The sequence below is a fragment of the Amphiura filiformis genome, chromosome 6 (assembly GCF_039555335.1).
Source record: "Amphiura filiformis chromosome 6, Afil_fr2py, whole genome shotgun sequence".
In the NCBI taxonomy this organism is placed as follows: Eukaryota; Metazoa; Echinodermata; class Ophiuroidea; order Amphilepidida; family Amphiuridae; genus Amphiura; species Amphiura filiformis.
In genome coordinates, this window is record NC_092633.1 from 46250255 (window position 1) to 46322343 (window position 72089).

Below are 72089 nucleotides of genomic sequence, written 5' to 3' on the forward strand. Positions count from 1 at the left end.
GTATTGCTACGCCCCTGCTGAATATGTGGGTTTTTTGTCTTTCAAATTACAAGAATTATAATAAAGCAGCCAGCTAACGCAGGAAATGGCAACATTCAAAGAATTGCACATGTGGCATCATTTTTGAGGGGTCCAATGGCAAATTACAGCAGTGTGTGCGTTCATGTGCCATTTTAGTAATTTTCTATAATAAACTTCCATTTTTTTTGTTTAAATTTCTTACTAACATTTCTATAAACAAATTAAAATACTAGTACCTGAAATTTGGTTCATGACCTTGCAATATTATGAATTTTGCACAAAAATGAGTAAAAAAATCATCATTTTCAGGCGCTTTTTAAGACATATAAAATATGCGTTTATAAATGCTCATTCCTCCAACATTTTCATTATGTACTTGTTTTTTTTTTCAATTTTCATGTGTACTAAAGATAGATCTTCCATAATAAACTTACTTCTTACATTCAAATTGTATGTTCCCTTCATACTGACTTCATCAAAAATAGGTTTCACCTGTCAACTTTGGTGTCCCCCATTTTCATTTACCATGTGAAATTTCAATTGAATAATTATATTTTCTATAAAATTGGTTGTTTTATTGTTATTTGTTTGTTAAATGTTTGGGCTTTGCATGATTTGAAGGGAAATAAAATTGATTACAAAAATGTGAAGAATTAAAAATGCATTGGTTTGAAAATTGTTGAAGTGCTTTGGTGTCCCCAAAAATATTTACATTGTGAAAATATTTAAAATATTTAACAAATGTATATATTTCCAAATTAAAGCTCACTGTATTGCTGGAGCAGGGTTTGTAACAGTTACCGTACTTTATAAAATTTGGTCAAGTTCTTTCAGAATTTGAGAAAATGCACAAAATGAGCTTGGTGTCCCTTTACGTTGTTCACACAGTAAATATAACTTTCTTAGAATAAAATTCAGTTGAAACAACTGATTCATGATTTATTTGGGTATCTAGATGAGAAAGTGGCCTGGTCACCTGAAATAATAAAATTGACTTAAAACTGCTTTTTAAATTAAATATAGCAATATTCACAATATTTTGCATATGTGTGTAGTTATTTTTTGTGTTAAAAGTTTCAAAATGTAAAGAGTTTGAAAATAAGCATCTAAAATCAATATAGTTTAAACAGTAAAGACAATTTATGAAATCAGGCCCAAAAAGACCCACAAAAATGCATGTCCCAAATTATTGGACCACTCACAAATGGAATATGCCAAGTACATTTCACATTCTTAAATTCAGCAAAGGTAGACAAACCTATTACTAGCCAATTTAGGAAATATAAATTCTAAACAAAATTTATTATTTTTCTTGACTAATATTTGACAGGGTCAGTAAGAAAAATATGGACTTTCCACTGATGCTACTGATAAATAAATCTCCATTTTGATGGAGAAAAGTGGAGATGATGCTGTTGATCATACCATCCTCCTTTAATTTCAAGGACTAAAGGAACAAATGAAGATTTAAAAAATTAAACCATATTAATTTTTTGACCACTATACTAAAGGTGAAAAGCATTGGTACTAGTTTAAAACCTATTTCTTAAAAAGTGTGTTCTTAATTTCCAATTACTATAAATTTTGATTTCATTTTCACAATCTACAATTCTGAGCACATTTTCATTAAATTGCCCAATACCGTGCTGATTTACCATTAACAGTGTCCAGTGTACACCAGTGGCGTAGATTTCTTTTTGACAATGGGGGGATGGGGTTTGAAAACATTTCTTGAAGTATAGTGAATCCAGCACTTTTAGCAACAGAATAAGTGTATGTTACAAATGTGTATGAAAAAATTTGCCATTTTGAAGCTAAACTGTTGAAATATGGTGCAAAAGTGGAATAAATTTGCATAAGCGCCTAATATTTGCACTTTCGGGCCTAAAATGGCCATAAATGAGGTTAATTTGGTCAGAAACCCACATACACCAGCCGTAAACATTGGGGGGGGGGGGATGATTGTATGGACCATCCCCACTGGCAAATACCCCCATCCCCCGGGATCTACGCCTATGGTGTACACTCTTCATAATAGGCACATCATACCTGACCAACAACACTTACATCTCTGCTAGAGCTATAATAGAGGGTATAATTAGAGTTTGTAATAGGTACATACATACATGTATATAGTTAATAAGGGTAAGGGTGTGGCACAGGTGTGGAGTATTACTTTATTTTGTGGTAATATCTGTGGGAGGGGTTCTTCCTGATTGAAGGTATACATGGATGTACCACGGTAGTTTTTAATGGAGACAAATTTGCACAATTGGGCATTTAGGCTAAAATGTCTTAAAAACACCTAATTTGGGCAAATTTGGGTGCTTTTTGTGACAAATTAGGTTGCTAAAAAAAGTAGACTATAGAGAAAGTCAGCATCCAAGTCTGTGGCACTGGCAGTGGCACATCCCTGTACAAAATGTTTTGAAGAATCCCAGCCGGGATAAAAGATCAAATTCTGCAGGTGATGTCTACTAGTGTTCCAAACCTAATTGATAGGTATAAGGTAGGCCCACATGTAGGCCCTACTTGCCATGTTGTTGACAAGTTGCCTTTTTCTATCAATTGCTTTTCCCCTCAAATTCAAACTTGATTTACACATTGTCATCACTATCATCATCTCGATCTTTATCTTGCTTTTAGCTTGTTGCTGCAGGTGGTTCCTTCCAGTTCCAGTACAAGTTCAAATTTCATCTGTAAAATAAACCAAAATATATATAATTATATCAATTAAAAATATTTAAATTTAATACATTTTTCTTACCAAGATTAAATTGAACAACCTACAGAGCCCACAAAGTGGCATGGAAAGAAAGAAATATCTTGGGCCCGATTTAGTAGCTTGGGTCCTGACTTAGTAGTTTGGGCCCCGACTTAGTAACTCGGGCCCGAGATAGTAACGTGGGCCCCAATTTAGTAGAGTAGTACAGGCCCCTGACTTGATAGAGTAGCACGGGCCCCCAACAAAGTAATTAGGTTGGGACCTGTGTTACTAAGTTTGGGCCTTGAGTTACTAAGTCGGTGCCCCAAATTACTAAGCCAGGGCCCGTGTAACTAAGTCAGGGCCCTATGTTACTAAATCGAGGCCTTAAGTTATTACCGTACATGTACATGTAAGTCAAGGCCCCCTGAGTCTCCTGGGATTATTGTTTTCTTTCCATGTCACTTCTGGGACTCTGTAAGAACCTGTGGTAAAAAAGAATGATGAAATTTGAATGCTTTTATGATCCAAAATTTATCATCCAGTAAAGTTGAAATTCGCACATTTTGATTTATGCATAGGACTATGTTGAAATGTACACATTTGATTTATGAATTTTATTCCTAAGTACAATCCAGTGCAAGTAGGTAGCTGTACGTAAGTGCAACTTCTGAAAATGAAATTGTTGAGGGGTGGGTGAAAAATTGAAATGTTCAAAATTGCCCATATTTTCAACCCCTGGAAAAAAAAAAAGCAGCAAATTTAAATCGAAATTGCAGTTACTCCACAGCGTACTGTGCATTCAATGTGATTACATATATATATAGCCTATATGCTGATGTGTGAATTTTGACTGCCACGGTCCTGCAGCCAGTGGGCTATTCAGTTAAAATCCATACACCCCCTTGATGGAGGTCTGACCTCAATCTACGCACACAGGGTGTAGATATATCAAATGGAGTCACCCATTCAGGTAACTCCATTTGAAATTCACATTCCCTGTGTGGAAGATTAAGGTCATGTCTTCCATATATGGGGTGTATGGATTTCAATGGTTCCTCTCTTGCCAATAATTGATCAGTATCAAATACAAAATGTCTATAAGGAAATTTGGCTATTTACACTAGCTTCCAGAGAAGTACGGCACTCCCTGGGGGGGGTTCCTTTGAACAATTTTCTACAGGGATTTGCCACACAGACTACATGTACACCGATTTTCCATAAAAAACACCCAAAATGCACTCAAATTTTAAATGGGTCCTTTCAGGTGCCCTTTTGACAAAAATTGGTCTCCACTGAAAACCCAACCACCGATACTGAAATTTGCTGAAAAGATACCCCAAAACCGTGGCACATTCCTGTAGGCCTATACCTTCAACCAGGAAGAACCCCCTTGGCACTCCCTTGCTCTGATTGACGCACGCACCCTGTAAATACGCCAGGCTTAATACTGAGCCCCGCTCTGCATCGATTGCTTCTTTGACGCGTAATCGGCCAATCAGCTAACTGGTCTGTTTTATATCAGATGATTGAACATCAATCACAACCCCACTTCTGTGATTACGCTGTTTGTAAAAATGTAAACAAGTGCCGTTCTTCTCTGCCAGAAAGTGTATTTTACAAGCAAAATTAAGGTGCACAAATACTGAGTGAACATTCCTGCTCACACTCTGCCACACTGTAACACATGACTTTTGGCAAGTGGAGCGCATTAGGGACCGTTCACAAACACTTGTTAGAGGGGCCGGGGCCTAAGGCCCTTCGCACTTGATTATTAGTTTCCTGTTTAAGATTTTGAAAAGGGACGAGGTGACTTTTAATTATTAATTATTAATTATCTTTTATTTTCTTTATTTGGTTTGAACTATTACAAGCAACTATCGACTCGTTTTGACTAGGGCGGGCATTTAATTATTTCACAACAATATGTGACTCCTCGCCACAACTGAGCCCGGATGTCGCCAATCATCATTTTTGAGATATTCAACCAAAATATTCTGCTTGAAATTAGCTTTAAAATGATGTATTTCATGTCTATAGTACTTGACATTTAAGTAGTGAAAAATCAATAAAACAGTCAATAAATCCTTTCTTTCCTATTGTTTATTGTTAAGTTCGATGGAGCATATCTCAATAGTGGCACTGGCGACATCCGGGCTCAGTTGTGGCGAGGAGTCACATATTTGATTTCATAAATAAGGGAAGGTGGAGTTGTACTCTTTGTTCATTCATCATTATTGTTGATATTAGTCAGAAAATGGCAAGTAGAAGTAGTTGAAAGTTATTTTAAAGGAGAAAATTGGAAATAAAAATAAAATAATTAATTATTTTGAGATTTTCAATTTTGGACGCGGGCGGTAAACAGGAAACTAATAATCAAGTGCGAAGGGCCTAATGCAAAAAAATTTTATCCTGAAAAATTTTCGGGGCCCTCCTTTTCAGACCTCAAAATTTCAGGGCCCCCTTTTGACATGAAAATTATGGGTCAACCCCATAGAAAAGTATAAACTCAATTTTCCCAGGAAAATTTGTGGTCATTATTTTCAGGCCCCCTTATTGATATCAGTACGACTTCAGTTGAGTGCAGCGTGTTGTGCATATTATATAATATTAATAAAGTCCATTTGATTTCCTCAAGACAGTAGCGTCAAAGGTACGCATCTGTAGCATGCGCTTCACGAAGTGAACGTGCCGTAGAAATACATCGCCTTTAATTGTGCGTGTACTGTGTACACATGTAGACACTGCTGCCTCCAGCCTGCCAAATGGACTATACCCGGGGTGGGGGGGGGCACATTAAAAAATTTGGTGGGTATGTTCCCCCGGAATTTTGAGGTGGTGGGTATTTGGGAGCTGACGGCGTACTGGTAAAAGGGGGTCTTTTGGAGCTGCGAACATCGCATCGGGCATTTGCTGGTCAAGCTGTGTAGAAACGCATGACCTGTCCTAGTTCTTTTTACGCGATAATCAGACAGAGCAGATGAACACCGCTGAAGTAATTTGCTGATTTTTGCTGAATGGTGTAGTATAGCCTAAGGTCTATACTACGGTATAGCCTGGCCCTGGGAATTCGTTCTATTCACACTGTAATGTATGTTGAACTTGAGCGTACGTACATGCAAAGTCGGAGAACACTGACTTAGAGTTTACATTTTATCTTAAAATAAAATATCATTTCAATATAATAGAAGGCCATGTACGGTACACGTGTAATGCGACGTAAATATCAACAACTTACCATGGTGGCATATTGATTTAATCATCATGGACATGATCATGGCGTCTGACCTGTCGAATTCTCAGTGCATACACTCTGACACTGTATGATACGTCCGTACCAAGGCACTTCTTCTTCTTACAAGTAGACCTACTTATGTCTCGCTGTTTTACACACTGCATACATTCAACTTATCATTTGCTATCAATATTTCTTCTGATTGCAGTTTTCATTCAAGCAGTTTGAAAAAAGTAGCATATTTTGAATATTAAATTGTGCAATTTCATAAAACCGTAGCCTGTATGCAGAGCTCGTCGTACTGAATACATCTGAAACTTATACTTATCTACGCTGAGCAAAAGCGATTTGTTTTTAGCATGTTACCAATGGGATAGAGCGCCTTTTGATGCGTTGGGAAAAACGCGCCACCTCATTGGCCATACCAATCGCTCGCGATGTAGTATACAAGGTGACAAGTCGAAATTATCATGACATTTATCATGACAACATGACATTATGTCGTCAATTATATCGTCAAGTATCGTGACAACTCGACAACTCGAAATTATCATGTCAATTATCGTGACAACATGACATTATGTCGTCAATTATATCGTCAAGTATCGTGACAACTCGACAACTCGAAATTATCATGTCAATTATCGTGACAACACGAAATTATCATGACTTTATGTCGTCAATTATCATGACAACTCGTCATACAACTCGCAATTATATCGTCAAGTATCGTGACAACTCGACAACTCGAAATTATCATGTCAATTATCGTGACAACTCGCAATTATGTTGTCAATTATGTCGTCATTTATCATGACAACTCGCAATTATGTCGTCAATTATGTCGTCATTTATCGTGACAACTTGACAACTCGAAATTATCATGTCAATTATCATGACAACTCGCAATTATGTCGTCAATTATGTCGTCATTTATCGTGACAACTTGACAACTCGAAATTATCATGTCAATTATCGTGACAACTCGCAATTATGTCGTCAATTATGTCGTCATTTATCATGACAACTCGCAATTATGTCGTCAATTATGTCGTCATTTATCTTGACAACTTGACAACTCGAAATTATCATGTCAATTATCATGACAACTCGCAATTATGTCGTCAATTATGTCGTCATTTATCGTGACAACATGACAACTCGAAATTATCATGTCAATTATCGTGACAACTCGCAATTATGTCGTCAATTATGTCATCATTTATCATGACAACTCGCAATTATGTCGTCAATTATGTCGTCATTTATCGTGACAACTTGACAACTCGAAATTATCATGTCAATTATCGTGACAACTCGCAATTATGTCGTCAATTATGTCGTCATTTATCGTGACAACTTGACAACTCGAAATTATCATGTCAATTATCGTGACAACTCACAATTATGTCGTCAATTATGTCATCATTTATCATGACAACTCGCAATTATGTCGTCAATTATGTCGTCATTTATCGTGACAACTTGACAACTCGAAATTATCATGTCAATTATCGTGACAACTCGCAATTATGTCGTCAATTATGTCGTCATTTATCGTGACAACTTGACAACTCGAAATTATCATGTCAATTATCGTGACAACTCGCAATTATGTTGTCAATTATGTCATCATTTATCATGACAACTCGCAATTATGTCGTCAATTATGTCGTCATTTATCATGACAACTCGACAACTCGAAATTATCATGTCAATTATCGTGACAACTCGCAATTATGTCGTCAATTATGTCATCATATATCGTGACAACTCGCAATTATGTCGTCAATTATGTCGTCATTTATCGTGACAACTTGACAACTCGAAATTATCATGTCAATTATCGTGACAACTCGCAATTATGTCGTCAATTATGTCATCATTTATCATGACAACTCGCAATTATGTCGTCAATTATGTCGTCATTTATCGTGACAACATGACAACTCGAAATTATCATGTCAATTATCGTGACAACTCGCAATTATGTTGTCAATTATGTCATCATTTATCATGACAACTCGCAATTATGTCGTCAATTATGTCGTCATTTATCGTGACAACTTGACAATTCGAAATTATCATGTCAATTATCGTGACAACTCGCAATTATGTCGTCAATTATGTCATCATATATCGTGACAACTCGCAATTATGTCGTCAATTATGTCGTCATTTATCGTGACAACTTGACAACTCGAAATTATCATGTCAATTATCGTGACAACTCGCAATTATGTCGTCAATTATGTCATCATTTATCATGACAACTCGCAATTATGTCGTCAATTATGTCGTCATTTATCGTGACAACATGACAACTCGAAATTATCATGTCAATTATCGTGACAACTCGCAATTATGTCGTCAATAATGTCATCATTTATCATGACAACTCGCAATTATGTCGTCAATTATGTCGTCATTTATCGTGACAACTTGACAACTCGAAATTATCATGTCAATTATCGTGACAACTCGCAATTATGTTGTCAATTATGTCATCATTTATCATGACAACTCGCAATTATGTCGTCAATTATGTCGTCATTTATCATGACAACTCGACAACTCGAAATTATCATGTCAATTATCGTGACAACTCGCAATTATGTCGTCAATTATGTCATCATTTATCATGACAACTCGCAATTATGTCGTCAATTATGTCGTCATTTATCATGACAACTCGACAACTCGAAATTATCATGTCAATTATCGTGACAACTCGCAATTATGTCGTCAATTATGTCATCATATATCGTGACAACTCGCAATTATGTCGTCAATTATGTCGTCATTTATCGTGACAACTTGACAACTCGAAATTATCATGTCAATTATCGTGACAACTCGCAATTATATCGTCAATTATGTCATCATTTATCATGACAACTCGCAATTATGTCGTCAATTATGTCGTCATTTATCGTGACAACATGACAACTCGAAATTATCATGTCAATTATTGTGACAACTCGCAATTATGTCGTCAATTATGTCATCATTTATCATGACAACTCGCAATTATGTCGTCAATTATGTCGTCATTTATCGTGACAACTTGACAACTCGAAATTATCATGTCAATTATCGTGACAACTCGCAATTATGTTGTCAATTATGTCATCATTTATCATGACAACTCGCAATTATGTCGTCAATTATGTCGTCATTTATCATGACAACTCGACAACTCGAAATTATCATGTCAATTATCGTGACAACTCGCAATTATGTCGTCAATTATGTCATCATTTATCATGACAACTCGCAATTATGTCGTCAATTATGTCGTCATTTATCATGACAACTCGGCAACTCGAAATTATCATGTCAATTATCGTGACAACTCGCAATTATGTCGTCAATTATGTCATCATATATCGTGACAACTCGCAATTATGTCGTCAATTATGTCGTCATTTATCGTGACAACTTGACAACTCGAAATTATCATGTCAATTATCGTGACAACTCGCAATTATGTCGTCAATTATGTCATCATTTATCATGACAACTCGCAATTATGTCGTCAATTATGTCGTCATTTATCGTGACAACATGACAACTCGAAATTATCATGTCAATTATCGTGACAACTCGCACTTATGTCGTCAATTATGTCGTCATTTATCGTGACAACTTGACAACTCGAAATTATCATGTCAATTATCGTGACAACTCGCAATTATGTCGTCAATTATGTCATCATTTATCGTGACAACTCGCAATTATGTCGTCAATTATGTCGTCATTTATCGTGACAACTTGACATCATGACAACATGACATGTCCCTTCAGTGCTTCCGTAGAAAATGTGCATCATATAGCTAAAAATAATGAAATAATTAAGCGAAGTAAATACAGCATGGGCTATCTTGTCAAGAATGATAATGAGCGCAGTGATATGTAATGTTTTTAAGATTAATCAGTATGAATAGAGGGTATAAAAAGTGTACAGGGCGAGCCGGTTTTCAGTACCAAGGCGAACACTTCCTGTTTCCACCGGGACATGCGCTCGGCCGTTGTTTCGAGATGCCTGACCAGAATGCAATGCACGCGTACCAGTGTATTGGCTTGCTAATAGGCTGCTAATTATTCACATTTATGCTGAAATTGTTCCCGTTTTCTCACATAGATTGATAAAGGGGACAATATTTGACATTGTGTGTAAGTTTGAAGAGAATCCATATCCTAAACCGATAGGGTATCCCCCCTTTAAAAAGCTTAGGCCTATTCATACTTTAAACACCGAAAACAATTGGCAAAAAACGAGGAAAACAGCGATTGACAAAGTTGTCATCATGATGCCCCATTCAGATACCTGTCATGCATGTAGGCCTAGGCCTAGATGTCTTTGTCTTTATACACTCTAAATTAATATAAGGATAAATATTAAAGGTGTGAATTAGGGACCAATCAATTTTAGATTTAAAATTAATAGACTATTAATCTTATACTTAGATTTGAATTTTAAATCTTAAAGATTTAATTTTAAATCTAATTTTATTTTATTGGTCCCTTATCACAATCACAATCCCTTAGGATTTATTTTAAATCCTTGAAATTTATAGTGTATAACACGCAGGCTTCTATAAGGGCCTACTGGCGAGTGAGGAGAAGGACAGTGGAAATCCGAAATCGTAGTAGTGACGGAGGTGCGCCTCATTACCTCGGGCTTTTAGGCCTAAAAATAAATTGTTTGATTGGCGTAACATAAAAAAAATTTAGGGTAGGGTAGGTCGGCATTCTTTTTTATTTTTTATTTTTATTTTTTACTTTTTAAAGGGCATTTCGTGATCCACAGCCTCATCCCCCACTTTTCTCAAAAAAAGTTGAGATTTTTATATCACTGGAAACCTCTGGCTACATAATGTTTATGTACAAAATATTTCTTACAGATTAATTCGTTTAGCAAAGATATCGTGAAATTTGAATTTCGTTCTGGTGCACCAGAACGAAATTAGGCCTACAACGTATTGTCTATGGAGCAGTGTAATACACATAATCATGCATAACTTGCAAACGCAATATCGGAATCAACTGAAATTTTGGGAATATGCTTTTTTCGTGGATATGTACTGAAATACATCATAAAAAGAGGATGCTAGGATCACGAAATACTCCTTTAAGCTGTAAATTTCGTTTGATAAAGGCTTTGGAACTTTTTTTCTTCCTTTTTTTTTAAATGTAGGCCTATTTAATTTTATGTATTTTTTTAAATTTTATAATTTTTTTTTGCAAAAAATAAATAAACAAGTTAGGGTCGGGCCTAATATTAGGGTAGGTCGGGTTACGCCAATCAAACAATTTTTTAGGCCTTACATAAAATTTATAAAATTGCTTAGAGGTTAATAACCGAGCGTCAGCTGATTTGAGGTGATTGTTTGAAATCGGAGGGGTTTGTTTTGGTCCTGAGGAATTTTCCCGAAGGGGCGTCAGCCCCTGAGGGAAAATTCGAAGGACCAAACAAACCCTCCGATTTCAAACAATCACCGAAAATCAGCTGACGCGCGGTTATTAACCTCATTCATAACCGTCCTTGATGTAGAAAGAAGGATTTTAACCATTATTTTGTTCCCCAAAAACATAAATCGGTCCCTTTTGATCATGTCGAACCCTCGTTTCATACCTTCACCCCTTCTATAATTATGCATTGTTCCGACCAAAATACAATTTAGAGGGGTTTCCCCGTCCATCATCCGCCCAGTAACAAGTTTTGACCAATCACAACGCAGTATTTGGAATAATTTAATATTTAGTAGTTGCGATGTGTTTTTAAATGTCATCCATGTTCCAGGGCCCGCTTAGCATTTCCTTTCGAAGTGCGGGAATTTTGTCGCGTGTCGTTAATTATCAAATGTAGAAGACAATGCTATTGGAATGTCGAGGAAATACGTCGAAAAAAGATGGAATACTTCACAGTTGTGTTTTTCTTGGAATATAATATCTTTGTAAGGACCTCGACTGCAAGCAAGACGGAAATACAGGATAGGAAACTGTACCAAAAATACAATATTATCATGGTTTATTACATGTTGAACCTGACCCACTTTGCAAAAACATAATCATGTACGTGGAAGCATGGTGTTTACAGCTGACAGCTCACTTCATGAGGTTCTAAAATCGTGTAAAATTGTGCAGTCTAAAAGGTAAGCTATTATAGTCCGGATCTCATATTTTTAGCAATTTGCTAGTCTAATCTAGATCAATTGCAAGCCGGGATTACTAGAGCCCGGTGCTAGAGAAGCTTGCATAAATTGCAAGCTCATGAGCTGAAAGCTGCTGAAGCTCCATTGTCGACCAAGACGTACATGATCATGATGATGTACACGTGCATGTCTCTCGACATGGTACACAGTACATGAGCTAATAATAGTACTGCATCACATTGTTACATGTATTTCACCAAACAATCTAAACATTAAACATTATTATCAAACAAATTAAGTGTTAAATAGTCATGTAAACAGTGAACACAAGTCACGCTTTTACATGTAAATATCACACTAAACAGGTCAAAGTTTAAAGTCACCTCATGAAAATTACCTACATTTGAAAAATTTACAAATCAAGCTCATCCAAGGAGTTTTAAAATTGCTCATACTATGCTATGGTTTAGATTTAAAACCATGAGATGATAGCTGATGATTTCTGGAAAAGCAACTGTATTATGGTATGTACAATAACCTCATTAAAAAAAATAACACTATTTACATTACATTTACAGTCACATTTAGCATTTTGTCACTGAATGAAGAGATTTTGACACTGCAATTTTAACCTCAATTGTTAATTTCAAATTAAGCTTACAAAAATGTAAGTTAATCGCCTACTTTGATGCACATCACATGGCATCTATCACTCAAATGTGAACTCATCAAGATAATTTTTTGGCTACAAAATAGCGGTTACCATTAATTTTACATCATGCATACATCATTCAGTACTGTGCATTTAGAAGTTTATAGAACTTAATCATAGAGATCATTTCTGAAATGGCAATTGTACAACTACAATCACATTTGATTTGTATAAATTTTAAAAATGCACTGAAAAAAGATTTGGTTATTTCATGTGACATGTTTACAACCAATTCACTACATACATGCATAGGCATTAGGCATACAGCAATACTACTATAATATGTGTTACCGTAATTATTTCAGTTCTTTTGATAAATGCTACAAAATTGCTGTTTTTACATGTAGGTCAACATGCAGATGATTATTATTGGAAATATGCAAAACGTAAAGCAGATCATTTTAACTTTCACATGTCTATAAAGGTTTGGTTTACGAGCCGGATAGCATTTTCTGAAACAGGCTCAAACAGCAGTACATGTACAATCTGCACTTCATAAAAAAATAACACTATTTACAATCATTTGAGTTATTCATGTATTATTTTTTTTAAATGCAATAAATTTGGCTGATTACAATTTCTTTGAAGTTAAAGCTATATATTTAATCACTTAATCAGAATTTAAATAGCATGTCAGTTTCAGGGGCTATTGTCCAAAATGAAAGTTCAGTGTTGCACCCTGAAAGTTGCAGTTGGTGAACATAGGGTGTAAATTTTGTGGATTCACCATGTTCACCACATTTGCTGCAGAGCTTGTTGAGGCTGATGAAGCTGTGTTCATGGTGTTGGGTGGACGTCGCACTACTGCACTGGTAAGAGATGGCTGAGCTGGGATCATTGGCATTGCTGATGTTGTGGGTAGGCCTATTGTTGGTAGGCCTAGTGGTGCTGGTTGTGCTATGGTATAATTTGCAGGTGATCTTATTGAAGATGCTGGTATCAGAGACACTGTAGGTGAAGCAAGAGTTGCCGTTCTTGGAATCTTGCGTTGCTGACGGGACAACTCTTGGGTCATGTTGCGCTTCTGTCCGTCACTGGCGTCACTACAGTAGCTTTTCAGGCTGCTGCTGTTCCTATGCCCAGATAGGCTACAGATGGTTCGGTCACTGAAGCCAGCATTATTCAAACGGTAATTGCAGCTGCCGGATCGAATGATTTGTGTAGATTTGGCTTAGATTTGCCGCCTTTGAGATGTTTGTCATCATATTCCCTATGGTGTTATGTCCTACTGGAATGTTATCATACCAGATGGCACCAGATGCGAGCCTCTTGGGGCGTTGATAGAACCACTCACATGATGGGTGCAATTTGGAGAGGTAGAGCTTGAAGCGCTCTTACAGGACAGTTGTCCTCGCCTGTTTCAGTGAACCCGTTTGTTCATTTGATATGTTTCATTGAGCGTACCAGGATGGTTTTTCTGGTGCTCATTGAATGTCATTGTAATGTACTCCTTCCTGAGGCATCCTGCTTAATTGCAAAGGAATCTCTCTTTAAATCTCGTAAGCCTTCCCTCCCCTCCTGCAAAAAAAAAGTACTGGCATTGGAAAAAACTAGTCTCTGTAGACTCTGGGGATTGTTCATGGATAGAACCTTGGTATCAAACATCTTTGATAGATCTTCAGTTGTAATGGGGGGATAGTGCTTGCTGGTATCTTTTCCATCTCTTTTCATCACTTTTAATGCCCGCTAAATACATTGTTGGCTGATTGAAATTGCTCGCTGCGAATAATATTAATTGTCCTATTAAATGGCGGAGACGAGATATATCTCTGCAACGCAGCCCTGATGTTGAGAAGACTGGACTTGGAGTATGGTTGGCCATTCTCTTTACGTGCTGAACCATAGAACTGTCTCAGTAGCTGACATAATGTATCTGGTGGCAGGGTCTCAAATTTCTCATCGTGGTTCGTAGCCTTGCACCATTCTGCAAAGCAATAAAAGAAAATACAATGCGAAAGTAAATTATTTGTTGATTGCAATGTTAGCTTTTTTAGGTTTTGTTTTTGATTTTGTTATAAATATTGACATGTGACTTTCATTAATATTACATTTTATTATTAGGCCCTTTCTTAGTCTTTAAGATGCAGGCTTTGACTGTATGAACTGTGCATGTACATGTACATCTGTATAGGCCTACATTGTCAATTTGTCATGCACAATTCCATGCTAATTTATACTATTGAGATGCTCTTGATTGTTTCTTTTATTGAGAACTGGCTGGGAATTTACTAAATGGTCTATGAGCATGATGAGTGAACTGAGATTATTTTATCGAGCGTGTGAACATTGTGTACATTAAATTGTGTCAAGGTCAGGGAATCCCATGATATTTGGGGCATGATCAACCTCGCCGCTGTTGCGCGCAGTACAGTGGATGTACCACCGTACGTGTACTGCCCGTATCGAAGATGCATGGGAGGATTTGGACTCGGGAAGTGAACTTGATATTTTATTTGGTTTTATTTACCCTTAATCAGCCGCACTGCCCATGCTGTTGTGTCCATAGTCTTCTTTTCATGACGTGCACTTTCTAGTTTAACAAGATCTGCTTCAGTAGTGTCAGCAAATCTTGGTTGCTTGGCTGGCATCCCCGACTTCGTGTTGCTGTTGGTTGTCACGGTTTTGGCCGGGGTACTCGCGGTGGTAGTCACTGGTGCTGAAATGGGATGAATTTCCGATTGGTTCGTACCATGTTCTCTCTCAATAGCTTCTATTGTCTCTACTATGTCATCATACTCCAATTCATCCCATAAATTGCTAAAATTAACCTCTAAATCCATGTTTACAACACATCGGATTCTAAACTTCGTATCGGTGCAGCCGGTTCTTCAGCTGAAAGTCGGCCGCCGGTATCGGCAGAGATCAAACGTCAGCAATCACCATGGAAATTAGGGCACGGAAGTCATGTTTCATTTTTCAAAAAAAATCTTTATTCACATTATTTATTACAAAACTTAGTTGATTAATGTTACACAAGATTACTATGTACACGTATTTTCCTACAATTACGTTCTTTGTTTACATTTTCTTGTTTATATTTTGCGTCGGGGTTTCGCCGTGTGCAATTTATTTTAAGTGGTTATCGCCATCTTTAAATTCGCCGCCCTCATTTGCATAGTAAAAGAAATCCATGTTCGGGGCCCCAATCAATTAAAATTCGGTGAAACGTCACGATTTCAGGTCATTGTTGTGCGCCTGACGTCACGAGACGCGGTCATTATACTTTTTCAATGACCTGCAACTGCGTTCGCGTATTTGAAATTTATAATCGGTGATTGGATTAAACACATCGCGTATGGTAATGAGGTTATGAATTAGAGGTTAATAACTGCGCATCGGTTATTTGGAGGGCATTGTGAAAAATCTAAACATTTTGCCTTTGGAACCGAGGAATATCCCGAGGGGCGCAGCCCCGAGGATATTCCGAGGTCCAAAGCAAAATGTTTAGATTTTCACAATGCCCGTATATAACCGATGCAAAGTTATTAACCTCATTCATAACCGTCACTTTGATCTTTTAACTTTACAAAATAACACAAAATTTTCCTCAAAAGTTTGTAAAATATACAATTTTTACATCTTCCCTTTCCCAAAATCGATCAGGCTAAAACAAAACGACTAATAACAAAAGTGCGTATCAGAATCTGTGCAAATATGGTAGCGCACAATCCAAATCGGCAGCCAGCGCGCACGCAGTTCGTTGGACGCTGTACGGTATACGCAGAAGTCAATTGTGTGCGACATTGGAACAATTACGCATTTTGCGGTCAATTGTGAGATATTAATGACCTCGATTTGCGTTCGCGTTTTCACAAATAATAAAATATGATTGGATCGCACGCATCGCGTTTATTAATGAGGTTATGAATAGAGTTTGGAAACCGGAGGACCAATGCACTTTTTTTTCTTGATATTGCCCATCCCTATAAAAATGTAAGATGTAAACACGAACACGTACACATGCATCCGCATGACAGGTGATTATGTGATCTGTTGTGTCATTTACCCCGGTCATTTACCATACTCGTGAGTCTGAAAAAGATCATCAAATCATGTATTTCAAGCTTAATTTTGGTAAGTTCAGTGTTGGTCCTTTGTTTAAAAAAAAACAGTCTGAAAGAAACATGTTACATCACGGTCATGACATGGAGAGTCTCCCAACACGTAAGTTACGTGTTACTAACACATTGACATTCACCAAACTATCTAGGACTAGTAGTAGACTACATTGTAGGTCAGTCTAAATATATAGGTACGGCGTATACATAACATGTATAGTAGCAGGCCCGGCGCAAGGGATTTATAAGTGGTGCGGCGCTAGAAATCTACTATCCAATTCGAGCGTAGTGAGCGACGCGAGCGGAGCGTGTAACGGCGTGGGGTGCAGGGGCCCGCTTTAGGGGCCCTTGGCCTTGCGCGAGAATCAGTCACGAAAAAAACCAATTCACTCTATTATAATTTCCCCCAATTTGCAATGGTAAATATGCAGATTAAGAACTTCACATTATAAAACCCGGGAAGGGGGGGGGGGTGCCGCTGATAATTTGAAAGTAGACCCATCAATATATACAAGGTGTCAAGGGCTGATCCAGGACTGCTTCCCCGGGGTGCTTTAAAATAAAATATCGTAAATGGTAAAAAAAAGTGCGCGAAGCGAGCATCGCAGGGGGGGTGTGCCCCCTCAGAAGTAAGAAACTTTTGCAAAATGAAGACCTAATTGAAGCGATTTGGTGGACCATTTTGTCTTTATTAGTGTGTAAAATTTTAGTTTGAAAAAGCCGAAAATTTGTGAAATGACATGGCATGAAGTCTTTCGTGGACAAGTTTTCCCTATTGTTGTAGGCATATGTTTTTAAATAGGTAACCTAGGCAAACCTTAGTTAACACATTTACTAGTCAGCGAATTCGCCGAGACCGGGGCCCCAACACAATGCATATTTACATTTACATATGATTTTTTATGGTGATAATCAAGTCGCACATGGAATTTTAGAGTGATTTTGATAGCAGTTCCATTAAAAAAAGCTGCCATCGCCATGAGACTAAGATCTAGAAACACCCCGAAATGCCGTTTTGGGGAATTTTGCTAGCTGAATCTTTTTGATGAAAGTCAATCTTTGACAAGATGTAACTTTGCTACGGAAAGTGCTATGAAAAAAGGTTTTCAGTTTTGGCTTAATTTACTCAAGGGCTTTAATTTGATATATAAAATGATGCAATTTGATGGCAAATTTGAATTCACCTAGGATACCTATTTTAAACATAAATGGGCAAATGTTGAAAGCAGAAGGGTGTCTGAGGAAATTTTGCAAAATGAAGACCTACTTGAAGCGATTTGGTGGACCATTTTGGCACTATTAGTGTGTACAAATTTAGTTTGAAAAAGCTGAAAATTTGTGAAATGACGGGCCATGAAGCATTTAGTTTCCCTATTGTTGTAGGCCTATAAAATATAAATTGGCAAATGTTGAAAGCAGAAGCGAAAATGGACACTTGTTTATCCACTACGCATGGAGGTGTCTGAGGGGGATATTCCCCCCTGAGAAGTTGGAAAATGAAGACCTAATATTGAAGCGATTTGGCACTATTAGTGTGTTAGAACATGTTGAAAAAGCCAAAAATATTTATGAATGACGGCCCGTCCATGAAGCCTTTCGTGAACAAGTTTTCCCTATTATTGTCGTCTAATATAGTGACTGTGGTGATACAATGTGATAGGCCCTGCATATCGGCGGGCCCATGAGTAATTTGCACATGCTTTTGGTACGAGGACCCCTGGACCCGCCTTCAAGCAATGCCTAAAATAATTGCAGGCCTATATTATAAGGCCTACTTCTGATCGACCCGACTGTGCGGTTTTTTAGGCATGGACCTACTGTGTCCTACTCAATTACGTGCAATTTAACTTTTTCTCTCCTCCTTTTCTCTTTTTCTCCTTTTTTTTAAAAGCTTTTTTCCCCCTTTCTCTTCTCTCATTTCCTCTTTTTTGTGGGAGGATGGCCCGCCCCCCCTCTAAACCGTGCCTGCTGTAAAGTTATGACCAATCCGGGGGTCCAGTGTATTGCCTAGGGAAATTTTGCATTTCTGAACTCAATTCGCCCGATTTGGTGCATACTTTTCCTTTCTTTCGTTCTCTCTTTTTTTTTTTTTTTTTTTGCTTTGCTCAAAACTGGTGCGGCGATCGCCTGACCTGTCGCATAGGTTGCGCCGGCCCTGAGTAGGTATGCTAGGGAGAGGAGGCTTCTAGGCATTTCTACCATTTGTCTACAATGCACTATGATTGGGAAATTTGATCTTCTGCTTCTGCCCGGGGGTCACTCCCATTGTGGCCTGTACACCATCCATGATCATGAAAACACCCCGGAAAACACGTAAAAGGGTAGTTTTTGTGGGTAACTGGTTAGGCACGAAATGCGCGTTTCATGTTTAGGGTGTCAAAAACATGAAAAATCAGAAAAAAGGGTAGCAAAATTGCAATGGCTAATCCGCGGAAATGAAATTTAGGGTATGAAATTTGATGCAAGGAATAAAATCCCTGTTTAGAGTTTGAAAATCCCTGTTTAGGGTATCGTTTTAGCCAAGGGTTAAATCTATACCTGATCTCATGTACCAATACCTTGTGTATTGGTACATGATTCGGCGAGTATATATCAGCAATAGCGTATAAATGGTCGTTTTTTACTCTGTTCAAAACGTCACATGTACACCAAATACAGCCCCCGAAATGGCCTACTTTTAGCGTGCCTTAACTCCGAAACAGTTTAGTTAAAGTTAAAAATGCGATCCCCAACCCTTTGCTTACCTTTGGACGAATTTTGCAGTTATCTCCGCTAGCTCCGTGTTGAAAAATGTCCGGTACTTGCCCGGTACAAACATGGAAATGGCCACATTTGCTTCAGTCCTGGTATGAATATTTCTCCCGTAATCCAATGGTTCCAACGTGGGCATCACGATGATAGTCTCCTACACAACCAGATTGTGTCGGCCTGACGCTCGTCGATCCTAATCGCTAAAGTGAGGACAGCGTGAGCTCTTAATTACCTGCGTAAAAGTCTGTTCGACAAAGGCGATTGTGAATAAGGATGATTGACAGCACCGTATATTGGGCGGAGCCATTATGCCCATATTAGGTGCATATATTAGGCCAAGGAAAGTCGATTTTGAGTTTCCCGTCACCCGCCCTCACTTCATTTTCTGACCCTCACTTGAATTCATTATTGTGATTTTCTCAAAAATACCAATGAAAACTGGTTATATTTGCAAAAAAAATTATGAATATCCCTTTATTTTTTGTGGAAAAATCAAAATCAAAACTTATATTTTGCTGTCAACCTTGCAGACTCTTTGTAATATACTTTTGAATCTCATTTGGGCTAAACATCCATCTTCAAGTGAGTGAGCGGCAAATAACAACACATTTTACATGCGTGTTGGTCATATAATGAAAGGCAGACAAATAATGAATAATGAATAATGAAAAAGTTACGGTACCTCACTTGTTTTCAGAAATTATGTGACGGGAAACTCAAAATTGACTGTTAGGGACCTTACGGCATGGCAGCAGACAGATTGCGCTGTCCTCTGACCCTGACTGTTCGTCACGTAGACAGACCGTGACCTGGGGAAAGCAGGGGATGCGACTGCGAGCCGCCATTTTGACACGAAAAATTACTTTCTTCAGAAAAATTACTTTTGTTGACGTTTTATATCAAACAATTTTCGATATTAATTAATTCTACTAGGATTTCAATTTTTATTAATGAAGGTGCATGTAGTTTTGAGGAATAACACGGGATGTTTTGAGTTTTATTTCAACTGGTGATGTAGGAAGGTGAGTGAATTCGTGAATGAGGCCGGGGAATGAGATTTTCTTGTTTCAACGATCCGATAGTAGGATACGAAACGTAGGCTAAAAATGTCTAATGACGCCATGTTTACATGAAAACATTAGCTGCTGCGAGGTCAGTGTCGTTCAATTCGTTACCTAAATTCCTTTCAGGATATTCTGATTTCACTTATTTATGATGTGTACGAAAATTCACCATATAAACTCAAAAGTATGAATGCAAGCTGTTATTGCTGACAATAGAAACATTGTTGCAAAGTCATTAAAAACAGGTATGTATTACAGACGTTCTTTGGCCGAAACGAGATACAGGCTAGTAAGGCAGTCTAGGTTAAAGGCCCATTTCACGGTTAGGCGCCACTTTTTGATTTTCAACATATCTGGCCTGGTGTGTAAAAAATAATGGGGTTACAGAATTGACTGTTGGTGATTTTTCATTGACTCTGTATGGCCTACCTCCACTAGCTTAATCGGCCTTTCTGCTTTTATCTATAAAAACGAACAGGAATAAAAAGAGGTCAAAAACCACATTTTACTAGCAACCTGGAAACAGACATTTATTTTCCAATGCTGCCACTTTTAACTATGTTGAGCCTACCAGCTGCTTTTGTTGTTTTTATGTAGTGAAACTAGCATGAGAACCATTTAAATTTCTGAATTCGGATGTGACATTTTCCGTTCACATCTATGTACATGTACCTTATTCAATGTGGAATAGATCGACTAATACTTTACATGAATGGCAAACTAGTGTGTTTTAGTAAAGTTCAGAGTCTTGTTACTATTTGTTGAACAAATTACACTTGTTGCTCTTAATATGTAGATACTGCGATATTTTGAATTTTTGCCAACAAATTCTGTTCACAGTTTTGTCACATCCGATTAATTTTCCAAATAGTATAATTTATTAACAAATAAGTGGCAGAATTTTTTCTCCTTGATTTTTAAAAATCTCCTGCTATGAGCTATCTAATGACACCATTTAATGAAAACTCCTTCATCAACTTAGCTTACAGATGTCATTTCAAAGTTTCCGTTCACATGTGTCACATCCATGGTACATGTACCTGTCACATCCAAAATAGTTTCTTCAAAGAACTAAGACAGGAATGGGACTAGGATGCCAGTTTGAAGTTATTTCATTACAGGTTTGTGGGGGATCAAAAGGCACAACAAATCTTTAATTCAGTATGTTTTCTTTAATTGTGACAGGAGACTCAAAAAGCTTCAATTTCCGTTCACATGTCACATCCTCAAAATTAGTAGTTTTTAGGTCAAAATACTTAAACAACATGATATTTTACTTTCTAAAATAGGTTTATTATTTCATACATGTCACATATGATTATTTCATGGCTTTGTTGTTGTCTTTAGGGGACAGTTTTGTATATAATTTACAGAAGCGGATGTGACATTTTCAATTGTGAACGGAATAATTTCAGTATTATAAACATTTTGCTTGTCAAAAATATAAAGGGTCAGGAAAAACATTTTAGCATTGCTCAATTCAATAGAATCTCACAAAATATATGTGTTAGAAGTGCTAAAAGCTTATATTTTTGACAAGCAAACTGTTTGTAATAATGAAATATTCTGTTCACAATTGAAAATGTCACATCCGCTTCTATAAATTGTTTAAAATGTTTTAAAATGAACACTAACACAGGTTGATATGTTTCAATATATCCCATTTAATTTACTGGGGTGTGAAAACTTGTTGAATCATTATTTTCTGAAATATACTCTGCTTTACAGTGTGTGGTTTCCGTTCACATTGACATCAGTCACATCCAAAATTGCACAAACATCAGAATCTTGAATTTGACCTGTGTTTTCAAACTGGCTGATATTATTTGTGAACATTACCCATATCATGACCTTCAAAGCTGTGAAATATCAGAGTCATTCATTGATTATTAAAATTGTTGAGTAAACCTTTTCATGTCAATTTCCCTTTTTTACCACAAAAATTACATTTAAGTGGCCATAAATTTGTCATTACACAACAAAAGTTGCCCAAATTTTGTCAGAAGAGAGCCTATGACACACTTGTTTATTTTAAATATCTATTATATATGTATTGGACAGTCAAAGTATAAATATTCACTACTCAAAATATTTATCAAATTTGTTAAAAAATTACATAACATGAGATAATAAATCATAATTTTCTTCAAGAAGTAGAGAGATTTAAGCTGGGAAATGATATATTTATGAAAATTTGGTCTTATTTGGAAAAGAAAACCCCCATTAAATGAAATTTAATCCATTTTGAAAATTTCGAGTTTTTTTCAAATCACCTATTAAATGGGTTGGCTGGTCACCCTCTCAGATTTTGTTTAACCATAGCCCTATGTGCCAAATGAACACATTTCAAACGGTAGGTGTTGAAAATTGGGTCAGACCCCCCTTTTTGCTCACGCGCGTCACAACATTAATTTTCTTCCGAGTTTAGACATCCATATCTTCTGAGTTCTCATTGGGGTAAGCTACATGGCTACAAACTGGAATCGAGTGTGTCTTTGACCCAAATAACAAGATTCTGGACTCAAAAAAAATGTATCTCACCCCCATATGCTGATATAGTCATCTAAAAAGGCATGTTCATGTTCATGATGATGCACATGACAAATTCCTATTTTTGAGCCCCCCCCCCTCCTCTTCATACCAGATGTCAGACATCATCTATTTTGCCTTTAGTAGGCAATATAGGTTCAGGTGTGACCCCCTATAGCAGGGTAGACCACTAATTGGCTTAATAAAAATTTCACAGGGGCTCAAAGATGACTCCTCAGCCATTAGACCCCATTTGTGACCACATTGACCTTGTGGGAAATAGTCAACCATATTTTACCAAACTCACAAATTCAAAATACTTGCATGATGTACCGGTACCTCTGTACCAGAAATCTTGGTGGTGTCAAGCCATCTTCATGGTTAAAATAGTGTTTGAATCGCTCATTGAAATAAATTATTGGACTTTGCATTCTGGGTATTAGAACATTAATGTCAATTACTGTGTATTTCAATGCGATCTCCAAACAGTCATTTTACCATGAAGATGGCTTGACACCACTAAGATTTCTGGTACAGAGGTACATCATGCAAGTGTTGTAAATATGTACAGTCATGTTTTTTATACTGGGACCCTAAAAAAGGTGGTGCTGTCACATTTTGCTAAATCATTTTGTCTTCTTATTCCTTTATTTTTGCTAAAATTCATCATGAACAAATGGTTTTGGTCTTATTTTGAAGATAAATTATTAATCTTATGAATTAAAAACAAATACTATTAAATAAATGTACATTAATTTAAAATTACAACAGCTTAATTAAGTTAATTAGTCAGGGGTGGTGCCGGAAGTGGAGGAGCTCTGTGTCAGATCGGCAAATCCCGGTACGCCTCTGTCTCCCGCCAAGCAATTCCAAAAAGTTGACAGCCCTGGGTGGCGGCCATTTTGGATTTTGGCCTCTATCTAGCGTAAAATGCCGGGATTTTCGCGAGGGACATGGGAGCTAATTTTTTTCTAAATAGTCCATAGAAGTCAAATCAATCGTCAAACCTTACTAGCCAGAGAATGGTCACGGAATTGAGGTTTTTGACTATGTTTCGTCGAATTCGACTAGATTTCGAATGCAACAATCTCTAGCCTCTTAATGTGAAGCTAAAATTTGGTGAGCAAATTTGTGGCAAGACTTCTCGATCACGAGCAAGTCCTCTTTATAATCAATTCCAGTAAACTTTTGACGAGCGCATATTTTTAAAGCATACATCGCATATTTACTGCGTTGGACGGCACACACTTGTCTCCGATTGGCTGCTGAGGCAATCTGCAGTTGCCAAGTGGAAATTTATGAATGAACTGTGGGCCGTACGCGTTGTTACAAAATGTAGCTCCGAATTTGCAACATCACGGCAGTCGCTCTCGTCAAAGGTTTGCTGCAAAATAGTATAGGGTTAAAGACTACCATCATCTGCCACAGTATTTTAATGATGAATGTAATTTAAGAATTTCTAAGAATTTTTCTTTGTTTTACAGGTAGATAAATTGCAGTTAGTGTACAATGGGGATGGATGTATGGGCCTGTAGTATCACGGTGGCTCTGGGAGTTATTTATGTGTGCTTGGGATCAGGTCGAATAATAATCACACGGTTATCAGCTAATGAAGGTATGTAGGCCTATATGGTATTGTTAATATCAGGGTTTAACCCTAATGCCACTACTGTACAAAACCATATAGCACGAAGGGAATGCCAGACCATGCATCCCACCAGGGTTCGAATTCGTTTAAAAATTTTGCGTAGCAGTTTTTGGCTAATTCATCATAATCAGGATACTTCTATATAAGGGCTATTTCATTATAAATGACACGTTCACAAAAATGGCTTTTATCATATCTGGTTGATATAATTAGGGTGATAATGCAGTGTTATTAACTTAATTCTAAGTATGCCACAAACTACAAGCTACATGAGCATTTTTACAGAATTCTGTCTATTTTTGTATAAAAAATTGCCAAAAGGTACATTTTAACCCAATTTTGGAGTCCCATTTCATTTTGCCCATGTATTCTGAATAAATTCTTTGAAAAATTAGGTACATTCTATGGCAATGTGCTTGTTGCAATGAAAATATGATATGTGTGGAACATCATGCAAGTTGAATGGTGAAAATTGGTGCAAAAATGTTAAAATTCTGTCGATTCTTGCAAAATTGGCATTTCGTTAAATAAAAAAATGAGTGTCCTCTCCAATTCATGCCTCCATTTTTGTTAACATTAAAGAGGAAATATAAACCCTTACCCTACCTGTATAATCTGTGTTATATTACCAATTGATGGGACAGGGCACTGATTGAGGAATTCATTTATTTTACATACAGTAGACCACTTGTTCTTGATACCACAGTTCGCGTTAAAAATTTGTCCTCTCCAGAACTGAAGTTAATTACTAATTGTTGAAATAAGATGGGTTATATCATAGAATGTGAAATTTGTAGAGGAAGAGTGGTCTTCCTTCTACCAAGGTGGCACATGATTTGGTATTTGTTGCATTTTGCAAGCCTGTATCCACGATTCTGTTTGCAATTTAACAAATGTCCTCTCCAGCACAATTATGTCATTTCCATGAATTGGTAAACAAACTAAAAATAAAAATTTCAAAGAGCCAAACCCACAAGAAATTTTTGCATTTTATTGCAAATTATGCTTACAAACCACTTTAGTGTTCAAATTATTGTCCAGTTGTTGAGAACACATATGATATTATTCTGCATTGAACTTCGGTTAGCTAAAAATTGCAATATTCCTAATTTAACCAGAATATTAACCCTGTTTGTAGTGGATTTTAAATGCTGGGGATCTTTTATGCAATAATATTGATGCAATAATATTGATGCAGCTATTTCTAAAGTTAAAGTATGCTTTATTATGTGTTAAAAATGTGTCCTATCCAGAACAAATGACACAGGAGGGTCTTTTATTTTAGGTTTTCCATGACTAGTACAACAGATTGACGCAGAATACTCACTTATGCATCAGTGTAGCTATTGGGAAGGACAAAATGACTATTTCATGAATTTTTCATGTGAAGATAAAGTTTATCCTTAAAATATGTAGTAATTTTGCACCATTTATCTGGATTAGTATCAATTTACTAATTGTTTTATATTGAAACTGGCATATTTAAGACACTGAAGTGTAAAGGAACATACAACAATTATTACAGACTAAATATGAATAAGTATGAACCCAATGTTGGTTACATACACTCTTTCAAAGTTGTGTATTAAATTGTTTAAAAAATGTCCCCTCCAGACGGCAGCTATGTTTTTTTACACAGCAAAAATTCAATTTAATTTTTTAATGGTTCCTGAGGGTTTGACGCTCTAATATTTTGAGAATTATTGACACACCATCTGAACTTTGAAATGATAATGAATTTGCATGAAATAAATGAGTTTGAATTTTGACCCCTTTTGGGACTCAATGTTGTCATTTATAATGAAATAGCCCATAAGCACTATGAAAAGTGCTATACAAATGCAAAATTGGGTAGCAGTTACTTCAAAATGTGGAGCAAACTGCTATGTGATACAGCCAAATTCGAACCCTGCATCCCACATGATCCAAATGTGTTTCAATCCTGCCAAACTGCATGTATACGCACGAAACCGTTGGCTGGACCATGGTCACATGCATAGTTTGCTATACCCATTCTGCTGTTTGGCACCCTAGTGGTTGGTGGGTCAAATCCTGGATGAGGAAAACAATTTTTCTCTTGTTCTTCTTTCTACCTTCCTTCCTTCCTTCCTTCCTTCCTTTTTTCCTTCCTTCCTTCCTTTTCCTTCCTTCCTTCCTTCCTTCCTTCCTTCCTTCCTTCCTTCCTTCCTTCCTTCCTTCCTTCCTTCCTTCTTTCTTTCCTTCCTAGGCAAAAACTAGAGGGAGTTGGGTTAATAAAAGAACAAAACAATACAAATAGGCTACAAGTACAACTAAACTAAGAACTGGATATATTTTTGCTGCCTAATCTTCTGAGTCGGATTCTGTGTCGGGTCCTAGTCAGGACTCGTCATCAAATTCAGAGTCCAGGAGAGGACTCACAGTCACCATCCTCAAGATTGAAACCTAGTCTGGTTTCATCATTCGGTATCAGGTCCTAGTCTGGACTTGATATCAAACAAGCTTGATATTTATTTCAAGGTTAGAGTCCAGGAAAGAACTCGTAATCGCCACCCTCAAGATTGAAACCAAGTCAGGTTTCATCATTCAGTATTAGGTCCTAGTCTGGACTTGATATCAAACTCGAGTCCATGAAAGGACTCACAGTGTTACCATAAATAAGGTTGATTTTAACCATAATACTAAAGCTTCTATAAAAGAGACAGAAAAAGGTTTTCGAACCGCAGAATGAACGGCTCTTTTCAGAGCCACCGAACTTTTCAAAAAGACCGATATGATTGGTATAATCATTTGCTTTGATATTCACAGTTTTGAATTTTATTAACCAAAAAGCATGACTCTGGTTATGTATAAATACTTCTCTTTGGAAACCAAGATAAGGTTTCACTATATAGGCTATTAGTATATAATTAAGAATTTCTCAGCCGAAGAATTCCTAATTTAATAGAGCAAGGTTTAAGTTTTATAACAAGGTTATTACTGGAAGCAGGTACCGTCTGTGCCCCTCACTTTTCATAAATCCATTGCAATTTGCTAAGGTATTATTAAAATATGAAATTGGAAAATATGAAAATGCACAAAGAAGCTTTTGGATGTATCACAAAACTAAATGGCATCTGAACTCTACAGCTGCATTAAGGTTTGACACTATTTTAAACTGTTGCGATTTGGTAGTAATCACAGCATCTTGCGAATGGTAGTCAGCTTTAATTTGGCAAAAATTGCATTGCTCATTTCATAGCGAGATTGTAGAAGAAGTCAAATATCACAGATAGACTTTTGTAGGTCCTGTGGTTTTTGAGTTATGTTGAAAGAGGGCTGAAACACCTGCAACACTTACATAAACACACCTAACTCAGTTTTCGAAGTATATGGTTTGTAGAATGAACTTTTGCAAAACATCAAAGTATTATTTTTCAATAATTTATTGATTTAGATTATGAAAATTGATTGTTTTTGGCTGCTTTGACCAACAATACCTTGTCTACCCTAAAGTTAAAGAATATGTACATGTATGGCATATTGAGATGTTTTCTTGAATATGTATTATGGTACACATTGTGATGTGTTTTCTTTACAGATAAGAAGTACGATTATCTACCTATTACAGTGAATGTGTGTGCTGAAGCAGTCAAGCTTTTAGTGTGTGGCGCCCTTAGTTATCGCTACCTGCAGCAAGGTAGGTTACAAGCTCCATATAATGAATACAGTTTGAGTAACAAAGTGGTATTTATATTTGACAAATGTTACACAATCTGGTCCATGGAGGCCAAAGGAGGCATTTTTGAAAATTGAGTTACTATTTTATTATCTACAAACATTAGGTTATCATAATACTGGTCTAGCATACTTTGTTTTAACTTACAGAGTTTTGTGATGTCTATTTTCTTATGTATTTTTTTTACTCCATATTTTTGCTGTTATCTCAATTTCAAGGTTGTCTCCTTTGGCCTCCATGGGCCAATCGTGTCAATCAATCAATCAATCAATCACAAATTATGGTTACAGATGGCTGGTAGTCTGATTAATAAAGAGATTTGAAATGTTATCTTCAGTAGATAGCATTATCAGATGGCTGGTAGTCTCTAAATAAAACTATATGAAATGCTATCTTCAGTAGATAGCATTATCAGATGGCTGGTAGTCTGATTAATAAAGAGATTTGAAATGCTATCTTCAGTAGATATTGTTATCAGATGGCTGGTAGTCTCTAAATAAAACTATATGAAATGCTATCTTCAGTAGATAGCATTATCAGATAGCTGGTAGTCTCTAAATAAAACTATGAGATGCTATCTTCAGTAGATAGCATTATCAGATGGCTGGTAGTCTGATTAATAAAGAGATTTGAAATGCTATCTTCAGTAGATATTGTTATCAGATGGCTGGTAGTCTCTAAATAAAACTATATGAAATGCTATCTTCAGTAGATAGCATTATCAGATGGCTGGTAGTCTCTAAATAGAACTATATGAAATGCTATCTTCAGTAGATAGCATTATCAGATGGCTGGTAGTCGGAGTAATAAAGAGATATGAAATACTATCTTCAGTAGATATTGTTATCAGATGGCTGGTAGTCTCTAAATAAAACTATATGAAATGCTATCTTCAGTAGATAGCATTATCAGATGGCTGGTAGTCTCTAAATAAAACTATATGAAATGCTATCTTCAGTAGATAGCATTATCAGATGGCTAGTAGTCTGATTAATAAAGAGATATGAAATGCTATCTTCAGTAGATATTGTTATCAGATGGCTGGTAGTCTCTAAATAAAACTATATGAAATGCTATCTTCAGTAGATAGCATTATCGGATAGCTAGTAGTCGGATTAATAAAGAGATATGAAATGCTATCTTCAGTAGATAGCATTATCAGATGGCTGGTAGTCTGAGTAATAAAGAGATATGAAATGCTATCTTCAGTAGATAGCATTATCAGATGGCTGGTAGTCTTATTAATACATACATACATACATTATAAATATTTATATAGCGCTGCTACATTTAGAACGTAGCGCTCAAAACAAAAACAAAGCAAAAGAAGAACATGAAGAAAAATAAATGAGAACTGCCTGTGAAGGCTACAAAATCTATGGAAACAAATGTGACTTTAGAACCCTCTTGAAAATACCCACTGATTGTGATTCCCTGATACCAATTGGCAGTCTATTCCAGGTGCGAGGCGCAACATAGGAGAAAGTCCTGCGTTCAGCTGACATGAGTGTTTTGATTGTGTTGTGCTCTGTCAGGAGGGTGGTATCAGAAGCAGAGCATGAGGCCTGCACGCAGCAGGGCAGTGCAGGGAAACACAATCAGACAGGTACTCAGGAACACTCTTGGTGAGGCATTTAAACACAGTGACTAACACTTTGAAATTGATGCGCTCTTCAACAGGGAGCCAGTGCAACTGCTTTAAATATGGTGTGGCATGATCATATTTGAGGGCCTTACATATCAGCTTCGCAGCCCAATTCTGGATCCGTTGTAGTCTTTGAATGTCTGCTTTACAACAGCCAAGAAGCAGCCCATTGCCATAATCGATCTTGGAAAGGACAAGGGCTCTTATGACCAGATGACAAGTGTCATAATCCAAGTACCGACGTATCCGGGAAATGTTGCGAAGCTGGTATGTAAGGTTAGAACAAAGAGTCTTGATGTGAATGGACATAGACATTTGAGAGTCAAATATAACCCCTAGGTTATGCACAGAATCTGAAGGACAGATGGATTTGTCACCAACCCTCAAAGCAACCGGTATCATTGAGCGCTTCAGGTGTGGAGTAGTGGTCACAAAAAACTCAGTTTTGCTGTCATTAAGTTTCAGCATGTTCGTTCTCATCCAAGCCTTAAGAGCATCAATACAATGAGATAGATTATCTAAAGCAGCATCAATGGATACCGGGTCTTTGGGATCAAAACTGGTGTACAGCTGTCATCGCATACAAGTGGTAAGATAAGTTGAATGATTTGATGATACGAGCAACTGGTAAAATATACAAAGAAAACCCTGAGGGTCCGATGATTGAACCTTGAGGTAGGCCAAATTGGAGCTCAACAGGGTCAGAAAAAGTACCATCAATGCAAACTCTGCTGGTTCTCTCAGACAGGTAGGATCTGAACCATTGCAAAGCTTTACCTTGTATTCCAATTTCACTCTGTAATCTGTTGATCAGCTTGTTGTGATTTACAGTATCGAAAGCACTGCTCAAATGGAGGAGTACTAGAAAAACACCTTTGTGGTTGGAAATACACTTCATGATATCATTCTTAACTCTCATTAATGCTGTTTCTGTGCTGTGTGCTTTTTTATAAGCAGATTGTAATTTTTCACCCAGGTTGTTTCTTTCCATATGATCATTCAAAGACTTAACAGCCTGTTTCTCAATAAGTTTTGATATGAATTGAATATTGGACACAGGTCTGAAATTGCTCAGGTCATTTGAGTTGAGAGATGGTTTTTTGATAATGGGTGTGACAATAGAATGCTTCAGGTTGTCAGGGAAAACACCAGTATGAAGGGATTCATTAATGATACGTGTGATAACGGGAACAAAAACATGAATGTTTTGTTTCAGAAACCATGTCGGCACAGGGTCGAGCAAGCAAGACTTTGTGGAAGCTTTAAGAACGTCCTCCTCACCCAAAAGATCAAACTCACTGAATGAAACACAAACTGGTCTCTCAGGCAAAGGGTCATATCTGTCAAGATCAGGTTGGTCTTTACCCAGATCTTGATATATTGTAGTGACCTTGTTGTTGAAATAGCTAGCAAAGTCATTAGCCAGTTCCTGTGCCGATTCATGGGCTGGGAGTACTTTGGTGTCTCTGTTTAGCAAACCATTCACCTTCTTAAAAACAGTTTTATTGTCCGCATTCTCAAGTTCATTCCTGTAGAAATTTTGTTTTGACATTTCAATCATTTCATTAGTAACAGTTCGCTGTGTTACGTATTGCTGGCGATCCGATTCTAGTCTAGATTTCCGCCATTTCCTTTCCAGCTTACGACGGAAACGTCTAGACTGATGAATTTCTTCATTATACCAAGGATTTGATGGTCGTGAACGGATGGTATTCTTTACCGGCGCATGTTTGTCAAGCATCTGCCTAACAATGGTATCATAGCACATTGCCATATCATTGACACTTTCATACTTTTTACCAAAAGATGCAAATTCAGTAGAAAGATCAGCCTGAAAGGCATCCTGATTCACCTGATTTAATCTACGAGAGGCAACTATGATCAATATCAATATTAATAAAGAGATATGAAATGCTATCTTCAGTAGATAGCATTATCAGATAGCTGGTAGTCTGATTAATAAAGAGTTATGAATGCTATCTTCAGTAGATAGCATTATCAGATAGCTGGTATTCTGATTAATAAAGAGATATGAAATGCTATTTTACCAAAACAAAAAATCTTAATAGAATGGTGGAAGGGAAGAGTTTAGGCTTGACACCATGCAAAGAAGCAACTTTTCAACATTAAGAATAACTTAAAGAATACAGTGCACCTTTTCCATATGTGCACATCCATATCAAAACGATGCACTTGTCGGCTGCTATGTGTGCCTCATTGTACCTAATAGCTAGGAATAAATACCAGACTCATCTCAAGTGGAGTTCACTTCAAATCATCCCCAAGTGACATGGTTATGGAATGTTCTCTGTATTAAAAAGCCATCTGACTTGGGGATGATTTGAAGTGATCTCCACTTGAAATGAGTCTGGTATTTATTCCCAGTTATTATGTGAAATGAGACACATGTAGCAGCCGACAAGTGCATCCATTTGATATGGATGTACACATATGTGTCCCAATAACTTCTGTAGAGCATTGATTAAATAACAAACATTGAATATTTCTTCTTTTTTTCATTATCCACAGAAGGAAAAAAATTACATTCCATATATCAACAAACATCATGGCAGGAGATGCTGAAAGTAATGAAATGGAGTGTTCCAGGACTGCTCTATTTCATGGACAATCTCATCGGATTCTTTGTTATATCGTTCTTTGATCCAGTAAGTATACATAATGAAATCTTATTATTTCCCCTTTCATTTCTCAAACTTGGATATTCAACTTTTAATTTTCCCATCTTTTTTACTATATCATGATCATTTTTATTCTGATTTTGATTATTAATCCCTATTGATCGGAGGATCTGGCAAGCCATCCTGAAACAGAAGCCATCACACATTCCCAAAATGGTGTGGATGGCTTAGGTCAAGGTAGGTCAAGGTCAATCCCTAATAATAGTACATGTAGCAGAATTGTTTGAAAGTGCCAGCCATGAAATCTCACTTTTTTATGTATATTTTTGTTTATTTTTGCAGGCTCTTGTTGTGCTACTCAATAATTTTGTCATCATCTCTACTTCCATTCTATTCAGAGTTGTGCTCAAGTAAGTGTATAAATCTAGAGGAATTTAAGGTGTTAATGAAATTCCTGACACAGTATAGAGCCGGGAGTGCCTCTCACTTAATATGCTATGATCAGCTGTAATAGGCGAGAATTATTCGGTTTTTGTAAGTACTGCCCTAATCAATAAAGTCCTAATGCCCGCATAAATTCACAAAAGCGGTGTCAGTGCATACTAACACATAAAACACAGTTCAGCGAGGTGCTGCACACACACCTTGCGCCCAGCTGTCTGTTTGCCATTCTATAGACAATTTTTGTAATTGACCACTTTGTCGCCGTTGGCGGCGTTTGGCTCTGCTAACTCCAATTTAGCGGAGCAGAAAACTGAAAGTGAGGCCAAATGATTTAATTACATACTCCCAATTATGCAAAGTTAATTTGCTAAGTAACTATAAGGACTATCTAGCTGAGACTTGGTACATACATGTATGTCGTACAAGTAAAATAGAAGTATGTTACTGTTAGCATTTTGCTTATTTTAATCGGCATAATTAATTAGAAGCTATTAGAGTTCATTTTATTTTTTCAGGTTCTTTCAGTTTTCTGCTCTGCTAAATTGTAATGTACTCATGCAAATGCATTCGTCAAGATAATCGCACTTGCCATGGATTTATTGCATTTAGCTCTCGAGCCTATCGGCTCTCGAGCTAAATGCCATAACTCCACGGTGCGTGCAATTATCTTGACTAACGCATTGCATTCAGTTCATTATCCTTATCTTAAAGCACTCTGTTGAGGATGTAATAGGTATACTCCATTTTGCTTCTTCAAAGACGGTAACGTCTGTGTGTGATACATGCTCAATTAAAGGCCGCACGTCTTTAGGGCGCAGTCACCTCGAACCGCGGACGCAGACGCTACTGTCTCCGAGGTAGCAAAATGGACAAAAGTCGACTATAAACCAGGTCATATTCGTTAGTTGTGACTATAATCTACGACTACAATCAACTTAAGGGATGGGGTATGAACGTTTGGACAGTATTTATTGTGGGACATTAGAGCACATCAGACATATCGAATTGCATTCTGAATATGAAGAATGTCCTTCTGATATCAAATAATTTTGATTTTTTTTTTTAATTGGCAATGTAATACACATTTTATGGCAAATGATTAAAAATTGATATTTTTGATATTTAACAGTATTCGAAATAAACTTTATAAATCTGATGATTTATACTTAAAGTGTATGTAGGTGGGATGAAAAGCCGACAATGAATTGAAAATTTTAACCTTTCGTATTGAAGATATGGATTCTGTTTCCCAAAACACACAAAAAAATAGGTCTTTGTGGGAAAAAATCTTCAATATGAAAGGACAAAATTTTCAATTGATCGTCGGCTTTTCCTCCCAGCTACATACACTTTAAAAATATATCATTAGATTTATAAAATTTACTTCGAGGACTGTTATATATATCAAAAATGTGAAAAATATCAATTTTAATCATTTGTCATAAAATTTGTATTATATCATGAATTTCAAAAATTATTTGATATTAGAAAGACATTCTTCGTATTCAGAATGCAATTCGATATGTCTGATGTGCTCTCATGTCACACAAAAAATACTGTCGAAACGCTCAAAACGCTCATTCCAGATCCCTTAATCGTGCAGCCCTATTGTTTATTTATTTTTGTTGTTTATTTTATATTTTCAGGAGGAAGTTGAGCAGCATTCAATGGGCATCTCTAGTCGTACTTTTCCTAGCTATAGTATCGCTCTCCAACCAGGCTCACAGTACCAATATGCACTTTCAACATACTCATATCCATCATGCAATCAACATATCGTCGCTTCCATCCAATCCCAAATGCAGCTCACAGAAAATCGTAGTAGATACTATTGACGAACCTGAAATACTAGAAAGAGGCCGTCGTGCTGTAGGCAATACAGCGTTTATTCTAAACAGAGGACATATGCTGGTGTTATTACAATGCTTTATATCATCATCAGCTAATATATACAATGAGAAGATCTTTAAAGAAGATCACGGAATGGATGAAAGTATTTATATACAGAATTCTAAACTCTACCTCTTTGGTGTGTTTTTCAATGCTCTGACTTTAATAGTCGATAAAAGATTTCGAAGACATATTTTTCAATGCGGTCTCTTCGATGGATATAATTCATATACAACTCTGTTAATTTTTGTGACGGCTCTACAAGGACTAACAATATCGCTGATTTTGAAATTTCGTGATAATATGTTCCACGTGATGTCCCAGCAGCTCGTCACGGTGACCGTCATCACTCTGTCGGTATTCTTTATAGGATTTACGCCTCTTTAGACTTTTTCTGCAAGCACCGACTGTTCTTATTGCAATATTTATCTACAATAAGAGTAAAGAATTATCAAGTAGCGAAGAAGTGGATTCAGGCGACAATAATGGGGTAAGGAACTAAGGCAGTGACTCAAGCCCGGATATTCGGGTACCCGCCCGTTTTTTCCCTACCCGGATATAAATTCCATTTACGGATTACCCGAATTGTTGACTTATTCAAAAAAAAAAAAAAAAAAAAAAAAAAAAGTTGTAGGCCTATGTGTTTTGAATAAATTTGTACTCATGTCATACTCTTTTAATGATTTCAAAATGCATTGAATTTTTTTTGAATAAGTCAACCATGAATGATCCTATCGTTTAGCTCTAGGTCCAGGGACACTACAAAGCTGAAAAAATAAATAACTTTAAAAAGATACCGGTTACCCGCCCGAAATTAACCTCGGGTACCCGAATACGTCATTACCCGATAGGTCACAGCCTTATAAGGAACACAGAGTTATAAAAGATGGGTGAATTTAGGGGATCACAATAAGGCCAAAAAAAGGCTTTTTTTTTTTTTTTTTACAAAATTGAAAAAAAAAAGAAGTTAGGCCAAAAAAAAAAAAAGGTTTGTCTCAAAGCTCACGAGAAATTTAAAAACAAATGCGAAATGCGATTTTTTTTTTTTTTTTTTTTTTTTTATTCCCGACTTTTTTTTCATGGTATTTTGAAATAAAAAAAATTTCCGCATTTGTTTTTTGTCAAATCATGGGATTTTACAAACGCGCGCGCAAGCTTTGAGCCTTATAGACCCTAAATTATTTTTTATTCCAAGCTTGGAAACTGGAGAAATACTGCTACTAAAAAAAAAAATTTGCTATTTTATAAGTTGGATCAAGTTTTTTTTATTACTTTAGTTTTAGGTTCTATTGAACAGCCATTGAATTACTATAGTATGCATTGCTAGCTGGTGGGTTTTTTACGTTTAAATGGCCAATTTTTGTTACCGTTTAACCGTAAACGGAAATCGACTTAATTCATACATGCATTCATGTTGCTGTACAACTGCATAAGTGTTTAATAAACCTAAACACTGTGTAACAACCTTAAACATTAAACATTGACTTTAACTTGCTTTGCCTCTTTTGCTTCCGCAAGGCCATATAAAAAAATATATATCCGACCCACCATACTTTTTTGGACCAGTTGTAATACAAACATACAAAATTTTCTGGGCCTAATCTAAGTGCTAGAGGGCAATGTGCAATGTATGGTTTGGTTGCTGTCTTTATCAAAGCAAAGTAATCTGGATGTCGGTTAGTAATTGAGCACATCTTAAATAGTTCAGTAAGGCTGCGATCACATAGAAGTATACTATTCGGGTATACGGTGCACGTTTTGCAGGTGCACGCGTATAGCTTAAATCGAGCAAGGCAATTTCATGGTACCGGGTCACATAAGGCTGCGATCACATAGAAGTATACTATTCGGGTATACGGTGCACGTTTTGCAGGTGCACGCGCACGGCGTACGTCGAGCAATGCAAAATCATGGTACCGGGTCACATAAGGCTGCGATCACATAGAAGTATACTATTCGGGTATACGGTGCACGCTTTTGCAGGTGCACGCGTATAGCTTAAATCGAGCAAGGTAATTTCATAGTACCGGGTCACATAAGAGGGCACTATTCGAAAAGGCTGTATACCTGCATGCCTAAAGTATAGTGGGAATCGTGCATGTTCGATTTTAGTGCAGCGTATACCGTCCTAATTACTGCATATTATGACACCTCATTGAATGCAATGTGACCTCAAGAAGTAAAGTTACAAGCATTTGATTAGACAAAGAAAATTGGTAAACTGACCTATACTCGCTATTCGCTATACGAAATACGCTCATTCGATCAGGCTGAGTTCACGTAGTATACTCCTATATGAACTCAGCCTGATCGAATGAGCATATTTCGTATAGCGAATACTGTATACCGTATACTTCTATGTGATCGCAGCCTAAAGGATGCAAGACAATCAATGTATTCTCTGGTTGCTCTACAAAAAAGGAATAACTATAATCCATCCAATTATCCCCTGCTGATGCCAAATTATAGAGCTATCAACATGGTGTGAAAAGTGTGCCAACAGATTCCATAATACCATTATTATATAACAATTTTTTATCTTTTATAAATAAATTGGCTTGGATACTGTGGTTTATCATTGGGGTGGGGGCTTGTCCAGCTGGGAGTGAAATTGGCCGAAGAGGGTAATTACTAGTAATTGGTCCTGGATAAACATCCATTTTCCTTTTTCATAGAGCAAGAGGACTATATTTATTTGTGTACCTCAACTATAACTTATATAAGCTTTTAAAAAAAAATGTTGGTGTTGTTTTTAGACACTCTTAGCATCGGAGGAGGAATTAGAACAACTTACAATGAGGCTGTCAGTAATATCCGATGAAGAGACTGTATGATGACGATGCAGAGATGTCCTGCTGATAGGTGCTAAGGTGAGTAGACATATTACAGTGCCCTATCACCGTACCATGACAAAAGGGCACAGCTTGACATAGGTCTATTGGTTATTATCTCTGTTTAATGGCCAAAATGTGCTCAGTTTCAGTTGATGTGTACTTGCAAACCAATTTTAAAGAAGTTGGATTATAAACATGTGCCAAAATAGGGCTAAAACTTGCCTGATTTGGCAAGATTGTGGGAAAAAACCCATGGGGCTTGAATCCCCAAAGCCCACCCCCAGATTTGTGCCTGATAAATTCTGACCATGCCTTAATACAGAAACGGTATCTAGGCAGCCATGTGATGAGTACACCAGGAGGAATTAGCGATAAGGCACAATGGTAATCCTGAGTGAAGAGGTATTATTATTTATTCTTTCTTTATTGAGGGTAATACTGCTTCAGTGACAAGCACTGCTTTTCAAGCAGGCCCTCATTGTATACATGTTATAGCAACAAAATATATTACGTTACACAATATTTACAAAAATAGCATATACAGTATTAATAATGTATTTACAATATACTAGTATTACAAATAAGTATCATCAACTACAAGATAATTATAAATACCATGATTTAAAATACAGAAATACAATAATTATATAAATACAAAAATCAAGCAAGCAAATAAACAAAATGTAGATAAAGACAGGCCTAAATTTCTTTAATTTTTGACTGAAATTGGCCTAAAGTCATATTTTCCATCTGAGCTCTTACTGTCGGTGGCAAAGAATTCCATGCATAGGCTGCCCTGACGTGATAAGTACGTTGACCTGAATTTGATTTAAATTTTGGTACAATCAATGTATTAGAAGTATGATTTCTAGTTATATGATTATGGTTATCATGAACAAAATCAAATTGAGAAGATAAGTATGATGGATATTCATTCTTTAAACATTTGAAAACAGTCATTAATAGAGTATTATGCCATCTTTGATCAAGTTTAACCCACTGCAATGTATTCATTAAATCATTCGTTGGTGTCCTTATATCTGCTGAGAGAATTATTCTAGCTAAATTATTATGAAGTACCTGAAGCCTTTTATGGTACTCTACACTAAAATTTGACCAGACCATGCTTCCATAATCAAAGTGGGGAATAACAAGAGCATTGGATAACATTACAGTGGTTTTGTATGGAAGGAAATACTTTATACGTTTAATTATTCCAGTTCTTTTGGAAATTGTTTTACTAACATTATCAACATGAGCTGACCAAGACAGCTTGCTATCAAATTTCACACCTAGATATTTAAACTCATCTACTCTTTCAATGTCATTGTTGTTATATAATAAATGTACATTGTTAAACTTTTCAAGCATTTTGTTTGTACCAAAGATCATAAACTTAGTTTTTTCAACATTTAAAGTGAGTTTGTTTACTTTGAACCATTCAGCTACCTTACTTAGACACGACTCCATTTGAATTTTAAGATCAGATTCATTTTTAGCTTTACACATTAAAGAGGTATCATCTGCATACATTACAGTTTTACATTCAGACACAGCATAAGGTAAACAGTTAACAAAAATGATAAACAGTAAAGGACCTAAAATTGAGCCCTGAGGAATACCAATATCAATTGGCCTAAAGTCAGAAAGAGTTGAGTTAACATTAACAGTTTGTTCTCTGTTGTTTAAGTATGATTTAAACCATAATAATTCATCCCCATATACCCCATATTGTTTAAGTTTCCTAATCAGAATATCATGATTTACAGTATCAAATGCTTTCTTTAAGTCTATAAATAAAACGCCTGTAGCATAGCCTGTATCCATATTCTTTAAAATGTAATCTTGAACATCTAGAAGGGTTGTTGTTGTGGAATGATTCGGACGAAATCCTGATTGAGCATTTGATAACAGTCCCACATTACTCATATATTCATATAATTGATCATGAACAGCTCTTTCAATGATCTTTGATACAATTGGTAATACAGAGATAGGTCTATAGTTACTAACATTAGTTTTGTCACCCGATTTAAATACTGGAGTTACTTTAGCCTTCTTCCATGCATCAGGAAAAGTAGACCCATTCAAAGACAGGTTGCAAATATGAACAAGGCATTTTGAGATGAAAGGTGCAGCTAACTTTAATAACCTTACATTGAATGGATCTAATCCTGATGATTTACAATTTTGCATTTTACTTATTTGTTTAAGAACAAATTCATGAGATATCGCTCTAAAACTAAATTTGTTTACACTATGATTTTGATGAGAACATACAGTATTACAAGTGCATACATAATTATCATTGTTATTATTAAATTTACTTCCAAGTTCATTACCTATTGAAGTGAAAAACTCATTGAACTCATTTGCCATATCCTTTTTGTTACCTGAGTAATTACCATTCTTTTTAACAACTGCTGATGGTATACTTGATGTTTTGTTTGGTATAATTTTCTTAATTGTTTTCCAAAGATTTTTACTATTATTTATGTTGTTACTTATAGCCTCGTTACAATAACTCTTTTTCAGTGAATATTTCATATTGTTTACTTTATTTCTAAGAGACTTTGCTTTACTCCAATCTTCAGCATTATTTGTCTTATGTGCTTTTGAAAAATAGTAGTCCCTATCTTTACTTAGTCTCAAAAATTCACTATTTACCCATTCAGGTAAACAACCCTTAACTTTCTTTTCCTTAAATGGTGCATGCTTGTCACAGGCAGCATTGAATGAAGACTGCCATTCATTAAGTGCTTCATTGACATCATTTATATTACATATTCTACCCCAATCAATATTTTTGATTGTATCAATATAATCTACTTCATTAAAGTTTTTGAAACATCTTGATCTTACAATTTTTGGTGGAAGTTTCAACTTATTACATTTTCTTACAGCATATATTAATGAATGATCACTAAGACCTAAACTATGAACACCAGATGAGATAACAAGTTCTGGTTTTGATACAAATATTAAGTCAATTTTTGTTTTACTAGTTTCAGTTATTCTTGTATAATCTGTTATAATTTGTTTCATATTAGAATTGTTTGCCAACCTTGTCACTTTTCTTAAATTACCAATTTTAACCTGATCTAAATTAAAAGGTAATAAGGTGTATGTTTGTTTCTTCTAATGTTCTCCCTATTCCAGAAAAATACAAAGCTAATTTTTTTGAATAAAAAAGATATTATCCTGTTTTGCCTAACTAGCAATAAAAGTCAAATTTTAATATTTAGCCAATCTTGGGAAATAAGGGCCAAAAACATTGTGTTTTTCCACATGCTGTGACAATCAATCCCAAAGACTTGTACTAAAACTAATTTCAGTTTATGCATTCTAAATTTTGGACATGTTTCATTCTTATATAACCAATCATTTAAAGCCATAATGTGTGATTTGCTTCACAGCGACACCCTCAATTTTACTTGGATTTCTACTTTTTGCATAATTATAATGCCCAGTGGTGTACTAAAATACCACATAAAAGACTAAGCCTGAAGTGCTTTAATAACAGTAAAATTTAACTTTTTACTTTTTATATTCAGAGTTCACCGATCGACTGCTTACTAACATCTCCCGTGGATGTCGGCTTATGTGTACACAGGTCGAGCGTGATGCTCCGTGCAGTATTACATGTTACGATCGGCGAGCGCAGTACACGCATTGTAGGCGCTGGAATGAAATCGCAATTTCTTCGTTGTACCTCATTTGTTTGGTTCGAAATTAAAAGGGGATAATGTTATCAGTAAAAACAAACATTTAAATAGGAATCTATTCTTTTTGCAAATCACACATTATTGCTTTAATTAAAGTAACACAAAAAGTGATAATTAGAGCAAAATTTCAGCATAAAGGACCTACACAAGATTTTGAATGCTTAGACTTGTTCCAAGTCTGTGATTTTTGTGACTCGATTGTCAGAAAACATGCCGAAAATGCATGTTTTTGGCTCTTTTTTCAAGAAATTGGTAAAATAGTGAACTTTTTCTTTTATCTCCAGTTAGTAGACTAAATGAATGATTAGGATAGAGCCATATGTTTCATTTGGCAGAACTTTATATAATGTTTTTTTAATCCCAAAAACTTAAGTGTTGTATTTTTCAAAATTAACCAATTCATATTATTAAGATCGTACATTATGGCTTTAATAAATGTGCATTAGTTGTTTGAAGAGCATTGTGAAAAATCTAAACATTTTTCCTTTGGAATAGAGAAATAACCCGGGGGCATATCTCTGGCTGATACTCCAAAGTTCAAAGCAAAATGTTTTAATTTTTCACAATGCCTGACAAAAAACTAATGCAAATAAAGTTATTAACCAAATTCATAACATCACTTCTAACTCATCATGTTACAAAATAACAATATTTTATTCTCTGAATTTTGTAAAAATGAATTTTAATCACAACTCACATTTTATTTGGGGCGGGGGCAGGGGGGCCATAGCCCCCCCACTTTTGTTGGTCATTCAGGGGGAAAAACGTTAAAAATTCAAACAGACCTGTGACTAATGACCAACTATACAACAGTGCGAAATTATGCTATAGGGCAGTCGTGCGCATGTGAACTGTTCCGTCGCATAGGATGCACGGCTTGCATGCACACGGAAGTTTTTGTACTGTGTAATGCCTCTCTATGTCACGCGCAAATTCATTACTGGATATCAATAACCTCTGCGCCTGTGTGCGTATGTAAGCTAACAAGCAATTTGCATGGGATGCACAGTGTGATACGCAGAGGTCATGATTGGATGTCGTTACGCATGACACTTCAGATTTGAAGTATCAAGTTGATATGTAGTTCTAAATTCTCGTTGCAGATTCAAAGAAATGATGGTATATGTGCAAGAACAGAAGTGTTCAAAAAACGGGCCATAATTATAGGAAGATGTCAGCAAGAGGTCTAATTCTTCAGATGCAGAAGGAGGAGGACCGCCCATCATTACCTCATTGAGTGACTGTATTAGTAGTAAGTCTAGTATGTCAACTGGACATAATGGTTGAACATATAATCAAAAAACGCTTCCCGTAAGTCACTGAAATTCAATTTATCGGATACACTCTTGAGCCATTACTACTTGACCCATATATCCTAGTGCACCTGTATTGAACCTACGTGGTTATGATAAGGAAAGAAAGGTTGTTTGCTTGTCCTCCATCATCGGACCCGTATCTTGAAAATCAGGGAAATATTTTTTCCAGTATAAAAAAGAATACAGACCCTAATTTTGAAAATTCTAGTATTTTTTTTAAATTCAGGAACTTGACATCTTGAATTATATATAGAGAAGTATTTACACAGTTTCTTCCCATTTCAAATGTGTATTGTTTTGTGCCTATCCTGGTGCATGAAGGGGGGAGGGCATTTAGGAGCAAATATTTTCAATGAAAAAAGCTCAAAAATCAGTGCGAAACTTGTGAAGTAAGACTCACCTCAGTTTCATTTCTGGGTTCAAATTCAAGATGGCGGCGGCCATACAAATAGCATATTATCAGTAAATACCACAAAATTAAAATACATTTGCATGCAAGAATGTGATCAACTTAGTGAAATTTATTATGATTTGGCAATAAATTAGAGGAAATTTAAGTTAGAATAGGTTTGTACATCCCATTTAGGCAATAGAAACAAATTAGACCTTTCGATCGACCATCGATGCTTATTATCAATTAAGGGCAGACGAGGTATTGTTGGTCGAAGCAACCTAAAAATCGATTTTCATTTATCTAGATCAATATATTATTGAAAAATAACACCTTGATGTTTTGCAAAAGTTAATTCTGCAAATCATATATTTTGCAAACTTGCTTAATTTATTGTTGTTAATGAGTTATGTACGTTTTACAAAAGTGTTGTTGTTTCAGCCCTCTTTACAACGTAACTCAAGAACCGCAGCACCTATAAAAGTATATCTGTGATATTTTAATTCTTCTACACACTCGCTATGAATTGAGCAATACAGTTTTTGCCAAAACTCACTACCATTCGTAAGATGCTGTGAACTACCAAATCACAACAGTTTAAAATAATTAATAACCTTAATTGACTATTGTTAATTGTAATAACATATGAATCTTGGTATGTATTGATATTGACAAAAGTAAATTTTAGCATTATAATACTCATTAAATAGTTACTCATTAATAACCAGCATTGAAGCAGCATCACACCTGTTTAGGCCTTTTTATTCAGTCTATGATATAAAAAGACGACTTCAGATTTGACCCACAGATACTTTTTCATATAGAGACAAGCAAGCATTTTTTTTTTTCGGGGTGGAAATAATTGTGTAAGGTCAAATTCCAAATCATATTTGCTTGGTTAAGGTTAAGTTACAATGTTTTTGTTTTTCATTTTCCAAGTCTGGAAAATGAGGTGTGCAATATTTGAAGAGCTTATTTCCAAACCGTGTTAAGTCCACAACCCCATGTGTCTCATTTACTTGTGTGATACAATCACAACTACTTTGACAAATTTGACATTAGCAACAATGAGTTGTACCATCAGCAAGCTATATGCCATAACAATGCTGGATAACTATATGCAGACTATTGTTCTCAAATTTCACGTTATCTTTGCTAAACGAATTAATCTGCAAGAAATGTTTTGTACATAAACATTATGTAGCCAGAGGTTTCCAGTGATATAAAAATCTCAACTTTTTTTGAGAAAAGTGCGGGGATGATGCTGTGGATCATGAAATGCCCTTTTAATTGGTAAATTCTGTAATTATGTTGCAAAAATACTCAACTCTAAACACCCATTCTATGAAGAACGACACCCTATTTTCATGGAAGTATAGAATATTGTTATTGTCTTGTTAATTATCAAACTGTATACAGGGCCTATTTCTCTTGTTTATCAGTAGACCATCCAGGTAGACCCTTAATGTGCCTTGATTCAAATAGAAAATTGTGTGAAATCTTATATAACCTCCCAACTGTACGACTCCTGATATATGCCTCATTAACAAGTGTGGGGTCACATATATCTGTATATATAAATGATAGAATCTTATTTTTTCAAATGCATCCAATGCAATAAGCATTAAGCTGAACGAAATATATATTATGTAGATAAGGTTGCGATCACATAGAAGTATACGGTACTCGCTATTCGCTATACGAAATACTCTCATTCGCTCAGGCTGAGTTCACATAGTATACTCCTATGTGAGCTCAGCCTGATCAAATGAGCGTATTTCGTATAGCGAGTACCGTATACTTCTATGTGATCGCAGCCTTAAGCTGGTTTCATACTTTCTGCCGCTTGCCGCCGAGCGGCATGCCGCTTCATCATGCCGCTTGTACTTTTCTGCAAGCGGAGCGGCACACCGCTAAGCGGCAGCGGCATGACTCTGAAAGCTACTCTTGCCGCTCAGCACCGCTCCAAAATCGTATTTTGTTCTCATCGTCAGAGCGGCACCGCTCGATTTGACTTGAATTCAACTCCCAGCGGTGCTGCCGCCATGGCAAAGCGGTGGAGTGATCGATATATCGGCTTGCCGCTGGTCACCGCTAGCGTTTTTAGTGAGATTGCGCAGTGAAGTAAAATCATCTTCAGAGCGGCAAAGCGGCAAGCGGCAGGAAAGTATGAAACCAGCATAAGGCAAAGGAAATGCGCTATTCCATTTAAAACCCACACTACCTCTGTGGAATATTTTGGAAATATCTTCCACAAGGGGAGTATGTTTTTCAAATGTATTTGGTTAGAGGTAATCATTATGAAACCCATACTCCCTCTGTATTATGGCTTTACCTATATCTTCTACAACTGGAGTGAGTGTTTCAAGTGGAAGTTGCCCAATTGTCTATTCTATTTAAAACTTGTACTCCCTCTGGATTTCAAATGGAACAGTTCAATGATATAGATAAGGTGACATATGACATCATGACCTAAAAGATTCGCCTATAATGGCTCTTTGGGCTCCCTTGAGGAATTTTAGGCACGAAAAGTGTTCTCCCGTAAAATTCCCACCAGCAAATAAGGAAACGGTACCTTATTTCTTGTTGGGATTTTGGAGGAGGGGGCTCTCTATTTGCACATGAAATTTACCCCAAGGCAACGGAGCCCAAGTGCGCCATTAGGCGAATCTTTACGGTAGTTGATCAAGGGCAGAAATTCTGTTCCACTTTGCGAGAAACCATTTGGATTCTGGCAATGGCATTTTATGAGAATATTTAGATTCTCCCCAATTTACTTATTTATTCATCTATTTATTACTCGTTCGGCATTTCAATAATATGTGTACATCCATATCAAAACGATGCACTTGTCGGCTGCTACATGTGTCTCATTTCAAATAACAGCTAGGAATAAATACCAGACTTATCCCAAGTGGAGGTCACTTCAAATCATCCCCAGGTCACATGGTTAAGGATGTTCTTTGTATTCGTAAAGTATGTGACTTGGGATGATTTGAAATGTCCTCCACTTGAGCTAAGTCTGGTATTATTCCTAGCCACTATTTGAAATGAGACACATGTAGCAGCCGACAAGTGCATCCTTTTGATATGGATGTACACATATAAGAAGAGCAAAATTAGACCAGCAAGCAAGGTCTGCCAGGGCCCAGCAAAAGTGGCAAATTAAGCACTGACATCTGAGAGATGAGTGGACCCCACCCTTGCAAGCTGGTCATAAAAATAATATTTTGCCTCCTTCAAGCACTCATATATATATATTATATGTGAGATAGTGATTGAGTAAAGTGTCTGGTGATGTCGGTGTATCGTGACACATGTTTTTTTTTAATTCACTATATTTTTTATGAACTGGTGCCCAACAGGTAAACTTTTAGAATGATGTTCTCACTTACATGTATGTCTGATCCTATCAATTTATGCAAATAATTCTAGTGACAAACAGGGGAGTATGAATTTCAAATGGAATGAACACATTAGGCAGCTCCATTTGAATTTCATACACCCTCTGAGAAAAATTCAACCTTAATCTTCCACTGAGGGAGGATGAGTTTCAAATGGAGGTGCCAAATGTGTTCATTCCATTTGAAACTCATACTCCCTTGTGAAAGATATTTCCAAATCTTCCACAGGGGGTAGTGTGGATTTTAAATGGAATAGCCCATTTAATTTATTGTTTTCTTCAATCATGCCAAGTCCCAATGCTACTAAATTAAAATTAGTAATTAAATAATTGAATTAGCATACAGTAAGAAAATGGTAAAAAGTGGAAAAATTGTATCACATAGTGGCGTATCATGGCACGATATGCCACTACGTCATGCACTTTTTTCTCTGTTTACAGCATTTTTCTATTTTACATACTGACGCATAACTTTGGAGTTGTTTTTGCCTATTCAAGAATGTGCTTTGAACAATTAGGACAGTTCGACTGCTAAGTGCAAGAAGTTGGTAAGTGCAATGTGTAGACGAGTACAATATAGTTACTGTTATTAAAATTACCAGATTACACAGGGCAGCTATTGCACTTACCCACTTCTGGCACAGAGCAGTTGAGTTTTGCACACAGTGAATTCGAAATTAGTACAAAAAAACAAAACGTTTTGCACTCGACAGTTATCCTTATGATACGTCACTATGTGGTAAAACTGACGATATATGAAAGAAATAGTGCAACTTTTTAAGCAAGATTCCAACAGAAAGATGTCTATATATGTCTATAATACATGAATTGTGAGCTTACCACGTGTAAGAGAACTTTATTTTTTACGGTAGTTTTGATTTTTCAGAACTCGATATTAATACATTGATGAAAAATAAATAAAGTATAAGCTACAAACAGGACACTGTTGAAAATTAATTGTCTATTATGTTACCATTATGCATGTAGTTTGCATTAAAATAACACTCAAAGCATCCCTGAAAAGAATTTGTTTAGTGTGGAGGAGCGCCAGTATCGGGTAAGTTTGTATTAGAATAACATTCAAAGAATTGGTTCATTGTGGAGCTCCAGTATCGGGTAAGTTAGCAAACTTACCCGATACTGGAGCTTAACACTAAACATATTCTTTTAATATTATTCTAATGCAAACGTACCCGATACACTCCGCACTAATATTCTATTATTCTAATACCCGATACTGGGACTCAAATTCTTGTATTGTTAATCTAATGCAAAATTACCCGATACTGGAGCTCCACACTGAACCAATTATTTTAATGTAATTCTAATGCAAATTTAACCCGATACTGGAGCTACACGCTAATCACATTCTTTTAATGTTATTCTAATGCAAACTTACCCGATACTGGAGCTCCACACTGAACCAATTATTTTAATGGTATTCTAATGCAAACTTACCCGATACTGGAGCTCCACACTGAACCAATTAATTTAATGGTATTCTAATGCAAACTTACCCGATACTGGAGCTCCACATTCAACCAATTATTTTAATGGTATTCTAATGCAAACTTACCCGATATTGGCGCTCCACACTGAACCAATTATTTCAATGTTATTCTAATGCAAATTTTCCCGATACTGGAGCTCCACGCTGAACCAATTAGTTCAATGTTATTCTAATGCAAACTTACCCGATACTGGAGCTCCACACTGAACCAATTATTTTAATGCTATTCTAATGGAAACTTACCCGATATTGGAGCTCCACACTGAACCAATTATTTTAATGTTATTCTAATGCAAACTTACCCGATACTGGAGCTCCACACTGAACCAATTATTTTAATGTTATTCTGATGTAAACTTACCCGATACTGGAGCTCCACACTGAACCAATTATTTTAATGGTATTCTAATGCAAATTTTCCCGATACTGGAGCTCCACACTGAACCAATTATTTTAATGTTATTCTAATGCAAACCTTACCGATACTGGAGCTCCACACTGAACCAATTATTTTAATGTTATTCTAATGCAAACTTACCCGATATTGGAGCTCCACACTGAACCAATTATTTTAATGCTATTCTAATGCAAACTTACCCGATACTGGAGCTCCACACTGAACCAATTATTTTAATGTTATTCTAATGCAAACTTACCCGATACTGGAGCTCCACACTGAACCAATTATTTTAATGTTATTCTAATGCAAACTTACCCGATACTGGCGCTCCACACTGAACCAATTATTTTAATGCTATTCTAATGCAAACTTACCCGATATTGGAGCTCCTCACTGAACCAATTATTTTAATGTTATTCTAATGCAAACTTACCCGATACTGGAGCTCCACACTGAACCAATTATTTTAATGTTATTCTAATGCAAACTTACCCGATACTGCAGCTCCACACTGAACCAATTATTTTAATGTTATTCTAATGCAAACTTACCCGATACTGGAGCTCCTCACTGAACCAATTATTTTAATGTTATTCTAATGCAAACTTACCCGATACAGGCGCTCCACACTGAACCAATTATTTTAATGTTATTCTAATGCAAACTTACCCGATACTGGAGCTCCACACTGAACCAATTATTTTAATGTTATTCTAATGCAAACTTACCCGATACTGGAGCTCCACACTGAACCAATTATTTTAATGTTATTCTAATGCAAACTTACCCGATACTGGAGCTCCACACTGAACCAATTATTTTAATGTTATTCTAATGCAAACTTACCCGATACTGGAGCTCCACACTGAACCAATTATTTTAATGTTATTCTAATGCAAACTTACCCGATATTGGCGCTCCACACTGAACCAATTATTTTAATGTTATTCTAATGCAAACTTACCCGATACTGGAGCTCCACACTGAACCAATTATTTTAATGTTATTCTAATGCAAACTTACCCGATACTGCAGCTCCACACTGAACCAATTATTTTAATGTTATTCTAATGCAAACTTACCCGATACTGGAGCTCCACACTGAACCAATTATTTTAATGTTATTCTAATGCAAACTTACCCGATACTGGAGCTCCACACTGAACCAATTATTTTAATGTTATTCTAATGCAAACTTACCTGATACTGGAGCTCCACACTGAACCAATTATTTTAATGTTATTCTAATGCAAACTTACCCGATACTGGAGCTCCACACTCAACCAATTATTTTAATGTTATTCTAATGCAAACTTACCCGATACTGGAGCTCCACACTGAACCAATTATTTTAATGTTATTCTAATGCAAACTTACCCGATACTGGAGCTCCACACTGAACCAATTATTTTAATGTTATTCTAATGTAAACTTACCCGATACTGGAGCTCCACACTGAACCAATTATTTTAATGTTATTCTAATGCAAACTTACCCGATATTGGAGCTCCACACTGAACCAATTAGTTTAATGTTATTCTAATGCAAACTTACCTGATACTGGAGCTCCACACTGAACCAATTATTTTAATGTTATTCTAATGTAAACTTACCCGATACTGGCGCTCCACACTGAACCAATTATTTTAATGTTATTCTAATGCAAACTTACCCGATACTGGCGCTCCACACTGAACCAATTATTTTAATGTTATTCTAATGCAAACTTACCCGATATTGGCGCTCCACACTGAACCAATTATTTTAATGTTATTCTGATGTAAACTTACCCGATACTGGAGCTCCACGCTGAACCAATTATTTTAATGTTATTCTGATGCAAACTTACCCGATACTGGAGCTCCACACTGAACCAATTATTTCAATGTTATTCTAATGCAAACTTACCCGATACTGGAGCTCCTCCACACTAAACAAATTCTTTTAATGTTAATCTAATGCAAACTTACCCGATACTGGCGCTCCTCCACACTGAACCAATTATTTTAATGTTATTCTAATGCAAACTTACCCGATATTGGCGCTCCACACTGAACCAATTATTTTAATGTTATTCTGATGCAAACTTACCCGATACTGGAGCTCCACACTGAACCAATTATTTCAATGTTATTCTAATGCAAACTTACCCGATACTGGAGCTCCTCCACACTAAACAAATTCTTTTAATGTTAATCTAATGCAAACTTACCCGATACTGGCGCTCCTCCACACTGAACCAATTATTTTAATGTTATTCTAATGCAAACTTACCCGATATTGGCGCTCCACACTGAACCAATTATTTTAATGTTATTCTGATGTAAACTTACCCGATACTGGAGCTCCTCGCTGAACCAATTATTTTAATGTTATTCTAATGCAAACTTACCCGATACTGGAGCTCCACACTGAACCAATTATTTTAATGTTATTCTAATGCAAACTTACCCGATACTGGCGCTCCACAATGAACCAATTATTTTAATGTTATTCTAATGCAAATTTACCCGATACTGGAGCTTCACGCTGAACCAATTATTTCAATGTTATTCTGATGCAAACTTACCCGATACTGGAGTTTCACACTAAACAAATTCTTTCAATGTTAATATAATGCAAACTTACCCGATGCTGGAACTCCTCACTAAACCAATTCCTGATACTGGAGTGCCAGTGCGCCACGTTGTATCCACCATTCCTGATACTGGAGTGCCAGTGCGCCACGTTGTATCCACCATTCCTGATACTGGAGTGCCAGTGCGCCACGTTGCATCCACCATTCCTGATACTGGAGTGCCAGTGTGCCACGTTGTATCCACCATTCCTGATACTGGAGTGCCAGTGCGCCACGTTGTATCCACCATTCCTGATACTGGAGTGCCAGTGCGCCACCTTGTATCCACCATTCCTGATACTGGAGTGCCAGTGCGCCACATTGTATCCACCATTCCTGATACTGGAGTGCCACTGCGCCACGTTGTATCCACCATTCCTGATACTGGAGTGCCAGTGTGCCACGTTGTATCCACCATTCCTGATACTGGAGTGCCAGTGCGCCATGTTCTATCCACCATTCCTGATACTGGAGTACCAGTCGCCACGTTGTATCCACCATTCCTGATACTGGAGCACCAGTGTGCCACGTTGTATCCACCATTCCTGATACTGGAGTGCCAGTGCGCCACATTGTATCCACCATTCCTGATACTGGAGTGCCAGTGCGCCACATTGTATCCACCATTCTTGATACTGGAGTGCCAGTGCGCCATGTTGTATCCACCATTCCTGATACTGGAGTGCCAGTGCGCCACGTTGTATCCACCATTCCTGATACTGGAGTACCAGTGCGCCACGTTGTATCCACCATTCCTGATACAGGAGTGCCAGTGCGCCACGTTGTATCCACCGTTCCTGATACTGGAGTGCCAGTGCGCCACGTTGTATCCACCATTCCTGATACTGGAGTGCCAGTGCGCCACGTTGTATCCACCATTCCTGATACTGGAGTGCCAGTGCGCCACATTGTATCCACCATTCTTGATACTGGAGTGCCAGTGCGCCATGTTGTATCCACCATTCCTGATACTGGAGTGCCAGTGCGCCACGTTGTATCCACCATTCCTGATACTGGAGTGCCAGTGCGCCACGTTGTATCCACCATTCCTGATACTGGAGTGCCAGTGCGCCATGTTGTATCCACCATTCCTGATACTGGAGTGCCAGTGCGCCACGTTGTATCCACCATTCCTGATACTGGAGTGCCAGTGCGCCACGTTGTATCCACCATTCCTGATACTGGAGTGCCAGTGCGCCACATTGTATCCACCATTCTTGATACTGGAGTGCCAGTGCGCCATGTTGTATCCACCATTCCTGCTACTGGAGTGCCAGTGCGCCACGTTGTATCCACCATTCCTGATACTGGAGTGCCAGTGCGCCATGTTGTATCCACCATTCCTGCTACTGGAGTGCCAGCGCCACGTTGTATCCACCATTCCTGATACTGGAGTGCCAGTGCGCCATGTTGTATCCACCATTTCTGATACTGGAGTGCCAGTGCGCCACGTTGTATCCACCATTCTTGATACTGGAGTGCCAGTGCGCCATGTTGTATCCACCATTCCTGATACTGGAGTGCCAGTGCGCCACGTTGTATCCACCATTCTTGATACTGGAGTGCCAGTGCGCCACGTTGTATCCACCATTCCTGATACTGGAGTGCCAGTGCGCCACGTTGTATCCACCATTCTTGATACTGGAGTGCCAGTGCGCCATGTTGTATCCACCATTCCTGCTACTGGAGTGCCAGTGTGCCACGTTGTATCCACCATTCCTGCTACTGGAGTGCCAGTGCGCCACGTTGTATCCACCATTCCTGATACTGGAGTGCCAGTGCGCCACGTTGTATCCACCATTCCTGCTACTGGAGTGCCAGTGCGCCATGTTGTATCCACCATCCCTGATACTGGAGTGCCAGTGCGCCACATTGTATCCACCATTCCTGCTACTGGAGTGCCAGTGCGCCACGTTGTATCCACCATTCCTGATACTGGAGTGCCAGTGTGCCACGTTGTATCCACCATTCCTGATACTGGAGTGCCAGTGCGCCATGTTGTATCCACCATTCCTGCTACTGGAGTGCCAGTGCGCCACGTTGTATCCACCATTCCTGATACTGGAGTGCCAGTGCGCCATGTTGTATCCACCATTTCTGATACTGGAGTGCCAGTGCGCCACGTTGTATCCACCATTCTTGATACTGGAGTGCCAGTGCGCCATGTTGTATCCACCATTCCTGCTACTGGAGTGCCAGTGCGCCACGTTGTATCCACCATTCTTGATACTGGAGTGCCAGTGCGCCATGTTGTATCCACCATTCCTGATACTGGAGTGCCAGTGCGCCACGTTGTATCCACCATTCCTGATACTGGAGTGCCAGTGCGCCACGTTGTATCCACCATTCCTGATACTGGAGTGCCAGTGCGCCACTTTGTATCCACCATTCCTGATACTGGAGTGCCAGTGCGCCACATTGTATCCACCATTCTTGATACTGGAGTGCCAGTGCGCCATGTTGTATCCACCATTCCTGATACTGGAGTGCCAGTGCGCCACGTTGTATCCACCATTCCTGATACTGGAGTACCAGTGCGCCACGTTGTATCCACCATTCCTGATACTGGAGTGCCAGTGCGCCACGTTGTATCCACCATTCCTGATACTGGAGTGCCAGTGCGCCACATTGTATCCACCATTCCTGATACTGGAGTGCCAGCGCGCCACGTTGTATCCACCATTCCTGATACTGGAGTGCCAGTGCGCCACATTGTATCCACCATTCTTGATACTGAGTGCCAGTGCGCCATGTTGTATCCACCATTCCTGATACTGGAGTGCCAGTGCGCCACGTTGTATCCACCATTCCTGATACTGGAGTGCCAGTGCGCCACGTTGTATCCACCATTCCTGATACTGGAGTGCCAGTGCGCCATGTTGTATCCACCATTCCTGATACTGGAGTGCCAGTGCGCCACGTTGTATCCACCATTCCTGATACTGGAGTGCCAGTGCGCCACGTTGTATCCACCATTCCTGATACTGGAGTGCCAGTGCGCCACATTGTATCCAACATTCTTGATACTGGAGTGCCAGTGCGCCATGTTGTATCCACCATTCCTGCTACTGGAGTGCCAGTGCGCCACGTTGTATCCACCATTCCTGATACTGGAGTGCCAGTGCGCCATGTTGTATCCACCATTCCTGCTACTGGAGTGCCAGTGCGCCACGTTGTATCCACCATTCCTGATACTGGAGTGCCAGTGCGCCATGTTGTATCCACCATTTCTGATACTGGAGTGCCAGTGCGCCACGTTGTATCCACCATTCTTGATACTGGAGTGCCAGTGCGCCATGTTGTATCCACCATTCCTGCTACTGGAGTGCCAGTGCGCCACGTTGTATCCACCATTCTTGATACTGGAGTGCCAGTGCGCCACGTTGTATCCACCATTCCTGATACTGGAGTGCCAGTGCGCCACGTTGTATCCACCATTCTTGATACTGGAGTGCCAGTGCGCCATGTTGTATCCACCATTCCTGCTACTGGAGTGCCAGTGCGCCACGTTGTATCCACCATTCCTGCTACTGGAGTGCCAGTGCGCCACGTTGTATCCACCATTCCTGATACTGGAGTGCCAGTGCGCCACGTTGTATCCACCATTCCTGCTACTGGAGTGCCAGTGCGCCATGTTGTATCCACCATTCCTGATACTGGAGTGCCAGTGCGCCACGTTGTATCCACCATTCCTGCTACTGGAGTGCCAGTGCGCCACGTTGTATCCACCATTCCTGATACTGGAGTGCCAGTGTGCCACGTTGTATCCACCATTCCTGATACTGGAGTGCCAGTGCGCCATGTTGTACCCACCATTCCTGCTACTGGAGTGCCAGTGCGCCACGTTGTATCCACCATTCCTGATACTGGAGTGCCAGTGCGCCATGTTGTATCCACCATTTCTGATACTGGAGTGCCAGTGCGCCACGTTGTATCCACCATTCTTGATACTGGAGTGCCAGTGCGCCATATTGTATCCACCATTCCTGCTACTGGAGTGCCAGTGCGCCACGTTGTATCCACCATTCTTGATACTGGAGTGCCAGTGCGCCATGTTCTATCCACCATTCCTGATAGTGCCAGTGCGCCACGTTGTATCCACCATTCCTGATACTGGAGTGCCAGTGCGCCACGTTGTATCCACCATTCCTGATACTGGAGCACCAGTGTGCCACGTTGTATCCACCATTCCTGATACTGGAGTGCCAGTGCGCCACGTTGTATCCACCATTCTTGATACTGGAGTGCCAGTGCGCCATGTTGTATCCACCATTCCTGATACTGGAGTGCCAGTGCGCCATGTTGTATACACCATTCCTGATACTGGAGTGCCAGTGCGCCACGTTGTATCCACCATTCTTGATACTGGAGTGCCAGTGCGCCACGTTGTATCCACCATTCTTGATACTGGAGTGCCAGTGCGCCACGTTGTATCCACCATTCCTGCTACTGGAGTGCCAGTGCGCCATGTTGTATCCACCATTCCTGATACTGGAGTGCCAGTGCGCCACGTTGTATCCACCATTCCTGATACTGGAGTGCCAGTGCGCCACGTTGTATCCACCATTCCTGATACTGGAGTGCCAGTGCGCCACGTTGTATCCACCATTCCTGATACTGGAGTGCCAGTGCGCCATGTTGTATACACCATTCCTGATACTGGAGTGCCAGTGCGCCACGTTGTATCCACCATTCTTGATACTGGAGTGCCAGTGCGCCACGTTGTATCCACCATTCTTGATACTGGAGTGCCAGTGCGCCACGTTGTATCCACCATTCTTGATACTGGAGTGCCAGTGCGCCATGTTGTATCCACCATTCCTGATACTGGAGTGCCAGTGCGCCACGTTGTATCCACCATTCCTGATACTGGAGTGCCAGTGCGCCACGTTGTATCCACCATTCCTGATACTGGAGTGCCAGTGTGCCACGTTGTATCCACCATTCCTGATACTGGAGTGCCAGTGCGCCACGTTGTATCCACCATTCTTGATACTGGAGTGCCAGTGCGCCATGTTGTATCCACCATTCCTGATACTGGAGTGCCAGTGCGCCATGTTGTATACACCATTCCTGATACTGGAGTGCCAGTGCGCCATGTTGTATCCACCATTCCTGCTACTGGAGTGCCAGTGCGCCACGTTGTATCCACCATTCCTGATACTGGAGTGCCAGTGCGCCACGTTGTATCCACCATTCCTGATACTGGAGTGCCAGTGCGCCATGTTGTATCCACCATTCCTGATACTGGAGTGCCAGTGTGCCACGTTGTATCCACCATTCCTGATACTGGAGTGCCAGTGCGCCACGTTGTATCCACCATTCTTGATACTGGAGTGCCAGTGCGCCATGTTGTATCCACCATTCCTGATACTGGAGTGCCAGTGCGCCATGTTGTATACACCATTCCTGATACTGGAGTGCCAGTGCGCCATGTTGTATCCACCATTCTTGATACTGGAGTGCCAGTGCGCCATGTTGTATCCACCATTCTTGATACTGGAGTGCCAGTGCGCCACGTTGTATCCACCATTCCTGCTACTGGAGTGCCAGTGCGCCACGTTGTATCCACCATTCCTGCTACTGGAGTGCCAGTGCGCCACGTTGTATCCACCATTTCTGATACTGGAGTGCCAGTGCGCCACGTTGTATCCACCATTCTTGATACTGGAGTGCCAGTGCGCCATGTTGTATCCACCATTCCTGCTACTGGAGTGCCAGTGCGCCACGTTGTATCCACCATTCCTGATACTGGAGTGCCAGTGCGCCATGTTGTATCCACCATTCCTGATACTGGAGTGCCAGTGCGCCACGTTGTACAAATTTGTTTAATTAATCCTTTAGTAAAAGAATTTGTACAAACTGGCAATAAACGCCAAATACGAGGGGCGGTCAAATAGTTCATAGAACAAGGTATGCACGGTAATGAATTTGATCACATTTGAAAGTTCCTTCAAAACTTTACTGCAAAAAGATTTGATTTTTGCATCACTGTATATGGACTCTTTACATCAGTCTATATGTGAAGACTCATTTTGAGCAGTCGACTGAAACCTCTGGCGGAGAACATCATCGCTAAAGAACAGACAGACAGTACCACAGAACAAATATTCAACCTTAGAATACTGTGTGAAAAATATCTCCAACTCGAACAGGACCTATACCATGTCTTCATTTACTTTAACAAAGCGTTCGATAGGGTGTGGCATGCAGCGCTTTGGGCCACCGTGAGTACATATAACATCAACCCAACACTAGTGCGTACCATGCATCGAATACCTGTAATGCCATGAGTTCAGTGTTGGCAAATGGAAATATAGGCGAATGGTTTCGAACAACAATGGGGTTAGACAAGGATGCCTGTTATCACCAATGCTATTCAAGTTATTCTTAGAAAGAATTATGGCTGATGCGGTAGAGAACCATGTAGGAACGGTCAGCATTGGAGGCAGATCAGTATCCAATCTTCGCTTCGATGATGATATAGATGGCTTAGCTGGCAGTGAGCAAGAACCTCCATCAAACATCATAGCGGTGTGGAATGGAAATGAGTGCAGAAAAAACCAAGCTGATGACCAACAATCCAACAGGAATCAGTGAAGCAGTGGAAATAAGTGAACAAAGGTTAGGCACAGTAATCTGTTTCAAATACCTTGGTGCGATTATATCAGATGACGGGTCAAAACTTGAAGTGCTTTCCAGGATCACACAAACAACCAGTGTAATGGCAAAACTATAAGCCATTATGGAATCACAAGAACATCTACTGGGATCAAAAATCAAACTAATGCGCACCCCCCCCCATCTTTCTGTATGCTTGATAATCGTGGACACTGACAGCAGACTTGGAAAGGAGAATACAAGCACTGGAGTTGAGATGTTTCCGTAAGATCCTCAACATCTCATAAAGACCACGTGACTAACAAGGAACTACGGACCAGGGTGAAACAAGCTATTGGTCCCTATGATGACCTAGTAACAACAGTCAGGCAACGTAAACTACGTTGGTGCATATCTCTCTCGCTCCTCTGGTTTAGCAAAGACAATCCTACAAGTAAAATACAGACTAGATAGTACGCAGAGAGGGACAAAAACAACTAATGTAGGCACATAAGTAGGCAAAGTTCGATAGCCAGAAATGACCAATTCCAAGGCACACAGAAGTGTTAAACCAGCAAAAACAACTGGGATCAAAACGTGCATTTTAGAGTGTTTTACAATTAAGGTGGTACTACACCCCTTGATAAATATGTGACTATTTTTGCATTTTTCTCAAAACATAATAGCACACTGGTACAAGTTATGTTATAGGGGCAAAGAATCCAGTTACTACACTGGAATTTCAGTGACTCAAGACAAGCGGTACGTTATTTATGAGGTACTGATAGAATGTACGGTACCTCATTTCTTAACATAGGCTATATAATGAACCGCTTGTCTTGAATAACTGAAATTTCAGTGAAGTAATTGGATTCTTTGCCCCTATAATATACGTAACTTTTGTTACCAGTTTGTAATTATTTGTTGAAAAAAATGCAAAATTTGTCACAAAATTGATCAGGGGTTGTAGTACCACCTTAAGCCCAACGAATGTACAGATCGACTGCTCAGTGCAAGAAGTGGGTAAGTGTAATAGCTGCCATGTAAGCATTTGGCAATTTACACACAGTATATTGTACTCATATATCTACACATGGCAGCTATCACACTTACCCACTTCTTGTACTGAGCAGTCGAAATACAAATAGTAAACACATGTTCTATTCTCGTTTTAAACTATTGAAAGTTAGGTCCAAATAAATGGGTTGGGTTGGGCTATGTGTCATCTGGCAAAACAAAATGATATTTATTACTTAATTATGAAATCGGGAGTAGTAAGCCTATAAAATAGGTTTGCTTAGTTGCAGTGCGTGCAACGGATCTTTAGCTACTGCATTGCAGACGTATGTGCATTTATAATGTCCCGTTGCATTCATGAGATGATCCGTTATCATCATTCAAGCCGTTATCAAATAACATTAATCTTTTTATCTTGTCTTCATTATTTACTTATGACGGAAAAGGCCAACAAAGCTGACTCGACGAGAAATGTGAGTATCACCAGGAAACCAACATGCACGGGGGACACCAACTCGAAAAATTGACGGGGATGTGCGACCTGAGAAGAAGTTAAGCTTCGATCTCACGGAAACAGAATCAAAATGATAATTCGTGGTAAAATGCCCATATAATTTTTTTTAAAGTTGATAACGAGAACAGTACATTCTAAATGACACTTGTTGATATTATTTTAGAGAAAAATAGCTCAGTGAAAGACAGTTTGCTAAGATGAAGGTTTTGTGTCAATGGGAAACAGCAAAACAAAAATCACCGAAAGAGGTGGATTAAAATAAGCGCTGCTCATCCCTCCACTTAAAAGTTGAGTTCCCCCGGACACTTGCTGACGTCACGTCTTGGTTTATGGTTATACGGCCTACAAACTTTACAAACAAAATATGTGTTCTACACTATGCTTGGCTGAAAGCTGATGCACAGGATAGACGCATTATTTCGAGAATTCGTATAAGAGGAACGATACATTTTGTCGATATATATACGACACCACGTTATTGAAATAAAAATGGTCTATTTTGATTTAGTTTGAGTTTGCATCGAGTCATGTACCCACCTGCAGTCTACGATATACCGTATGTCCTAGGTAACTTATGCCTAGGCTTTATATGCAAAATTTGTGACTGAAATTTGGATCAGAAAAATCACTCCGAAGAAAAATCATGAAGAGGATATAAATGTTAGAAATTACCGGTGAGTGCAATTCCATTTCACTATCTTTGACGTGATTAATACCATCGTTTATATTATTTTGTAGTTATTTATAAATCAGATTTTGATTAAGGGCTCGGATAGCGACGTTTTCACATATTTTAGTGGGACATGAGAGCATATCAGACATATCGAATTACATTCTGAATACGAGGAATGTCCTTCTGATATCAAATAATCTTGATTTGTTTTTGAAATTCGCGATATAATTTTGTGGCAAATTATTAAAAATTTATATCTTTTAACTTTTTGATATTTAACATTCCTCGAAGTAATTCGATATGTCTGATGTGCTCTCAATCTCATGTCTCACAAAAAATACTGAGCAAACGTTGCTATCCGATCTCTGAAGTGCATAAATAATGTTTTTTAACTACATATTTTCTTGAAGGCGTTTTCATATCATTAGGCCGAGTAAAAAAAAAATACATGTTTCTCGTCCGCGCCCTCCTCATTTTCCGAATTTCTTTTTATTTTGTAAACTTTCAGTTATAACTTGTTGAAAAAGATGTTTCAGAAGTTGAAACTTATTTTACGACTTTGTAAATGCATTTACATCATTTAAGAAGAGTTTTATGATCACTAGAGGGGTCTACCTCTCAAAACAATAAAATAAAAAGGGCCTCCTCTTTTTTCTCAGATATCCATCTGTATGTCGAATACCCGAAATATGGTGCCAAATACAGGTATTTAGCATCGTTTTCCAATAAAAAATAAAAAGCCCTCATTCTCCTAATTTTTAAAAACCCGGACGAGAAACATGTTTTTATTTTTACTTGGCCTTAAAAAGGTTCTCAGGTGCTTTAAAGACCCATTCAGTGATTCCAGCGAGAGTGTAAAAAATTAAAATTGTTTATAAATTGCTTAAAAGTGAAGGATAAGTCATTCAAATTGCCATTTGATATTTTTTAAATGAAAAATTTGGCAAAAAACAAAGAAAACAGCAATATTGACAAAGTTGAAGTCCCATTCAAATACATGTAGCTAATTTATATAGGCCTACTGTCATTACTGATTTGTGTAAAATGCCTTATTTTGTCTTAATACGCGGCTTTCGGCTGAACCACTAGCAGGCTATGTTGGCACATCTATGAAAATGAGAAAGGTACCAAAATCTGAATTTTGATGATTTTTACGATCGTCCGGATGAGCAAATCACTGAATGGGGTGCTTATTTAAAGCCATATTATAACATTTGCTGACTAGAACGCCCTCAAAAAAATTTTAAATTCTGGTTTTTACACGATTGTAATGTACTTTAGTCAATAAAGATACTCTGCAAAAATCAAAACTATGTGTGCTGTAGTTTTGTCAAAATACGAGACTTTGAATAAAACTATGGAACCTGCGTTTTATTATTACGATGGAAATATTAGTCGAACACGTATATGCACAGTACGTACACGGCGTGCGGGATACACACACACACCCCGAGAATGCCGAAACTTTCAAATTCTCTTATTTTATCAAATTTGTATTGGAAATTTGGAAAATTTGGAACAAAGATAGTAGAATTTTGCTCCATTCTTTCAAACTTTTCTACCCGATGACCCCTTATTTGGAATCTTATACTCCATGTCCCCCTTTTTTCAAAATCTTATACCCAATGACCCCCTTTTTCATTTTGTTTGTCTATGACCCCTTTTTTTAAATGACGTGTTGTACCCGATAGGCCCCTACTTCGCGACGCCGCGCTGGTAGGCACATACCCGTCACTTAGTAAAGTTCAGCCCCCCCCCCCGGATCTGCTACACATAATTGACTTTCCGACCATAGTGGTGAAGATGTTCCGACCCAGCCGGTGTTGTCCCAAAAAAGAGGGCACACTGTAAAACTGTGGTCGTTACACTTCAATCTACTTCAATAGTTTAAAACAAAAATAAATAAATGTCTCAGGTCATCATTATGTTGAAATTTTGGTCATTTGGTGATTTAACCTCTTAATTGATAGCGTCTTTTCACTGAGAGAGTTCCATGCATGAGAATTGAGAAAATTGTGCTTGAAATATTATTGAAGCCTATTTAAAAACGCGCGCGTTTACGCCCAAACGACCTAAGCTAATCGTAGCTCCATCCTCAAAGATGACCATAGAGGGGCTGGTGAGGCCCATCATTGGTGTCAGCAAAATCAATGACTTTCATTTCGCTGTCGGAAAATTATTTCAAGAGCTACTGACTTTTTACTTGTAGGCCTAAGTTAGGTTGAAATAGTCATTTCCTTTTATTTTAGGAAAAAATCTTTGAAACTTTTTGAAGAATTTTTAGTATTGCATTTAGGTATTGGTATTGCATTTAGTTTGATCAGCTCGTAATCGGCGGGAATTGTTAACATGGTTATGCTTTTACCACTACGCCGAAAAGTAGTCCCACGTTAAGAGTGGTATAGCTGGCCTCTCTGATCTATTTTGTGCGTGTTATATAGAATATAGGACTTCGAATTAATAATTTGCGATACTTCTTGCGAGATGACACAAAACAACTCTCAAAATAATACATATTGATATTAATCCGCGATGTTATAAGGCCCGCTGCTTTGAGCTGATCAAACTATAGGTAACCAATTCTGCAGTTTCCTACGCAACACTTCAAATTTTCACTATTTTTTTAAATTTTAATACTTCTTATTATGTTTAATCCGTTTAATCATACTCTACAGCCTTTTGAAGATGAACAACTACCCAGGCTGGTACTACGAATACGTCTTTTTAGAAGAACTGAACGAAAATCTTTCCAGGGAAACAAATGTTTACCGGAAGAAAATTTTACAACCAGAGCAGCAAAAATTGGATACATTCATGGACTCTGCAAGATCACAAATCATATCGAAGACTTACGGTGGAGCTGGTATTGAAAAGTATGCACACCGAAGAGACAAATCAAGGCAGAGATATGGATCTGCGTCAAACATAACTGGCACAGGATCACTGCCGAAAATAGCTGCAAAATCGTCAGCGCAACGCGCAGCTCCTTGGCGTAAACCAGTCAATATCAGTTGGTATGGTGATGATAAATGTGCGGTAAATATACGTTCTTCAGATGCAAAAGAACCCACGATAGCGGAAGGAAATAAAGTTACGTGGCCGCATGTGAAAATGAAAGTAGTCGAGGAAATGTTTCGTGGGAAACACTATTACAACGGAGATAGACTTAGACGGTTGACGGTTGACGTCCGGGATTCGGTTGTAACACCAACTGAATCCAGATTTAATAATTACGTTAGCTACAACTAATCATGGCTCTCAAGTGCAAAACAGATGGAGCTCTTGAAGTTGGTTAAGGTTGTTGATATGTAATTTGAATAATTTTACCAACATGTTACCATCCTCTTTCACTCCCCTTCCACATTCCTCTAATGGGCCTCCTGGCACGTTTGTGCAGTGACATTACAAATCCGTGCAGTAAGAATTACAAATCCGTGCTTAAAATATTTTTCCATTTATTCAAGTTTCAACTGGTCAAATAACCATACTACCAGAAATTAAGTTTTCCAGCGAAATAAGATCGACAAAAGTAACTACACTTGCCAACATGCAGTGACCTTTTGCCTCCCCACTCGCATTCTATAGATGAAATGACCCCAATGTTTATCAAGAAAGGCAAGGGAATGATATATCGATACTACTACAACTAAGGTGACGCAACTCAAGTTCAAGAACATGAGGCGTTGTGACTGAAAGAGTTATAATAAACAGTTATTTAACAAGTCTCTGCCATTCTGTGCGGTTTTGCGCTACTCTGAAGGCGTCCTTGATTGTCAAGTTAATGGCGTTGAGATCGCCTATGAGCTGAGCTAGATATGTGCGGCGAAGTGCTCCACCACGGCGACAGGCTTCTGTGGCCTGATTGTTAGGATGGAGGATGATGGAAAGTGGCAGTTCCAATCTCCTTATTTGCGTGGCCCACAATCCGTAGCCTGTTGCGTGTGAGTGTCAATGTCGCGGGTGCAACTTTTGCCCGGGCATACAGATTGTCGTTTGATAGGCGATCTGGAAAATGCACTCCAAGGCAGTAGCGCATCAGGGCACGGTGTCGGTGAGAAGCGTCAATGGAATTGCCCAATGTGTCTGTGATAACCAAAGCTTCACAGCTGTATAGGAGACAGAGAACAGATTCGACAGTGGACTTGAAGAGTTGCATTTTGGCGCCATCGCTGGCCGTACTATTCCACACAGTGGTAAGTCGCCGATCTGCGACCCATGCAACCTGTCTCCTTCGCTGGAAAGCACTAGTGTTATCTGCCACGTTACAACCTAAGTAGTTAAAGTCATCGCAAACCATCAGGGTGGTACCTGATATGCTTAAGAGAACTGCATAAAACCACTACGCTGTTCATTGTGATGTGGCGGGAATTTAAAAGCACGGGCCTTGAACAAAATATGATGCGCGAGCATACTGCCAGAAAAAAAAACAATTGCCAGCCGGCAATGACGTCAATTTGTGCTCCTCTGTCACTAAACAAACCTTGTTTAGTGACGGAGGGAAACAAACCGACAGGGACCGAGACAAACCAGGGAAGCGCTGTTCAAGTACATTTCCTATGATTCAATCGATGTGAGTTGGTTCTTTGCCGAGGCTCGTTGTAGGAAAAGGAGCAACGATGTTCTGATTATTATAATTTATAATTGTTATTCGTCCTTGTTTAGAGTGTCAACTAAGCCGACAAGACCACCAGGTGGCTGAAAGAAGCCATCTGGATCCGCTGAAAAGGACAATGACACTCTAAACAAGGACGAGGGGGCCTACGCACTCAACAACATCTTTGACCAACTAATCACGCCCTCCACGGTGCATCCTGTTGCCTATAAGATGTGATGAGTTGCCAGTCTGATGAAGCCAGTAGTGTAGTGGTGAAACGTCACTAAAAACGTGAGTAAATCACCTCGTTTTTACTTGGAATTGTTCAAATTGAACAAAATTCACAATGCAAAATTGCATGTTTTTGGTCCATTTTCCTTCAAATTGGAAAAATGTCAAAATTGGACTTTTATTGCCAGTTAGAACTAAAGGATGAAGATTTACCTTTTCAGTTAGCAAAACAGGATAATATTTTTTAATCAAAAAGAAATTAGTGCTGTATTTTTATGGAATAGGGAGTAGTGTGTGTTTGCTGGGGAAGATACTAAAGAAACTGGTCAATATTTCTGTGGCCAGGCCAATCGGATGTTCGATGTTTAACCTTGTGTAATTGAAAGTCATTGATGATATACAGTATTTATTGTGGGACATTTGAGCACATCAGACATGTCGAATTGCATTCTGAATACGATGAATGTCCTTCTGATATCAAATAATTTTGAATTTGTGAAATTCGCAATGTAATACACATTTTATGGCAAATGATCAAAAATTGATATTTTTGATATTTAACAGTACTCGAAGTAAACTTTATAAATCTGATGATATGTACTAAAAAGTGTATGTAGGTGGGATGAAAAGCCGACGATCAATTAAAAATTTTGACCTTTCGTATTGAAGATATGGATTTTTTTTCACCAAAACACCAAAAAAAAATTAGGTCTTTTGGGGAAACAAAACACACAATTTTCAATTGATCGTCGGCTTTTCCTCCCAGCTACATACACTTTAAGAATATCATTAGATTTATAAAATTTACTTCGAGGACTGTTATATATCAAAAATGTGAAAAATATCAAATTTTAATATAATTTGTCATAAAATTTGTATTATATCGAGAACTTTGTTTCAAAAAATTAAAATTATTTGATATCAGAAAGACATTCTTCGTATTCAGAATGCAATTCGATATGTCTAATGTGCTCTCATGTCCCACAAAAAATACTGTTGAAACGCTCAAAACGCTCATTCCAGATCCCTTAAATTATCTTAAAAGTCACTATGCACTCAGTATTTCAAAGGCGCATGAACTTTGGTTTGTTGAATTATTTATAGATCAAAACACAAATATATAGATCAATACCGGGCCCAGTTTACCATGTTTACTAACCTATTTTAGGCCTTTCAAACGGTCAAACATTTCATATGATGGTTGGCTTTTCATCCCAGCTATATACACTTTAAGTTCATATCATCAAATTTACAAAGTTTACTACCAGGACTGCTTAATGTCAAAAATTTAACATATATAAACATCTTTTCCTAGTCATTATCTATCCTCTAGTATAAGTACTCCATCCTGTGAATATCAAGTTCACAATTACGTAGTCCGCATTCCACGCATTAAAGTTGTTCATGTGACATAATAAAACACGAGGTTCATTACCACCGTGCATTTGGCGGGACATTTGAATAGGTACAACCATAGCATAACATAAAGAATTTCATCAGATCAAGACCAGTACAAAACCAACGTTTCTGGATGTTTCATCAACCATCGGTTGACTTCATCAGCAGTGTTGCTGTTTTGAAGTGCTGTGATATTTAAAGGAAGGTGACCTGATATATTTGGAAAATCAAATTCTTTAAAACTTTAATATGTATAACATAAAATGTTGTCCCTTTCAAGCATTCATGCAAAAAGATCGTGTAAATTTTCAATGTAAATGCGACTAATTCTTCATGGAATTACTGACATTTAATACAAAACTGGTAATCTACAGTGTTTTTATTAATGATAATCATCATGATCGTGTAATAAATAGATATCAAATGAAAGATCATATTTTTTCATTAACATACTGAAATTAGGAGTTCCAAGTTGGTGTATTTCCGAAGATATCATCAAAAAACTGCTGAATTAGTCAAAAATATGGTATACCACATGAGACTAATTCGACAGTTTTTTGACAATTTCTTCGGAAATATACCGAGTTGGAACGTCTAATTTCAATATGTTAATGAGAAAAATATGGGCTTTCACCTGATACCAAAATCTGCATTTTGATAGTGTTAAGTTGGGGATGAGGCTGTCAATCAGGTCACCCACCTTTAACCAGCAACTCTAGAAGTTGGAGCAGCACCAACCTCTGTGTCAAAGTTCTTAGTTCTTCATAGCTGACTACGGGGTCAATTTGACCACGCTGTTTTAAGAGTGATATACATAAATCAGTCGACCTTAGCAGTTTTTACCTACATCTCTGTTTATACAGCACACACAGACCGGTCCAGTACGCCAATATTTACATATATATCGCGAAGTTCAAGAGTAATCAGGCCCTGAGAGTAATCTCGATAATCGTGTCAAAGTTGTATCAATAATAATTAATGTAATAAAATTGAACTTGGACTACGATGAGGGTATTCGATTACATGACTTGGCAAATTCAGGCAAAACACCTAAAACGGAATGAGGTAAAAACGCTTTTTCCTGGTGTCGACACGTTCTTTCTGTACTCAGACTTCAGCTGAAACAGAGTTGCAATTATCATTATTCCGATCATTATGCCAACCTACAAGTTAAAATACTTCAACGGCCGCGGACGAGGTGAGCTGATACGTATCATATTTGAAGTTGCTGGCGTAAAATACGAAGATGTTCGCATTCAATATGAAGACTGGCCAAGTTTGAAACCAAGTAGGTGTCTGCATTTTTTACTAGTATTATTTGCTGTCATGATGTTTTGCAAAATATTTACAGGTTAACTGTTGTTAAATGCATATAAACTAAGTTAATAATAAGTTATTATGAGCTGGAATTATTCAAAATGAGCTACAATTAGGGAAATACATAGGCCTGGTTGGTACACTTCAATAGTATGTAAAAGTACAAACCTATACCTTCCATTTTCCCCTTCCCTCCCCCCATTCCCTCTCAACCAATGTTGGGGAGACTGGAGAATCCAATTTCAAAATTGCTTACATCAACAATGAATTGAGGGAGAGGAGCGGCGATTCACAGTTATTAGAGAGTTTGCGATTTCCAAACGTACGTATCATATACGCACGTAGCGTTCGATACGTACGTTTGGAAATCGCAATCTCTCAATTATGCCAGAGTGTGCCGCCTGCATTAAATTCCTTGAACGTAGATTCCCAACCCTTGTAAGACGTCGGTAATTAACCACAACGTATATGATTCGTTTATTTAGAAACCCCATTTGGTCAACTACCTGTGTTGGAGATCGATGGCAAGGAAGTGTCACAGAGCAAAGCTATTACCAGATACTTAGCACGTGAATATGGTATGTATATTATTATCAGTGGTTAGTTATTAAGGGTAAATACCGCTATCTGTTATCATAAATACTCCAAATATTCAACGTATAATATTTGTTCACAGGCAAATCAATTATATTTGATGTCAAATGTCTGTTATTATCATAGAACATTCATTAGAATTTAAACGTGATTGGAAATATAACGGGAATAGATTAAATAACAGGCTATAACGAAGACATCTTGAAAATTTTACGTCGAAAAAGAAGTAGGAGGAGAAAGAAAAAGGAAGGAGGATAAAGGCGGGGCAGATGACCCATGATAAACCTGGGTACGATCAGGGTAACGCCCGACTGTAGGCTACACCACACAACGACTACGCCTGGTAAATAATTCGTCGCTGTTTTGGCATACTCATGTTGGCTTTCCTCAACGCAAACTTTTAGACTAGGGTTAATTGATTTTATTTTCATAGGTGACTGCACACCAAGCATTCTTTGTGTACTCATCTCCTTCAATCCACTCATTACCTGTTGCCCAATGTCATTATCCACGTCAGATACTTGACTGAAGTACCAATTCAAGCACTTACTTGCGTTGGAGTCACTCAACCGTGTCCCTCATTCTGGAGACATTTGAGGGATTCTAGTCTAAAAGTTTGCGTTGAGGAAAGCCAACATGTGTCGTATGACGACAAATGCCGTTTTGAGAAAATCGCATTTAAAGTTTTTCCAATTTTTGAAGACTCACTGGAGAGCACCAAAGTAAAATATGTTTATTGTTATCAAAGAATATAATCAATAATATATTTGTCTTTGTTCTCAACTTAATACAAACATTTTATTCACTCACTAATTAGAAGTAATTAATCTGCAAACTCATACGGCAGTATGCCAAAATATGCACAATTTGACAATTTGTAAAAATATATGATACGCCATGTGATACGACAGTATGCCAAAACAATAGGAAACTACAGTTGCACGGTGGCCTATGGCGACGTATCATGATACGATACGACTGTATGCCAAAACACAGAATGAAGATTTAGGGGGGGGGGTGTTACATAAAAACCATGTCGTATCATACTAATTAGTCCCATATCTCATTAACTAATTACATTTAGGTCTCAAAACTTTGTGAATATATAGAGTTTCATTCATAGATTTTGAAAGTTTATATAACTCATTTTGCCCAAAAATCGTCATACGACACTATACCAAAACAGCGACGAATTATATAGTACAGGCAGGGAAACTTAATAAATACACGTGTATCTGCTTTTATGCAAGCCGATACACGTTTAATGATTTTCAGACGATGAGATCTGTAGATACCGGGGTAGAAAATGATGAATATCTCCCGTTATTTTTGGTTTCAAAAGAAGCCAATTGTAAAGCTTACACGTGAATATATTATGTGTTGAAAGAATATGATTATCTTAAGTGAACGTATTAAACTTCAACCGTACGTTTTGAAATCAAAAACTGACAAAAATTCAGATTTTATATGTGCAGAGCAAAAAAAAATGACAGCTGCCCTCATCCGTAAACAACCGGATTACGGAACATAATACAGTACTGGCCTGTACTGGCGCAGCGTAGACCACTGGTTTAGGCAGTCTAAAGCAGATAACGTACCAGGTTCACTGACCTCTACAGAGGTCAATTGTCAATAGCCTCGATCGGCCCATAGTCTCAAAACTATTATACAGGTCGGAACAAAATGGCCATGCGTGGCTGTAGAAGTACGATCTACCATCATGGCGATTTCTTCCATGAAGATATCGGGGCGATGACACTGTGCACCACAGATTTTAAATTGCCTGTCTGGTATTATGGTAAAAATTTGCCCCAAATCGCTAACTACAACTAACTACGGTGCCTTATAAACCAAATAACTTGACCATATGTTGACGTATCGTCAGTGTTATCTATATACCCGATTTCAGCTGATATCTGGATATGTTTGTCATTGAAAATAAAGAGAGTATTGAGTGTTGCTTAATTTCTTAATTGTATTTTCTTCCCTCTTGTTTGCAGGTTTCTATGGAGCCAATTCCCGGGAAGCCCTCGATATTGATGTTGTTCTTGAGCTATGCGACGATTTGATGGCACCATTAATCGCCATGTTTGGTGAGAACGACAAAGAGAAAAATGTAAGGCAAATCTGGAGAAAAAAAATAAGCCCCATGTCACAGTGGAAAGTGCCCAAAGTTGTCAGAAATTGTCAAAATATTATTAAGTTACTCAAAGTTTCACAAAGTTGCTTAATATTTTCTCAAAATTACAAACGAAACGAGATCAAAATGTCAAGGTCATTTTGGGATCATTTGGTGTCATCGAGGGTCAAATCGCCTTAGACTGCTGAGGGTTCATGAAACTCGGTGGGAACGACCACCTTAAAGCAAGGCAAATAATGTGAAAGCCATTTGGGGTCAAGTGAAATTGCACCGCTTAAAATGATACAAAAACATTTAGTTTGTTTGATTTTATTGTGTTACGTCAAACCAACAAAACACCTTATCTTTGTTAGATGCGTTTAAATGTTTGAGTTTTGGGAACTATTTTTTTATCTTTAAGTCTTTATTACTTGACCAACTAACATACTCAAGAGAGTTGTAAATGGGGTATTCCATTTAAAATCCACACTACTCCTGTGGAAGATTTTGGAAATATCTTCCACAGAGGGATTGTGAATTTCAAATGGAATTTACACATTAGTAGCTCCATTTGAAACTCACTCTCCCTCAGTGGAAGATTCATGTTGAATCTTTCTCAGAGGGTGTATGAAATTCAGCTGGAGCCTGCTTAATGTGTTCATTCCATTAGAAACCCATACGCCCCCTGTGGGAGATATTTCCAAAATCTTCCACAGGGGTAGTATGGATCTTAGATGGAATAGCTAACGGGTCATTTGTATGTTTTCAGAGGAAATATCACGACGAACAAGCACCAAAGGTTCTTGGACATTTAGAAAAAGTACTTTGCCAAAACAATGAAGGAAGTGGATTCTTTGTAGGTGATAAGGTAGGTAACGTAGAAAGGGTAATATTGTGAGTATAATAAGAATTTTCTTTCCCTTGATACAATGGCTGACAATAAATTTGGTCATATGATTTGTTGGGAATTGCCTTCTCTTCCAGCTTCTTCCTTGATATTTATCCTCAATTATGTTTCTTTCTTTTCTTTCTATATAAACCAAAATGCTTAAATATTAGTTTTAGCTTCAGCCTGGTTAACAAATGAACAAAGTGTCGAATCACTTTTCGGCATTCTGCCAAATTATGTTTACCATTTTGGGAATAGATAAAATTATCAGCACATTAAATTCACCTCCTTAATTTTATTATTTTGTTATCTTCTTGTTCAGATTTCAATGGCTGATTTGTGTTTCTTAACGGCTGTGGACTTTGTTTCATGCCCAATGTTTGCATCACCGGAGCACCCTGATGATCTGGATTCTTTCACGAAACTAAAAGCACTTGATGGACGCATTAGGTGTCAAAATAAGATAGCAGACTGGCTGAAAAGACGTCCAGAAACACCATTCTGAGCATGGACACTGTTGAATCCGTCTAGCCTCGATCCCTATATTGCAATATGTGACGTGGCATATCAAAAACGAGACACTTTTGGGCAGGTTATCAATTTTGAGTATTTTGCTTATCTTAAAGCAATAAAGTGCGATTTGCATAATGAATGGATTCCTATTTAAATGTTTGTTTTCACTGATCACATATCCCCTTTTAATTTCGAGCCAAACTAATGAGGTATAACGAAGATTACATATAACTGCACGG

General features: G+C 37.9%; 3 protein-coding genes across 3 annotated transcripts in view; 2 read left to right on the forward strand and 1 right to left on the reverse strand.

Annotated features, from left to right (window-relative positions):
* Positions 1 to 14506: 14506 nt before the first annotated feature.
* On the reverse strand, positions 14507 to 15692 carry LOC140154559 (uncharacterized). Its single transcript, XM_072177126.1, has 2 exons — positions 15298 to 15692; positions 14507 to 14754 (listed from the first exon to the last, which is right to left on the reverse strand). The coding sequence occupies exons 1-2, from the start codon at positions 15608 to 15610 to the stop codon at positions 14507 to 14509; spliced, it is 561 nt and encodes a 186-aa protein (XP_072033227.1). The 5' UTR covers positions 15611 to 15692.
* Positions 15693 to 16800: 1108 nt separating this feature from the next.
* On the forward strand, positions 16801 to 43833 carry LOC140155494 (UDP-sugar transporter protein SLC35A5-like). The gene is given in 9 exon segments (XM_072178357.1): positions 16801 to 16904; positions 24717 to 24847; positions 28440 to 28538; positions 32752 to 32888; positions 33204 to 33271; positions 34952 to 35575; positions 35577 to 35685; positions 37952 to 38065; positions 42858 to 43833. Coding segments are annotated over 7 exon segments (1221 nt in total). The 5' UTR covers positions 16801 to 16904; positions 24717 to 24741; the 3' UTR covers positions 38030 to 38065; positions 42858 to 43833.
* Positions 43834 to 67573: 23740 nt separating this feature from the next.
* The window catches only part of LOC140154560 (S-crystallin SL11-like), a 21862-nt gene continuing 17346 nt past the window's right edge, over positions 67574 to 72089 (forward strand). Inside the window, exons 1-5 of the mRNA XM_072177127.1 lie at positions 67574 to 67706; positions 68221 to 68313; positions 70330 to 70445; positions 71218 to 71316; positions 71660 to 71822. Coding sequence (XP_072033228.1) covers positions 67574 to 67706; positions 68221 to 68313; positions 70330 to 70445; positions 71218 to 71316; positions 71660 to 71822 — 604 coding nt within the window. The remainder of the gene's footprint in view (positions 67707 to 68220; positions 68314 to 70329; positions 70446 to 71217; positions 71317 to 71659; positions 71823 to 72089) is intronic.

What these genes read in the sequence shown, in the direction of transcription:
- LOC140154559 (XM_072177126.1), bottom strand. Translation starts at nt 15,610, where the DNA reads ATGGATTTAGAGGTTAATTTTAGCAATTTATGGGATGAATTGGAGTAT. An exon ending in GGCAGTGCGGCTGATTAAGG is followed by an intron (nt 14,755 to 15,297) that starts GTAAATAAAACC and finishes ATTGCTTTGCAG; the next exon opens with AATGGTGCAAGGCTACGAAC.